Source organism: Gopherus evgoodei, chromosome 3 (genome assembly GCF_007399415.2).
Source record: "Gopherus evgoodei ecotype Sinaloan lineage chromosome 3, rGopEvg1_v1.p, whole genome shotgun sequence".
NCBI lineage: Eukaryota > Metazoa > Chordata > Testudines > Testudinidae > Gopherus > Gopherus evgoodei.
Window position 1 is genome coordinate 138,877,578 of NC_044324.1, and position 66,657 is coordinate 138,944,234.

The 66,657-nt window shown below is 43.2% G+C and overlaps 1 protein-coding gene and 1 long non-coding RNA gene across 2 annotated transcripts; both read right to left on the bottom strand.

Annotated features, from left to right (window-relative positions):
• Positions 1–19,122: 19,122 nt before the first annotated feature.
• DACT2 (dishevelled binding antagonist of beta catenin 2) lies at positions 19,123–35,715 on the bottom strand. The gene is made up of 4 exons (XM_030554270.1): positions 35,482–35,715; positions 29,488–29,620; positions 26,978–27,265; positions 19,123–22,140 (listed from the first exon to the last, which is right to left on the bottom strand). The coding sequence occupies exons 1-4, from the start codon at positions 35,713–35,715 to the stop codon at positions 20,342–20,344; spliced, it is 2,454 nt and encodes an 817-aa protein (XP_030410130.1). The 3' UTR covers positions 19,123–20,341.
• Positions 35,716–45,606: 9,891 nt separating this feature from the next.
• On the bottom strand, positions 45,607–58,976 carry LOC115648092. The gene is made up of 3 exons (XR_003999459.1): positions 58,966–58,976; positions 48,652–48,657; positions 45,607–45,700 (listed from the first exon to the last, which is right to left on the bottom strand). It is a non-coding gene; the product is annotated as an uncharacterized LOC115648092 (long non-coding RNA).
• Positions 58,977–66,657: the final 7,681 nt, after the last annotated feature.

Sequence of the window (66,657 nt, forward strand, 5' to 3'; positions counted from 1 at the left end):
ATTCAGACATGTAGTTAAACCCCTGGAGACTGCAAAATAGACTTGAGATCTAGGCCCTGATTTTCCATTGCCCTATACCTTGTGTAGTAATTTACATCAGTATAAAGTGGGTGCAAAAAGCTAGTAAATCAGAATGACAGCATTTTATCCCCACCTTACTTTGGTGTAAACAATGTAGTGCAATGGAGAATCTAAATACTTGTGAAAATAGGCTTTCTTGTGGCATTTCCATTACTGATAGCTTCCAGATATGCCACAAAATGCTTTGTGGTTATGGTGTATGAGTCTATGAATTGCATAGCTATATGGATGATAAGGCCGGAAGACACCTTTGTATTCATACAGTCGGACCTCCTGTATAACATAGGCCATAGGACTCCACTGAATTAATTCCTGTTGGATCTAGACCAGGGGTAGGCAACCTATGGCACGCATGCCAAAGGCGGCACACGAGCTGAATTTCAGTGGCACTCACACTGCCCAGGTCCTGGCCACTGGTCCAGGGGGCTCTGCATTTTAATTTAATTTTAAATGAAGCTTCTTAAACATTTTAAAAACCTTATTTACTTTACATACAACAATAGTTTAGTTATATATTATAGAATGAGACCTTCTAAAAATGTTCAGATGTATTACTGGCATGCAAAACCTTAAATCAGAGTAAATAAATGAAGACTTGGCACCCCACTTCTGAAAGGTTGCTGACCCCTGACCTAGAGCATATCTTTTGGGAAAAAATCCAACCTTAATTAAAAAAATTCCAGTGATTATATCACTATGACTGTGACTGCGCACTGCACCTTTAAATCTACAAGGATATTGCAATCTATGGAAACTAACAGCCACTGTGTATTTAGTGAAGGCATTTATAGGATTCACACCCTGTCTGCTTGCTCTCTCTCTCTCTCTGAGAATTTACTTCAGTTCTCTCATTTTTGTTCTTTCAATCTAAGATCAAGACCATTTACACTTAATAGTATCAGTTATCTCCTTTTCTATGGAAACAACAGGTATTATGACATTTCTGCTTCTGGAACTTGAAAGTGCAGAGTGACACTAAAATAAAAATAATGTTTTTTAAAGAAAATTAGCCAAATATTTCAAAATCATTAAAAAAGGATAATGTTTTACACTCACTTTGCAGTGGTGTAAGTGACTACAGAAGGTGCTGGCCAACAGTGAAGTGACTAATTCTTTAAAAAGGCGCAGGAACAGGACCGCTAGACAAGGACAACACAGAAATACATGGAAATCTAGAAATGAAAGGTGATTGCTTTTCAAGTGTTATTGCTTCTACTGCATTTTCACAAGTTTGTTCCTATTTTTCTGTCCTCTGGAATGCAAATAATAAGTCACCTCTTCACTAGAGGAAAGAAAAGCAAGATTATGGGGATTTCAGGTTTAATTCTTTTCCCTTTGGTAGATTCTTGGGGTTTTGTTGTTATCATTTTAATCTAGAGTTTCATTATACTTTGCAACAATGTTTCAGACCAATGCTGCATAAACACCAACATCTGCCCTAGTTTGCACCTATGGATATGTATTTTTATTTTACATAGGCTGGAACATTATACCAATGTTACTAATACAAACATATTTTTCTTTAAAGACCCCAAATCTGTTAATCTCATTCAATTTCTTCCAATAATTCCTGAGCTACATATGACTAAAGCTACCTGCAGTCAAAGGTTGTTAAGCACACTAAGTCCATAAATACTTGGATTTAAATCATGACAAGCTACTTCTAATTTGTTTTTCCAGGCTCACCAGAGAAAGCTGAAGTCAGTCCAAGGCCTACAGACCATTTCCCACCAAAGATAAATTACAGTGCACAAAATAGATTAAAAGATTCCAAGTTAAGGCCAGAAGGGACTATTAGATCATCTAGTCTGACCTCCTGTATAACACAGGCCATAAACCATAAATAAGGGTGTGTGAAGGGGAAAGGTGAAATTTTGCAGGATGAAAAAAAGAAAAATAGATTTTCACAGCAAAAGATAATTTTACTGGAATCATGGCAACATTTCCATCCTGGGCAAATTCATGGCAGGATGTAATTTGGTGTGGCTATCATTTTGTATATTTCACCTGAAAAGGGTATTGCTGTGGCTCAAATTCACAAATGCCTGTAAAAATACTAAAGGTGGGCTCCAGCTGCAACCTTGGACTCAGACCAGAGCTTGTTTAAAATTCAGAGGTGTTTAAAGATGAGGTCTTGCTGTCAGGTCACCTGTATGTGGTTTCATAAATGATTATTCTAAGTGAATGGTGGTCATTTTGCATAGCCCTCTTTGAAAGCATAAGTGGGGGAATGTGTAGCTCAGAAGACTGACAATGGACAACAGAGTATGTAACTTCTAGGTAGGTGGACTGAATCTAGTCTGTTAGGCTCTCAAGATCAACAACCCTGGACTTTTGCACCTATGCAGAGCCCTGCTGATTTGAGGGGGACTCAGAATGAACTAGAGAAACTTGCTGATGAATAAGAGTCCGGAGACAGGTAATTCAGGGACTGAAAATTGTTACAGTTCAACCTGTGGAAAGGAGGTTTTTTAACAGAAAATATATTTAAAGGCCTGTAACTTTAAGAGGACTTTTGAATTTAGCAGTAATTTGTTCTTTCTGGGAACAAGTGAATAAATTAGACTAATATGACACTGAGCAACTCAGACAAGGCTGACAAATACTGGAGTGGGTTATTTATCATGAAAGCTGCCTTATCTTATCTGTTGTTTTCATATTGTGGGTCTGTCTGTTCAGTAACATGGGTAATGAGCTAGGAAGCTACTACTTACCTTGGCTATGTTCCTTCTTTTCTGGAACTTCTTTTCTAGCCAGTAGTTGGAACTTCTTATATCGGAGTTGTTAATGTGAACCCTGACCTGAAGCCCTTGGCCTTGTGGGTAATGTAGTTTAGTGGACATTTTGTTGCAGGCATTGTTTTTGCAACTGGTTGTATTAAAGAATGTGATTTAACTATGGAGATTTTTGTATCAACGAATTTTTTTGATTATACATGAAAATGGAAGCTCTGTCACAGGTTGGCAGGCACAGTGCAGTTGAAATGCAGAGACCTACTGCAGCTGGTGAAAAATTGGAAGACCAATAAGTAAATTATGCTCTGATAATGGAAATTGTACCCCATGTCCCCTTCCTCTATTTCCCGATATATGTTATATGAGCATATAACAAGGATGTAAAATACAGCTTCCTCAAGCTACTCTAAAATATACCTCTTTGTATACCTACTGTGGCCACATTGGATTAGTGATGCAAGTCATGGTCAGGGGAGGAACAACATTAGAACCTAACATTAGTATCTCTAACCAGTGCTTAAACACTGAGAGACACGGTGTGATGCAGCAAAAGTATGCCTATTTCCTTGGTTTAAACTATTGCTGAGTACTAATTAGTGTCAGTCTGATGGTGGGTTTTTTTGGAGCTAGCCTGAGACCAATTAAATCCCCCATGGTCTTCCTATTTTGTCTCTTCTTATTTGTCTTGATTTTGCTCTATACCCAATAGATAATGAAAACAGAGTGATACAGGATAAGGGATTTCTATGAGTTTTTCAGCAGAAGTGCTTAAATAACCCCAGTTACTCATCAATAGATAGCCAATTTCCTTCTGAAATAGCTCAGCAGTGCACAATACTGGCATTGAGAAGCAAGAGCCACTTCCAACAGGACAAAACAAAATAACCTGCCATAGGCTATTCTGTCAGTGAGAAAGAATGGTTTCTATAGATTTGTGAATTTCTTGGCCTTTGTGTATTCAAGAAAATAAATTGTAGGATAATTCAATCTATTTTGCTTATGTGTTTGGTCCAGCATTGAAGTTGGATGGGACAGGGTTGAAAGAGATGAAAAATCAGTATTTGGTGATCCCTGTCTTTTCAGTACTTCAGGTTAGGGCCTTAGGGAGATTTTCAGTAGAAAAAAGAACACAAGCATCACTTGACTGCTTTGAAACTCTCTCCTAAATAGATTATTTGTTCTGAATGCTATCTCCCTAACTTTTACCTGTAAGTAAGAGGGGCTGAACTGATTCTCAGTGTAGCTCCATTGCAACTGAAGATCTAGTCCTCTATCCAGACCTGCCCACTAAACTAAAATGCAGCTGGTCAAAATATTTCCCTCAAAATTATTTTTTGACCAGAACTTGTGTTTTTGATTATATGATTTTTTTGAATGAAAAGTGTCTGCTTTCTCTGGAAAATGTTGTCATTTTGAAACTGAACTGAAAATCTTTGACTTTTTGGCCAAAAGCTGGAATAAAAAAAAAGATTTTTGCAATTGCTGCCCCGGTTCCTCATTGGACTGATAATTCAGGTGCCTCATATCTCCATTCTTTAACATGGGCTGAGTTCATCAGTCAGACTACATCTCCCATGGTTCACTGTGGTTACGAACTCTCCTGATGCACCATGGTAGCTCTGCACCAGAGGAGACTGTGGTGCATGATGGGATATGTAACCCAACCGGAAAGCTAGGTTTATATAGGAGAAGAGGGGCACAGTGCACCTGAACTAAAAGCTCTATGAGGCACAGCAGGGGTATTTTTTGTAGTAGAAATTTTCAATTTTTAAGCCAAAAAGTTTTAGCTTTCGATTTTTTTGCTGAAAAATCAAAATCTTTTTTATGTGGCGAATCTCCGCACCCCAGAGGTTTTCAAATGGGTTTCACCACATTATTTTTTTCTTTCCATCAGATTTTTATATTTTCCTCTTTTCTTTTTTATTTTCTTGACTCTTTTTTTAAAGAAAACCTAAGCTCAACCTCATTAAGTAATCTATAAGAAGACATGATAGACAATACAATGTTGGGTCTTTCCAGTTTGTCATGAGTGTGATTGAAAAAAACAAGTGACTTTTTAATCGTTAAAGAGCCTGATCCAACTTGCACTAAAGCCTATGGAGAGACTCTCTTTGACTTCAGTAGGAGCTGGAGTAAGCCATGAGGCACAATAAAAAGATGCGTGTCTCACATTGGGCAACCAAAAATCAAAGCACCCCAAATTATTGGCCACGGATGAAAATGTTAAATTGTCTGCCTACTCTAGACTGGAACCAGGGGCCCAGAGATTAAAAAATCCATATCTCATCACCAGTCCTTGAACCATCAGTCTCCAAAGTCTATAGTCTTTCTACACTAGGAATTTTACCCATAGCTGACAACAGATGCCAGGACCAGGCAGAGCTGCACCAGTGCTGAAAATAATCCTAGTGTAGACAAAACCCAACAGATTTGAGAAATCTTGGTTGAGCCTTGTTTTGACCAGAATGCTACTGTCCATCTTCTTACAGTTACAGTGATTGTTCATTTGCCTCACCCCTCCTCAGAGATATTTAGTCTTTTCCCTTTAGTTTCAGGATCCAGTTCAAACTTGCTACTTTGGGGCCTGGTTCTCCTTTCAGCTACTCCAATGTAATGCAACAGCAACTGTATTGAATTTAATGCTGTTACGCTGCTGTAGATCTAGTACAAGAGAGGAATAAGGACCCTTGTTTTAAATTCTTCAGTAGATTTGCTCCATTCTAATGAGAGGACGATGGCTTTGTCTGCTCTCCTTCTGTGTCTCCTGCTTAACTAGTATTCCTCTCTGGAGTCTCACATGGGCCTCATTTGCAGCTCTTGCCATTCAAAAAAACCTCCATCTCTTCACCTCATCGGTTCTCCATCACATTTCAATCCCATATGAAAGAAGCCTTTGGCCTATTACTCTTAATTTCTCTTGCCTTCTGCTATTTTTGAATTCCATAATTATATTATTTGATTGGCAGAGACATTCTGGGATAGAATTTGTATGAAATAATCCATAAAAAGTAAAGTGATTTTATTGTTATCTAACACTTGCATATAGCATTATGGCTGCCAAGGGTGTTTCAATATAGAATAAAGAGACAGGGCCTGATGTTCCACTCACACTGGTGTAAATCAGGTGTAATTCTACTGGTGTCAGTGAAGGGATCTTGGTTCAAAATTGGTGGGAGAGGAGAATCAGACACATGCAGGGGAGACTGATTCACCATTGCCTTGTCAGGTCATTCACATCAGTGAGAAGGGGTTGCATAAGGCCACTCAGTCAGAGTGGTAGCATTGTACATGCATTTTGCACAGGTGTAAATGACACCACAAGAAGAAAGGCAGTGGAAAAATCAGTCCAGTTGTCCTGGCCCTTCCCCAAGGAAGCCTACATTCTAACTTCTAAGAGTCTTCTGTCCTTTTCTGCAGTTTGTTTAGCCTCATGCCTGCCTCTGGGGTAATTACACCCAAACTCCCTTAACTTGTATTTTGACGTGCATACCCCCGTGACACAGAAATGAACCCTAGACCAGAAAATGCATTGCTAAAGATAAGCAGTGCAGTCTGAGTGCCGATGGATGTCCAAACATTCCATTATTAACATTTCGTACACACACTGAAGTTAATCTTCACAGTTTGATGAGTCTCTTGGAGGAAAGAGAAATTCTTTCAGAGATGATCTCTTGCCAATCTAGGAGATATTCCCAGCTGCTGAGTTAAGTTAGAGATGTGATTGAATGTGGGTGGAAGGGTAGTGAGGGGGCGTGGCAGGGAGGGAAGATATGTAATCCCTTGAGCAGCTGTCACCATAGGTGTAGCCTGGAAAGAATCCTTTGGCTGTTGAGGATGTAAACACATCTGTCATTTGATCACTCCAAATACTTGGCCTCCAATCTCTTTGAATTTATGTGACACAGATGGTTCCTTGACCACAACACTGATGTTACTTAATATGTGAGATTGTTTGGTGTTTGCATACTAACTACAAGGTTTCAGAATTATTAACCCTGAAATAAAAACAAAACTTAAAATATCCTTTGTTATCTATCTCCCTGCCTATTTGCCAGCCCTACTTGTCATTATCTCAGTCCTTTCTTGTTATCTAGCCCTAGCTTTGGAGTGTATTTTTATGCTAACTCATCTCCATATTGTGAAAAAGGTTTTCTTGTCTCAGGTACTGTGGAACTTATTTTTCTTTTGGGCTCTTAGTCTCCTTATCCCAATTCTTGTTCAGCATCTATGCATCTATACTGAATATTAGAAACTAACACTGCTAAAGCATATAGCATATTTGAGGCACTACTGAAATGGAAATAATAAACAATAAATTATGATTTTGTAACAACAACAAAAGTGGCTCACGAAAAAACAGTTAATACACCAAGAACAAACATGACCTACAAACAGCACCAAAGACAAGAAAACGCCTCAACAATTTTATACACATTTTAATAGAAGTCTTTTACATTTGTATAGCATCTTTGCCCTGTTTGAGTTGTGTTTTCTAATGTGCCAACTAGTAATGGGTGAAATTGAAATGATTTAGACTTCAAGTTCAATTTGGATAAGCAAGTAAGAGTGTGATTTCTCATCAGAAGCTTATTTGAACCACTTGGGCTGCAAAACTGGGCTAGAAATCTGGCAAGAATTATCTCCTAGAAATTCAGCTCATTCTCAAAGAGAAGCTCTCAATCCTTGGTCAAACTGGCTCAAGTCTGTAAAATAAAAAATTGTTTGGTTTCGGTGTGTTGTAAAAATTTTGAACAGTTCTACTTTTGGTCAGTTGTACTTCCTTTCCCCTTATTTTCCCTGCTTTTAACACTAGGGGTTCATTTCATTTGATAATATCACCAGAATCATAATGTGATGATACAGAAGCATAAGCATCCCTTTGTAGCCCAGAGCCCTTTCTGCTTTACTTCCAAAGCAATGGCTTTGAAGAGGACTACACACACATGCGCGCCCACACAGGAAAATCCCCTTCCTCCACTGAACACAAAATCCATTCATTTAGCCCAATGCAATAAAATGCTTATGGAGCAATTGAGCCTGGGAATCTGTCTAGTTCCAATGCTTTCAGCATGTCCCCAGCAATTACCTTCTTTCACCTACTTACTATAGAGAAAGGTTAAAAAAAATAGTTTCCAAGTCACATATTAAGATGCTACCAATTGTCACATTGGTTGCAACTGTCTCTGCTACTGCCTTTGTGTGGCCAAGTGAAGTGACTCAGGATCAGATCAGACCTTCCTAATAAGGAATAGAGAACTAACTTTTCTAATTCTTAATTTTAATAGCAAAGACAGGAAATCAGTTAATTGCCTTGGGCAAAAGCTAAGAACCCCATGGCTGGAAACTCAAAATTGAACTGACTTAGCCTCAGTTACGCTTTAGAAACAATCTAGCACTGTAAACTGCAATGTGTCTGTTGCTAAGCCAGCCTGGAATGTACTAGGGAGGCAGTATGCTCAGTATGGAGATAGAACAATTATATTCTTTTTCTTGAAGCTCAACCTCTTTCTGCTTAAAACACAGTGATAAGGGCACATTTCCAAAGTACTGTACAGAGAGCGCATAAATAGGTAGGGCTTGGAAAATACATTGTGATGAAATAACTTCCCAAGCAAACCCTTCACCCTGATATCAAACTGAACCAAACTTTCTGAGGTGATGAAACGTTAACTCATCTTTTCCCCTCATTTCCCTGTGACTCTACTTTTCCAGCTCCCAGCCTGTAACAAGCAGAAATGCTGCACAAAAAGCTATTCTAGCAATATTGATCCATGAAGCTCAGCTAAGCATCCAGACACAAGGGTTTTTCTCAGAACTGAACCTCTGGATTTGTTGGAATTTGCCCACTGCTAGTTTTAGTTTGGCTCATTGGCTTAGAATTGCGCTGCTGACCATTCGCGAGGTGCCTGGATCATATAGATATTGACTAATAAGAAGCTGTTCCCCTGAAGGTGTAAGTGCTTCAAAGGGTCCTCTGTGTTGTTTTTTTTTAATTGGAAAGGATCTGAGCATTCTAAACCTCTGGCACCATGGAGTAGGAGTTAATTTAAAGGCATTTGGAGAGTGTGTGGACTGATGTAGCATCAGGAAGCATGCGAAAATATCTTGGATCTTTTTGAAGGACTGTTAGGCTGATATTTTCTAACTTGGGTGTGTAAAGTTTTGTACCCAAAATAAGTGACCTGATTGTCAGAAGTGTTGCTCTCATGAAGTCAAGGTGCCTGATTTTAGATACCTGAGTTTGCAATTTTTGGCCTTAGGTTTCCTGTGGGATTTTGGGTAGCCTCGTCTGCAAAGTTAATAGGTCTGCAGTGTCTTCATAGGTTTGTGGCCTTGTAGGGATGGGGAGGCTTACAGTTTACTGAGACTCGTTTCTGTACTTGATTTTGCATTTTCCGAAACAGAAATGAATATGAAAAATGTCTCTAGTGCAGCCCTATTAGCTCCCTTACTCTATCACAAATATATATGATCCAGTGGAGGCCTTTCCCACAGAGAAGCCACAAATAAAGGATGATATTTCTCTAGACTGTGGCCCATTAAAGAATGTTCTGAAATCCTTCTTCTCATTTTCCATCTGTTATTCCAATCATCCCCACTCACTGGCATCTTAAGACTTGCACGCAATAGGCCAAATTCATCCCTGGACTGACTTCAATGAAGTTACACCAAGGATGGATTTGAACTACTACGTCTTTATTTACAAATGCTGGTCTACCTAGCAGCTGATAGAGAAGGGCAAAATGCTGGATCCTTTTTAAAAAAAATCAATCTTAGTCAACAACAGTCTGTTATAACAACATACGGACTTAACAGAATTAATGGAGGCTAGACTTCTGCTCTTGTATCAGCTCTTACTCCAGAAATCATCAGCACTGCAGTGCAATTGGAAAAATAACAATGATTTTAAGTTTGAAAAATATCAATACCAAAAATTGAACTGAGTGTAACCCACACACCTCCTGGGTGTGGTGTTCTGTCCCATCCAGTGGCACCGAGACCACTGAGAAAGAGAGTTAAATGAGTCTGCGCTACAGCCTTAGCTAAGAGCCCATTGGCTTTTAGCTCATGCACGAAGCTCTCAAGGTCCCAGATTCAATCCTGCCCACTGACGACTGGGGTCCTTTGGTATTACATGAGCACTTACTCAGACCTCTATACACTTATACCTGAAGTGCCACAACAGATCCCTGTACCCAGAATAGGAAATAACCGTGGTACCCCAGACCTCACTATGTAGTGTCTGAGGGGAAAATGCTGAGTTGTAAAGGATGATGACTGGATGTACAAAGCTAGGCAGTTGTATACTGCTCCATGGCAAATTTCAGAAAAGCTGAATTTTTAGGGTTTTCAAGATGGCTTTATAGTCCAACGTACATACACAAGCTGCACATCTCAAAGCATTTTCATTGGTAGGGTATGATATGCAGAGGACTGGATTCATCCTGGGTGGAACCCAGGGTTCAAATTTCACCCTCTGTGCTAGAGGGTTCACTGTGCCTTGGGAGTAATCTTCCTGAGGTATTGCCTATGGTTTTTGCACTGCCGTTCCCTACTAAATACACTAGGGACCATGCCTTTAACTGCAGGTGGGTCTTTATAGGAGCCCTGACAATGAAGGTTGCCCGGATGATGTATTGAATCAGTGCAGTCCCTAGCCACCTCAACGTCCTTGATTGGTACTGTCTTCTTATGGGAAGTGGCTGGCTGGATCCAGGTACCCTGACAGAGGCAGAGATTGTGGGCACCTTGTTTCTCTGCAAGCCTCCCCTAGGCAGACTTGGCACCACTGGGGATTCTGCACCCGGGGTTATGCCAGTGGAAGCCAGCAGAAGAATCCACGTATTAAAAAGAAGACAGAAGTTGGCCCGCACACAAGTTAACCCCTACTGTTTTCAAAGAGTACCAAGGGATCTATTACCTTCCACTTGAATAGGCACCTTAGCGGACCAGAAGCAACCTCAGACTAAGGTTTTATCTGAAGCATGGCATTTATAATAGGATAGATATTTCCTGGTTCTGCCCCACAGCATCGACATTGGGAATGAGCTCTAGTCCTGGTGTGAACTTGAAAATTTTCAGCATTCTGTTTGAAGCATACATAAACACACTTAATCTAAAGGAAAAATAATTTGTGTCAAGGCCAAGAGCATCTGTAATTATCTAATTCCAACATTATTAAAGCAATAAATGAATTAAGTCATTACATTCATCATTTTGTTCTGTACTGAAAATTCCTCCTAAAGCTCCTTTAATTCTCCTTCCTTTTTGATGGCTATGGGCAATTTGCTCCCATCCTTAAGTGTAAATTTCTGTCTTTGACAAAGGCTGCTCTTGAACTGCTCCATACATTTCACTGATGGATGATCCTGATTCAGTGGAGGTGTCTGGTAACAACAATAGACGTTAGCTGTTGCACTGGGAGAGCTACACAAACTTATTTCTACCACAGCCATTTGAACTACACATTTGCTAATTAAAATGACTGTAGAAGTGACACATTTCTCACCCCTAAAATGCAGCAGGCTCAGTGCTAGACATTTAAGTGAATTGCTAATTATTCTTGACATTTTTTGCATTCTTTCAGAGCATTATGTTACTGAAGAAACATATGGGAAGAGGATTTGTTGGATTGCCTCTGTGAAGAAAACAAAAGTAGAAATGTTTTTATTGTGTATTGGCTTGATCCTAATGAGCATCCTCAATTCACATTGACTTCATCTGGAGCTGAGAGGGCTCACCATCTTGCAGCATGGAGCCTTAAATAGTCAGGGCGACTAGGCTCTTAGAATCTGTGATTCTGTTTCAGAGGAAGTGTTGAGCTATTTCAATCTACTGTGGCTTGCCCAGGTTTTCAAAGAGAGAATATACTAGCAGGTATTACTTGTAGTGAATTGAGTAAGGTGAGATTCAGGAGAAACCTTACCACCTTCTGTTTCAAATGCATTTGTTTGACCTTGCCTTCTCTAACATAGTCACATAGCAACATGTTTCAGAGTGGTAGCCACGTTAATCTGTATCAGCAAAAAGCAAAGTACCTGTGGCACCTTAGAGACTAATAAGTTTATTTGAGCATAAGCTTTCCCCGTGCTATTTTTTCCCCTACTGTTACTCACACCTTCTTGTCAATTGTTGCAAATGGGCCATCCTGATTATCACTACAAAAGTTTTTTTTTCTCCTGCTGAGAATAGCCTACCTTAACTGTAAAAGCAGCAAAGAATCCTGTGGCACCTTATAGACTAACAGATGTTTTGGAGCATGAGCTTTCGTGGGTGAATACCCACTTCCTCAGATGCATGTAATGGAAATATCCAGGGGCAGGTATATATATGTGTGCTAGCAAGCAAGCTAGAGCTAACGAGGTCAGTTCAATCAGGGAGGATGAGGCGATGAGGCCCTGTTCTAGCAATTGAGGTGTGAAAACCAAGAGAGGAGAAACTGGTTCTGTAATTGGCAAGCCATTCACAGTCTTTGTTCAATCCTGAGCTGATGGTGTCAAATTTGCAGATGAACTGAAGCTCAGCAGTTTCTCTTTGAAGTCTGGTCCTGAAGTTTTTTTGCTGCAGGATGGCCACCTTAAGGTCCGCTATAGTGTGGCCAGGGAGGTTGAAGTGCTCTCCTACAGGTTTTTGTATACTGCCATTCCTAATGTCTGATTTGTGTCCATTTATCCTTTTCCGTAGAGACTGTCCAGTTTGGCCGATGTACATAGCAGAGGGGCATTGCTGGCATATGATGGCGTATATTACATTGGTGGATGTGCAGGTGAATGATCCAGTGATGGTGTGGCTGATCTGGTTAGGTCCTGTGATGGTGTCGCTGGTGTAGATATGTGGGCAGAGTTGGCATCGAGGTTTGTTGCATGGATTGTTTCCTGAGCAAGAGTTATTATAGTGTGGTGTGCAGTTACTGGTGAGAATATGTTTCAGGTTGGCAGGTTGTCTGTGGGCAAGGATTGGCCTGCCACCCAAGGCCTGTGAAAGTGTGGGATCATTGTCCAGGATGGGTTGTAGATCCTTGATGATGCATTGGAGGGGTTTTAGCTGGGGACTGTATGTGATGGCCAGTGGAGTCCTGTTGGTTTCTCTCTTGGGTTTGTCTTGCAGTAGGAGGCTTCTGGGTACACGTCTGGCTCTGTTAATCTGTTTCCTTATTTCCTCGTGCGGGAATTGTAGTTTTGAGAATGCTTGGTGGAGATTTTGTAGGTGTTGGTCTCTGTCTGAGGGGTTAGAGCGGATGCGGTTGTACCTCAGTGGTTGGCTGTAGACAATGGATCGTGTGATGTTCCCGGGATGGAAGCTGGAGGCATGAAGGTAGGCATAGCGGTCGGTGGGTTTTCGATATAGGGTGGTGTTAATGTGACCATCACTTATTTGCACCGTGGTTTCAAGAAAGTGGACCTCCCGTGTAGATTGGTCCAGGCTGAGGTTGATGGTGGGGTGGAAGCTGTTGAAATCATGGTGGAATTTTTCCAGAGTCTCCTTCCCATGGGTCCAGATGATGAAGATGTCATCAATGTAGCGTAGATAGAGAAGGGGTGTGAGTGGACGAGAGCTGAGGAAGCGTTGTTCCAGGTCGGCCATGAAGATATTGGCATATTGTGGGGCCATGCGGGTGCCCATAGCAGTGCCACTGATCTGGAGATATATATTGTCATCAAATTTGAAATAGTTGTGTGTAAGTATAAAGGCACAGAGCTCAGCAGCCAGTTGTGCTGTGGCATCATCAGGGATAGTGTTCCTGACAGCTTGTATTCCATCTGTGTGTGGGATGTTTGTGTAGAGAGCCTCTACATCCATGGTGGCTAGGATGGTGTTTTCTGGGAGGTCACCAATGCATTGTAGTTTCCTCAGGAAATCAGTGGTGTCGCGGAGATAGCTGGGAGTGCTGGTGGCATAGGGTCTGAGTAGAGAGTCCATATATCCAGATAGTCCTTCAGTGAGAGTGCCAATGCCAGAGATGATGGGGCGTCCAGGATTTCCGGGTTTGTGGATCTTAGGTAGTAGATAGAATAACCCTGATCGGGGCTCTAGGGGTATGTTGATTTCTTCTGGTGTTAGTGTAGGGAGTGTCCTGAGTAGATGCTGTAGTTTCTTAGTGTATTCCTCAGTGGGATCTGAGGGAAGTGGCCTGTAGAATTTGGTATTGGAGAGTTGTCTGGCTGCCTCCTTTTGATAGTCAGACCTGTTCATGATGACAACGGCACCTCCTTTATCAGCCTCTTTGATGATAATGTCAGGGTGGTTTCTGAGGCTGTGGATGGCATTACATTCTGCACGACTTAGGTTGTGAGGCAAGCGATGTTGTTGTTCTTGACACCACGGTGCAAATAAGTGATGGTCACATTAACACCACCCTATATCGAAAACCCACCGACCGCTATGCCTACCTTCATGCCTCCAGCTTCCATCCCGGGCACATCACACGATCCATTGTCTACAGCCAACCACTGAGGTACAACCGCATCTGCTCTAACCCCTCAGACAGAGACCAACATCTACAAAATCTCCACCAAGCATTCTCAAAACTACAATACCCGCACGAGGAAATAAGGAAACAGATCAACAGAGCCAGACGTGTACCCAGAAGCCTCCTACTGCAAGACAAACCCAAGAGAGAAACCAACAGGACTCCACTGGCCATCACATACAGTCCCCAGCTAAAACCCCTCCAATGCATCATCAAGGATCTACAACCCATCCTGGACAATGATCCCACACTTTCACAGGCCTTGGGTGGCAGGCCAATCCTTGCCCACAGACAACCTGCCAACCTGAAACATATTCTCACCAGTAACTGCACACCACACCATAATAACTCTTGCTCAGGAAACAATCCATGCAACAAACCTCGATGCCAACTCTGCCCACATATCTACACCAGCGACACCATCACAGGACCTAACCAGATCAGCCACACCATCACTGGATCATTCACCTGCACATCCACCAATGTAATATACGCCATCATATGCCAGCAATGCCCCTCTGCTATGTACATCGGCCAAACTGGACAGTCTCTACGGAAAGGGATAAATGGACACAAATCAGACATTAGGAATGGCAATATACAAAAACCTGTAGGAGAGCACTTCAACCTCCCTGGCCACACTGTAGCGGACCTTAAGGTGGCCATCCTGCAGCAAAAAAAACTTCAGGACCAGACTTCAAAGAGAAACTGCTGAGCTTCAGTTCATCTGCAAATTTGACACCATCAGCTCAGGATTGAACAAAGATTGTGAATGGCTTGCCAATTACAGAACCAGTTTCTCCTCTCTTGGTTTTCACACCTCAACTGCTAGAACAGGGCCTCATCCTCCCTGATTGAACTGACCTCGTTATCTCTAGCTTGCTTGCTAGCACACATATATATACCTGCCCCTGGATATTTCCATTACATGCATCTGAGGAAGTGGGTATTCACCCACGAAAGCTCATGCTCCAAAACGTCTGTTAGTCTATAGGTGCCACAGGATTCTTTGCTGCTTTTACAGATCCAGACTAACACGGCTACCCTCTGATACTTGCTACCTTAACTGATGACTCTCTTTATAGTTGGTATGGCAACACCCATTGGTTCATGTTCTCTGTGTATATATATCTTCCTACTGTATTTTCCACTGCATGCATCTGATGAAGCGGGCTGTAGCCCACGAAAGCTTATGCTCAAATAAATTTGTTAGTCTCTAAGGTGCCACAAGTACTCCTGTTCTTTTTACATAGCAACACGTATCTTACCCCCCACCCCCAAAACATAAAACCCTACCAAAACAAGACAGTCCATTGTACATTTTTCTCCCACAAGAGAGGATGAGAGAATAAACATGTGACTGACATATAGCCATGCTGCTTACTGCACTTCTGGAAGGTGCTCAGGCACTACAGTGATGAGTAAGGGCTTGTCTACCCTTGAAACACTGCAGTACTGCAGCAGCACTGTGGTAGAGCTTCATTGTAAATGCTACCTATGCCAATGGGAGTGGTTCTTCTGTCTGCATAGGTAATCCACATCCTCCAGAGGCAGTAGCTAGCACTGCCGATTCAGGGACTTAGGTTGGCTTAACTACATCGCTCAGAGGTGTGGATTCTTTATACCCCCGAGTGACATAGCTGGGTCAATCTACTTTTCCAGTGTAGCCCAGCCCTGAAGTATAAGAACCTGAATACAACAGAAATAGAATAGGGATCAGGGTATAGAGGAGTGGGGAGCAACGATTGCCTATTCACCTCTTTCCTTTCTCTCAGCCAAAAACTCCACCTCTTCCCTTTCAGAATAAAATTGGCGGGAAGCTATATTAAAGAGAATGAGGAGAGAAATGGGATTCCCCTCCTTGGTGTCCTCTTGGCTGGTTTCTCTCATTCCCAAACCCCTTCATTGTACTTTTTAACCCTGTACCTGCAGATCCATCTCTTTAAAAAAAACAAAACCAACTCCTCTGCTGAGAGTCCTACCTTTTCTTGCTCGTCTCCTTTTGCTTCAGAGCTCTCTCCTCTTCCATGGGTTTTCTGTCCTTGCAGAAAACCTGGTGAAATCTACAGCCTGTGATAGGCAGGTCAGATGAGATAACAATGGTCCCATCTTGCCTCAAAGCCTATGAATTTTTTATGTTTTTGTCTTATTTTTTTAACTTTCTCCTTTGCTCAGATCTCCTTTTGCTTTCTAGTCTTCAGTCAACTCTCCCTTTTATCTCCCACCTCACATTCTGTGTCACAATCTCTGCTACATGCATGCTCGCTCACTGGACCAAGTTCAAAGGTGATGCTTAACTTAGACCTGTTCTACCTCTTCTTACTAACTAGACTTTTTAGGCTTGATTCTCCACTGCCTTACCCTGTGTAGTTCTTTGCACAACCGCAAAGTGGATGCAAAATGTTACCACTTGTGCAATTCTGATTTGACAGTTTGCACCAGTGCAAATGACTACACAAGGTGTAAGGCAGTGGAGAACCAGACAGAGTCCCTTAAAGGTACTTATGCACACTCTGGTAATATGTAAAGGATATTGCATTAGTATAATATATATGCTAAGGAGTCAGTAGAAAGTATGAAAAGTCATAAATTACAGTTGCTTGGGGGTCTTACTACACCATTTTTCTGGCTCCTTGTCATCTTAAGTTATTCCAGTGCTGACTTTCTTACATTTAAAAAAAAAAACCCACCCCTAGCATTGACAATTCCAGGATTAGACAAAAATAGGATGGACGGTCCAACTTTTGACCATCGTAGATTTGAAAGTTGAACTTGAATCCTAGTGTTACTGGTGTTCAAATTCCACTAAGGAGATACTGTCTCTAGAGCACCCATTTGAGCCAGCCTTAACTTGACGAGGTACTTTTTTCTTCCCAACACACAGGCTAGGATTCTTTCTTCCTTGCCTTGTGTTGTTTTTTACTTTAACCTCTTTTTTAGGGGGGGATGGGTTTAGATTACAGAAAAATAAATACATCAGTTTAGACTAGTTTTCTGAACCTTCAAACTTAAAAAAAAACAAACAAACAGTCAAGAGGTCCATGAACTGATCTCTAGTCAAAAATAATGTCATGGCACAGATAGCAAAAGAATTGTTACTAACCTAGAAAAACAAACTCCCCTGTGCCATTGCAGCAAGAGAGGTGCTTAAAAACAAAGCAGTAAGATTTTTATGAAGGGAAGAGTGTGTATATTTAAAGTCCTGATCATGTTATGGACTGAACTCAGGTATTAATGCGAAGCCCACACAGAGATTCAATGAAGTCATTGAATGGGTGAAGGTATGTGCTTACATGTACTTAGCTGTGGTAGTGTGGCCATATTTTCCACATACACACAGTACTCAAACCACTTACAAACTTTCCATAAAATTCACCTTTGGGAACAGGCCAAGCACAAAGGATATGAACCTGAAAGAGAAGGGTTTCAGAAAATTCTGAGTGAGTGAAAATGGGAGTTAGAATGGAAACTGTCACGCAACCCTGCTATTTTTCATCCAAAATAGGGCACTTCATGCACCAAAATGCACCCAACTCTGTGGTGGCAGCCTCTTGGTTACAGTTTTGTTTTTTTTTATAAAATGCATTGCGCTTGCAGAATATATTTGATAACGTTTTTAGTCTTTATGGTATATGCTGTACAGTTTTCATGCTACTTAAATATACACATAAAGCACTTCAAAATATTTGCCAATCTAATGTTTTTCAGAGCTTTTAACTCAAAAATCAAAGCACCATGAGTGTTATTAATGGAGCTATCTTGTAGACTCAGATGTATAGAGTACTTTGCTACATATCTCAAAGTATCTACTTCTGTGTATGAATGTGAGGGGGCAGCAATGTACTTTTCAACGTATGTGATAATGAGATTGTGACAGGATGCTCTTGTAGGTTGAAACTAAACTGACTTAAATCAAAGGATTGAACTATGATCTTCTTCTAAGTAGCAGCAACAGAATCCCACACATGAAGAAAATCCATGTATTTAAAGTTCCTTATGTAACTTTTCCCATGTTCTCCAGAATCAAAGCTTTTATGAAAAATGTACCTCTGGTGCTGAAGAAAGCCATCATGCCATAAATCATCTTGTTTGTTCTGTAGCCAGACACAGTGACACAATAGAACACCAAGTGTGAAGCGTGAAATTCCCCCATTTGTCTTACTGGAGTGTAAACATCAAAGCCTAGCTCTGACTACCAAAAATTGCTTACATTTTTACACCACTTTGTCAAAATAGAAACACACAGTTCTAGTCACAGAAACATTTAATGTCAGCCTACAGTTTAAATATGTTCATTTTAAATGCGAAGTACAATTGGCTTCATCTTTAACTGGTAAATTCACAGGTCAATATGTACGTTTCTTTTACTATCCCTAGTTAAAAAGTGAAATCACTCTGGTGCCACTGTGTAGGTATTGCAGACCTCAGTGTAGCTGCTTGGAAAGACTTGTCTCCCGCAGCCCATAGAATGGGAGTGCACTCAAAACCAGGAAGGTTTTCTGTTTTTGTCTCGATTTTATTTAAAACTTATTTTAATATTTTATCAACATTAACCCTTGAGTGCAAGTACTTTTTTTTTTAAGCAGTTAGCTAATTCCATCAGCATATACAGGGGCGGCTCTATGTTTTTTGCTGCCCCAAGCATGGCAGTCAGGCAGCTTTCGGTGGCACGCATGCGGGAGGTCTGCTGGTCATGTGGATTTGGCAGCTTGCCTGCGGGAGGTTTACTGGTGCCGCGACATCGGCGTCCCCACTGCCGAATTGGTGCCAATGCCATGGGACCGGCAGACCTCCTGCAGGTGTGCCGCTGAAAGCCATCTGCCTGCCTCCCTCACAGCAACCGGCAGGCTGCCCCTCGTGGCTTGCCCCAGGCACCTGCTTGCTGTGCTGGTGCCTGGAGCCGCCCCTGAGCATATAGTGGACTACAGGCCCAAGGCTTCTTAAACTACAGATCCAAAAGGGTTAGTGATAAAGGTCAACCAAACTCTAGCAACCCTTGACTGAGAAACACCCTGTCTGGAAAAAACAGACACACAAAACCATAGTGAAACCATGGACCTTTCTTTGTTTTCCTTTGGTACCGCTGGCAAGCACTGGCCCTTTAGAATCTTTGCATTTCAGATCAGCTGCTAATAAAACAATCACTTTCTTTCAGGAAGCCAGACAATAACGGTTTTCTGGAGTACATTAAATAGCATTTATTGAGTGTGCAACTGGACGAGCAGAGTTATTGTGCTCTCAACCCCAGCTATTTGCACACTTTGATATGGAGCATTCATAACATTCTTTCACCCATTCAAAAAAAACACATGAATAAATGAAATAACATAAAAGAAGGATTTAAACCTTATTTATACCCTCAATTTTGTAAACAGAAACAGAATCAAAATCTTGTTCTTATTCACAAATACATCCTCTCCTCTCAAACTTTAATTATTTCTATTGAAGAAGGGGCCCAGCCTCCTAGTGACTGGGGCTGGTGTGGGAATGGTCCATCCTCATGTGGAGGAAACTGAGGAGAGCTCCCAGATGGGCACAGGAAAAGATGAGTGGCTAATAGGAGGAGTGCATAGGTGTCTCAGTGGGAGAAGACTGACATCTCAGGTTGTGGAGACATCCTTAGTGTAGGGAAGCTTCAGTATCTTCAGTTGGGGAAGAGCTGCCCTTCTTGGGAGGCCTTTGTATCTCAAACAGGAGAAGCTCTGTGGTGCACGTGGGCAACAGACACTAAAAGCCTTCCCCAGAAAATCTTATGGACGAGGCTGTTTGGGCTTGCCACCTCGTTTTTAGTTGCAGTGACCTCTGAAGTACTGGAAGAAAAGGCATCACGCTATATACACAAATATATATTTACAGACTACATGGCAAAAGAGGAAATTAGATACAGGGTCAAATATGTGGCCATTAGCAAATGAAAAGGTCCCTTATGTGGATCTGGAGGTTGTTCAGAGTTCCTTTAAAACTGTCCTTTTCTTTGGGCATAAGTCCTTTTGTTTTATAAATGAGCCAGAGCCAGCATGATATCTCATTGGGATAAACAGATGCTTGCTCTCACTTAAACCATGGTCATAACCTTTAGACCAGCAGGTTGGAATCTCCTAATCTTCTTCTTCAGTGCCTTTGAAGCTTTGATGCGACAGATTTTGGGCATGGGGGGAAGAGGCTTGGAAGAGGCCTGGGCAGCTGCTGGGTGCCTGACAGAAGCTTCGGGCCAGACCAACTCGCTTTCATCGGCATCATCATAGTCAAGAGTGAGGCTGCTGCTATTGCTGCTGCCCTCTGAATCACTTTCACTGGACTCGCTGTCCCCAAAGCGGTTGGTTGTGTAATCACTGACCTCGCCTTCGCTGGTCTCTGCAATGGTGGAGTGGAAAAGGGAAGCACATTCAGCGGAGTATTCAGAATGGTCTGACTCGCTTTTGGCATATGTTCCATGGTGGTGATGCTTCGAACGTGCCTTCATGCTTACAGTACGCAGGACCCCTGCTCTCCTTACTGGCTGTCTTGGTGGCCCTAGGCCAAAGCCACTAGAGAGGTTGGCAAGGTGAGCCTTTGCTGAGATCTCCACAGTGGACTGCCATTTACGCTGTTTTTTCTTGGTGGCTGTGTCTATGTAAGCCGTTTCAAGAGAATATAGTGCATTAGCAGATGCCCGGTAAAGTTCAGGCCTGGATGGCGCTGGGGGGATTCGGAGTTGCACCGGGAACAGGCTGGACTCTGAACAAGACCTGCCAGTAACCTCTCCAGTGTATGTAGGTCTCCTGACAAGGCTCTTTCCTCCATGCTGTTTTTGAGGCAGATTCCACTCAACAGGCAGCCTGGCAGCTCCATGGGCTCCCCTTGACTTTTCTGCACAAAAGGTCTGCTTCCCAGGCTTTAGCACCTTCTCACTGTTCCTTCTCTTAACCTTCACAGACTTCATTTTGGAGCTGGCAAACCTCACTCTGACTTGATGGGATTCTGCAGGGACAAACTGGGCATGAACAAATTCACTCTGAGTAACTGGCTCATTACCCCCTGCATTAACCAGCTTGAGGGTGCTGCACTTTCTGTTAGGCTTTCTGGGCAGGATAGCTTTAGTGTTCAAGATACCTGGACTAGAGACCTCATAGCATATCTGTGAGCAGGAGGAACTGTGCTCCAGGCCTCTCCTCACTGCTTCTGCCAGAGGAGAGCCCCTGGCTGTTGACTTGGCAGGGTAACAACTATTTACAGCTGATGATTCTGGGTCAGGCAGAGTGGATGGCTGCTCTACATTCACACAGTGCACAGTCTCCTGCTGCTTGGCACATTCCCCTTCAGGCACCTCCCTCTGCAGTTTCCCTTCAGCTTTGTTACCTTCCAGAGAGCTCCCTTGTTTTTCCAGCTGGCTGCTGCTGCTGCTGTTAATTTTCACTCCACCAGCGCTGGGGGTTATAATGAGTCTCTGGGGCATTGTGGATGGCTGGCTCTTTGTTGAAACCCTCTCACTGGCATCTGCGTGATTGTTCCCTCGGCATCGTGTCAGCTGCAGCAGTTTGTTGATATAACCCCCTGGCCTGGCCTCAATGACTGGCCTAGTCCTAATCAAGCTGGGGCCTGTAACACTAGGCATGGGTTTACTGGAGGAAGGGTTGTTGTCTGTTTCCAATGGTACCCCCACCAGAGAAAAAAGTGGGCTTTGTAAAGCCACAGCATGAAGAGGGCTTGGGTAAGGATACACATCATTGCCGCTCTTGGAGACCAAGTCATTTTGGTATTTTGGGTCCACACTCTGGAACTGGAATTCCACTCCATGACAAAGGGGGGGCACGGATTTGGGGTCTGTCACTTTCTGAAATCCAGTGTCTTCTGGCAGACATCTTTCCAGGTCACCTGGATATCGAATGGAAATAAATCAAAGAGTTATATCACAGGTAATTTCTTCTAGTGCCACAGCTTATATTTCAAGGAGATATTTCAGAGACTATGTAATATCCTTTGTCATTAATGAGTATTTTAGTGTAATCATGACAAAAATAAGTTAATACGCCAAGCACTCTGCATTTCTTTGTATTATCTTCTTGTTGAGACCAGAAAAATATGAGGAAAACATGCTTTAGAAACACACCTATGTAAAATCAATGAATGGTAAATGCAAAAGGACAGATTCTCATTTCAGTTACACCAGTGTAACTCCTGAGTAACACGGCTGCTTTCAGTGGGTTTACACTGGTATATAATGATTGGAATCTGGACCAATGATTTTAAAAGCAAAGGACTGAACTCATGTCTTACTTGAGGTTTAAACTGGTCACGTAAGAGAAATTAATGCTTGTGCCATTAAAATGTTTTAAAACTACACAGCTCAAAAAGGCACAAAAAAAAGATGATCTCCCAAGAGAGAGATAAAAGGAATCTAAGTACCAGGAAGTCTAAAGTCAAATGTCATATAAAAAAAATCCAGTAAAGTCTAGCAGAATTTGTTAATTCTTTTCTCTCAGGGCCAGCAAGAGACTCTCTCAGGGTTAGGCTTCCCATAGCAACTGAGGAAATAAATTCTTGAAATTCCCAGGAGGTAAGCAGTTAATAGTATTGGTTCTAATGGTTAACTTTGAATTCAAACTCCCCTCCCCATACTGGTTCATGTGTCTTTTGAAATCTACAGTCCTGAACCAACTGCTTTGACCGGAGCTAAATGGAGCTAAAGTCAAAGTGTCTCTTAATCCCTTCAGAGCTGGCAATTACTGCTGTGTTCTTTTACATTCTGCCTCAGTAAGACACTGCAGTGAGCACTAACACTTTAACTACACTGGAAAGGCATTTAGATGTATTTGCATTTTATAGGCTCACTCCTCCTCCCCCAGAATCCAATGAAATCTCTTAATTAGATCTTTTTCCTTCATTTGATACCAAAGTTGCAGAGAGTTGCCTTTCTGAAGTGAGTCACCTGCTCTGCACTCTCTGTTCCTGGAGTCTTTGATTCTAGCAGGCAACACACACTTAAGAGACTTTATTAAATGGGAGGAAAATTGAAAAATTCTTTTGCAGGTAGGTGTGTGTGTTTTAAAAAGACATTTGGAGGAACAGACTAAGAATTATCTTCACCCTAAAAGAAAACTAGATATTGGCTTAGATCCTCCACTGTGTCTGAGGCCTTGTCTAAATGCAGAGTTAATACATGACCAGCTGGGGAGTGAATATACAGCATACTAACTGGCAGTATGGATCCTGCTGCTCCACTAGTGCACTTCGACATACCTGCTGTTTCAGCAGTAGGTCAAAGCACACTACACAACTTTTAGTGTGTGGTAGCAGGTTACATATGGCAACTTATTGCATGGCATGCTAGAGCGCGGTAGATTTACACCTCACCTTGCCTTACACTAATTCTCTGTATAGACAAGTTCTTAGACATGTTCCCTTGAAATTGGAGTTTTTAGGAAGAAGTTCGTTCAGTCCCCATCATAACTTGAAGTAACTTCAGGGCTGATGTAAGTTACATCTGGCTGCCGACAGCCACATAGCCCCCTTTTCCCCTGAGAACATCCTGAGCTAGAGGCTGGGAAAATAGGTCTGGTAGAGTAACTAACAGCTCTACACCACTCAGGAATTCCCCTTGCACAGGGATTCCACAGGGAGCCAGGTAAATTCCCTGTTTCACTGCTTTGCTCTCATTGGAGTCTGTTTTTGAAGTTTTCGTTGTAGTAATATTATGACTTTTAGGTCTGTAATCGAGTGGCCAGGGAGGTTGAAGTGTTCTTCGGCTGGTTTTAGAATGTTATAATTCTTGACGTCTGATTTGTGATATTGAAAGTAGCAGTATTACAACAAAAAAACTTCAAAAACAGACTCCAACGAGAGACTGCTGAATTGGAATTAATTTGCAAATTGGACACCATTAAATCAGGCTTGAATAAAGACTGGGAGTGGATGGGCCATTACACAAAGTAAAACTATTTCCCCATACTTATCTCCCCCCTCCCCCCCCCCCCGCAGTTCCTTATATCTCCTTGTCAAGTGCTGGAAATGGGCTATTTTCATTACCACTACAAGCAGTTATTTTTCTCTCTTGTTGACAACAGCTCACCTTAACTGATCACTCTCCTTTATGATGTGTATGGTAACACCTATTGTTTCATGCTCCCTGTGTGTATATATCTATCTTTCTTCTGTATTTTCCACTGCATGCATTCGATGAAGTGAGCTGTAGCCCACGAAAGCTTATGCTACAATAAATTTGTTAGTCTCTAAGGTGCTATAAGTACTCCTGTTCTTTCTAAGTAAATTATGTTAACCTTTTCTGTATTACTAGAAGACAACATGGGGAGACTTACAAATTTCGAACTGTCTGCTGTTCATGCACTGGGATATTTGCACCCTTGTTATTTCAAATTTTAAATACATACACACACACTCACACCCATGAAATTCCTTTTAGATTGAAGAACTCATTCACAGGGTGTAACATTGGTATCTTTTTCTCTGGCTTTTAGTTGTGTGTGGCTGGATACAAAAGAAAGAGGGTTGTTCTGGCATCTACCTGTCTTCTGCATCCAGCACGGAACAAATTATTCTGTTCCCCACATCCTATTCAAAAAAAGGCAAAGGGACTGGAGTTTAAAATTCTAACCCGCATTCTAGCTTAGATAACGTTAGGAATATTTCTTTATGTGAGGACTCATGTACAGTTTTATTCTATTTGTCTAAAACGAGTCAAGAGAAGGGACTAAATCAGCCCTGTGAAACTATTACAAACATGGTATCAGCCCCACAACAAATTTGCTGACCCACTCTTTACCAGGATGAAAATAAAAAACTGTACAAAAATTCAAATAGGAGTAATGAAGCACATTTTCCAAGAGGTCACCATCACTACCCCCTCGAGAGGCCAACCACAAGCTCTAGAGCAGTGGTGCTCAACCTTTTTTTGGCTCAGGACCCATTTGTAAACTTTGATGGTCTGTTGGGTCCCAAGGGCCTCCCAAAATGCCTCCAGACTAATGCTGCCTCCCCCGGGGGGCATGACAGAGGGACAGCTGGGCCAAACCTGAACAGTAATATGATCCCATGCACCAGGTTGTAAAGCCCAGAGTGGGGAGCCAAGCCCAGCTAGCCTTGCAAGACTTGGACACGTACTAGCAAGCCAATTTTGAGTTGCAACCCATGGGCTGAGAAACCCTGGGGCAGTGATTCTCAGCCTGTGGGGTGGAACCGAGTAGGGAGTTGCAAGAGGCTGATCATTGACTCACAGCAAATTCACCCCTGCTAGAGCGAGTGACAAGGTGGTGAGGTCATATCTTTTATTGGACCAACTTCTGTTGTCTCTCTAATGTCCTGGGACCAACACGTCTACAACACTGCAAGCAGAATAAAAAGTTCAGCCTGTCTAAAACTGGCAGGCAATACGGCCCAAAAGAGGACAAGCACTTGAGAGGGAAGGAGAAGTTTGCTCTCTTCTCCTGTTGAAGCTATTCTGACTCACAGTAGCTCTTCCCTCACTTCCTTTGCACCCCAATATTGCAGGAATTGCCTCTTCAAGATGCTGTGGAGTTGGCTGCCTGGACTCCACAGCCAGACTGTTCATGCAGCTCACAGCATCTGGAAGCTGCCCTTATCCAAAACAGAGCAAATAGCAGGCAGTGGTTGGGAGAGAAGGGATGAGCTCTAGCATCCTAGAACACACCATCCCTACCTTTTCCACCCTTCCCACCCAACATCACTCATTCCCTCACCCAGCAGCACCCCCCAACCCATAGTGGTTATCTGTTGAAAACTCTTGGGTCATGAAGAGAAACTGTTAGGGTGGAGAACCACAGATATAGAGGAACAAGGACAGGGCTGGAACCATTAACTAAAGTTCTATTTCTGCCTCTAAGGGTCCTTAATATTTTGCTCTTACATAGCAATTTATAAATATTCTTTAGTTAGGTCTTACAAGACCCCTTTGTAGGAGGTAAATTATTATTCACTTTTTATATCTGGGTAAACAGAAGACTTGCAAGAATCAAGGTTACAAAGTAAGTCAACATCAGACTCAAGATTTCAACTCAAGGCTGGCTCTCAGGCCCCTGCCTATTTCTGTAGACCACACTGAGCCCAGGAAAGATCAATTAACCTCTCTGTGTCTGTTATCCTGATCTGTAAACAGTAAAATCTGAATGTAAACAAGGTTTAAGCTGTCCATAGGCTTGTGACTGTAGGTAGGTAGGTAAATGCGATCATTCTCACTGTACAACAGAATGGGAAAACAGACATCAAAAACTGAAAGGAGGCAGCTCGTTCTGCTCAGATTTTTGCAATCTTCCTCAATAAGTTAACAATTTTTTGCTATTTTTCCCTGGTTGAATTTTCACACACCTCTCTCAGCTCATGCAAGATATTTCACAAAATAGCTGCTATTTTGCTGATTTTGCAAACTCAAATGCAGGGAAATGTAATCAAAACTAATCAAACAAGTATTACAATAACTTCTCAGGCCTTATATACTGATCTACTTGCAAATATCCTCCTTGTCTGTTATTAGTTAAAGGTGCCTGACTATGCTATAGCTGAGAATTAGGCAGTAAGTAGTTTGATTTTATTTTTTTGTTTTTGCTTTTGTGTGTTTTCAAATGCACACTATTGTATTAACTGCACTATTCATATATGTCACACTATGATGCTAAACGTAATAAGTGGGACTATCAACATTCATCTTCCCTTCACATCGTTCAGTTCTGCAACCAATTACCTGTGGAAACTGGCCTTGGTCTGGACCTGGCAGGAGTTCCAGAAATGTCCATGGTAGCCTTGATTCGACATCCATCACTGACATAGACTCCCTGGTGCTGGAACTTAGTGGTGTGCACAGTGGTTTCGTCTGCAGACTTGGGCCGATAATCAAAGACACTGAGCCGTGTTTTGGGCTGCTGACAGCTTGGCAACAGACTGGTGTGGGAGGAGGATATGGACTCACTGTACACAGATGTGCAAGAGTTGGACAGTGAGCAGGAACCACCATCGCTCAGGTCGTAAAAGCCTGTAGAGTTCAAATAAATACAAACATCTTTCTGGCGTACAGTGAATAAATAAGGCCCTACCAAATTCATGGCCAAGAAAAATGCATCACGGACAGTGAAATCTGGTCCCTTGTGTGCTTTTACCCTATACAGTACAGATTTCATGGGAGAAAACCAGCATTTCTCAAAATGGGGGGCTTGACCCAAAAGAGAGTTGTGGGGAGTGAGGGGGTGTCACGGTATTGCCACCCATACTTCTGTGCTGCCTTCAGAGCTGGGCAGCTGGAGAGCGATGGCTGTTGGCTGGATGCCCAGCTCTGAAGGCAGTGCCCTGCCAGCAGCAGCCCAGAAGTAAGAGTGGCAATACCATACCACACCACCCTTACTTCTGCATTGCTGCCTTCAGAGCTGGGTGGCCAGAGAGTGGTGGCTGCTGACTGAGGGCCCAGCTCTGCAGGCAGCAGCGTAGAAGTAAAGGTGGCAATAACATACCAGGCCATCCTTATTCTGCGCTGTTGCTGGTGGCGGCTCTGCCTTCAGAGCTAGGCTCTCCAGCTGCCCAGCTCTGAAGGCAACATCATCGCCAGCAGCAGTGCAGAAGTAATGGTAGCAGTACCACAACCCATTCCCCCTACAGGAACCTTGCGACATCCCCGTCCCACTGCTCCTTTTTGGGTCAGGGTCCTTACAATTATAACACTGTGAAATTTCAGATTTAAATAGCTGAAATCATGAAATTTACAATTTTTAAAATCCTATGACCATGACATTGACCAAAATGGACCATGAAATTGGTAGGGCCCTATGAATAAACAATAAATCCTCTCTGCCATTTGCTACAGTGGTAAATTCATGATCACTGGGTTTTTTGATTGAGATTGCATGTCCTTCTACAAGAGAAACTGTGGTTGAACTGGAGTGTATTGGGCTTGATCTATTCACTTTGGGCCCTCAACCAACATAACAAGTGAGCATACACTTAACTTTAAGCACATGATCATGTTTAACAAGCCTGAAGTTCAAATGAGAGCTGAGCCTTTCGATAATCTATTCCTATGTCCTTTTGTTTTCTGAAAACAACAGCATAAACTTTCAAATGCAACTAGTGACTGTGAGTGTCTCAGTTTTTGGCTATCCAACCTGAGGCAGCTTAAAAGGGTCTGATTTTCAGAGCGTGGTGCTCAGCACTTTCTGAAAATAAGACACCTTTGATGTGTCTCAAGTTGGCAGCCAAAAACAGAGGCCCCAAAATCCTAACTGTACCTGAAGACAAGGAATGATGGAAAGGTGCCTAATTTCTGCTCAGCTCTCAGACAGCACCACAGAAAAATATTAATTGCAGGAATTTTTAATGCGTGCAATTGAAAATATCCCAATATTTTCCATTTCACACAAGAGATATTATTTATGTTTAATTAATGCACTGAGCTGCATTTAGCAGTTCCATACCTGCAGAAGGGACGGAAGGGGGGCTATATCCTGAGAAGCAGTGACTCTGGAAAGAATGTATGGGTCATAGTGAACAAGCAACTGAACATGAGCTCCCAGTGCAATGCTGTGGCAAAAAGGGCCAATGTGATCCTTGGCTGTATAAAGAAGTGGATAGGAGTAGAGAGGTTGATTTTGCCTCTGTCTGGCATTGGTGCGACTGGTGCTGGAACACTGCATCCAGACCTGGTGGCCACATTTTTAAAAAGGATGTTGAAAAAATTGGAGAGGGCTCAGTAAAGAGTCACAAATACAGTTTGAGAGCTGGAGAAAATTCCTTAAGAGTGAAAAGAGCTCATCAAAAAGATTGAGAGCTGGCTTGATTAGAGTATGAGTACCTTGAGAGGAAGAAAAATGCTAGACTATAACAGGTCTTTAATTTAGCAGAGAAAAGCATAACAAGAACCAGTGGCAGGAAGCTGAAGCCAGACAAATTCAAATTAGAAATCAGATACAAATCATTAGCAGTGAGGGTGACTGACTGCTGGAACAAACCACCAAGGGAAATGGTAGATTCTCCATCTCTGAATGTCTTCCAGTTGAGACTGGATGCCTTTCTGAAAGATATTCTTTAGCCAAAAACAAGTTATTAGGCTCAATACAGGGGTAATCAGGTGAAATTGAATGGCCTGTGCTGTATGGGAAGTCAGACTAGATGACCTAATGGTTCCTTCTGGTTTTAAACTCTATGAGTCTATGAATTCATACAAATTCCACTAGAACCATGATAAATAAATTCTCAAGAGTGCATTACCTGAGCTGGGTCTGCTGTCACTGTCGAGGTATTCGCTAGAGGACTTCCTGACATCCAGCTTCAGTTCACTTATTTGCTGGTCCAGCTGATCCAGGTGACTTTTCAAGCCAACATCCTGTCTCCTTAAACGTGACTATTCACAGGTCATGGAAAGAAGGGGGAAATAAAGAATAGTCACAATTAGAATCTCAGGGTCATATAGTAAATTTGCCAGGCGTATTAGCCAATTATGTACTCCTGAAGCAAAAGTCCCACTGAAAGTTTTGCTCAGCTAAGGACTACAGTAATTGGCTAATGTAATGACTCTGAAATCTGACATAAATATAAAACACTCTGCTTCTCAGAATATCCTGTATTCTGCCTACCTACCCTAAACATTTTCTGTGTACCTGCACACTGAAACAGTTATTCTTCTCTTCCTTTTCTGTAACACACCAGGACTGAGCCAACTTCCTCTGATGTCAATGGGAAACTTTACACTGACTCCAGTGGGGTTGCATCGGGTCCCCTGTGTAATTGTGTTGATATAGAATGGTGACAACATCTCCTACATTCCACCTCAGAAGGGTCTGCTGCATCTTAAGCCATGTCTACACTAATGAGCTTATACCAACACAGATGTATCAATGAAGCTGCGCCACTGTAAGATCGCTCATGTAGCCACTTTTCCCACTGACATCACAAAACCACCTCCCCGCCGGTGGGAGCTCTCACACTGACATAGTGCTGTCCACACCAGCGCTTCAGTCAGTGTAACTTATGTCACTCAGGGGGGTGTTTTGTTCACACCCCGGAGCGACAAAAGTTATACCAGCAAAAGTGATAGTGTAGACTTGGTCTTAGTGGAGGATAAGCAATACATACACAGTATGTACAGTCTGTAAGAACACTTTATCCTTCACAATGAATGGACACTATAGAATGTAAATTTATTTTCTTATCACACAGGGTACAGCAAGCATATTTGTCAAGTATCAGAGGGTAGCCGTGTTAGTCTGGATCTGTAAAAGCAGCAAAGAATCCTGTGGCACCTTATAGACTAACAGACGTTTTGGAGCATGAGCTTTCGTGGGTGAATACATGCATCTGAGGAAGTGGGTATTCACCCACGAAAGCTCATGCTCCAAAACGTCTGTTAGTCTACAAGGTGCCACAGGATTCTTTGCTGCAAGCATATTTGGTTTGCTTACAAGACCCGAACTTTGAAGACATTTCTCTATAGTTATATATAAAACAAAACCAGTGAGTTCAGGATCCCAAAACCATGAAGTTGGCTTAAAAATCATGAGATTTAAATATATATACTTGGGGTTATTTTTATTTGGCTTCTAGTTTTTAGAACCTTTAGGGTTCGTGTTTTCAGGCTTTTCTCCACAACCATGAGAACTAAAAACTTAAACAAAACGAACAATCAAACACCAAAAACTGATGCTGACATTCTGATGTAATTCCAAGGTGCCAGGAGCTGGAGCTTTAATGAGACTCACAATAAAATGGTAAGAGCTGGCAACATTGCTCAACGGACTGAAAAGATCTCTCCAGCCTACTCTGGAAACCTAAAGAACTGGATGAAACTTGCAAGGCACAAGAAGTGTGAGGTCCTTTATTAGTGCCATATGTACAAGAAAGCTTAGGCACGAGCCAACAACTGCTTCCTAACAAAACAGCGGGGAGGGGTTTTGTTCTTCTTGTCACAAAGAAATGTTAAGGTAAGATCTAAATAGTAAAGAACAACTTCTTCTCCATCTCATGATGAATATGTTACCTTTTCAACTCTCCTTTAGTTTCTTTTAATTGTTTTGAGAAAACTAAACATGTTGTGCCTCCCTGGGTCCCACCTATTCAGGAAATCACAAAGTTTTGTTTGGATGGCTGGAATTAATTGCTTAATGATTAATGTTTTGCCAGCCAATCATTCAGTCTGTAATTTCTGTTTCTGATTAATGGCAGAGAGGCCACAAAGTGTTCAACAAGGCTCTCAGATATTCAGAGATTATTTATTACACCCTTGAGCTTTCGCTTTAACCAATATGCATGAGTTACATCATCCTTGTTAACCCTTCCCCATTGTCCCCCACTACGGGGTTTTCATGTTCTTGGGAGACTTTACACTGTTCGTTAACTCCTTCTAGGCTTCAAGAGAACAAGTGCTCCTTAAATTATTCAGATAACTCAGACTATTTTTTAAAAAAAGCAGCAAGCAGCACCCTGAACAATAAATCCTAAACTCAAGATTTCTCAGTTCACAAAATGAATTTTTCATGAGGCAGAATGAAACTATTTGCTTTGAGGCGTACAGATGTGAAGAAGTCTGCAGTACACTGCTTGTGTGGGCAACTGGGACACAATTTTCACAAGCAACTAGTGTTCTTGATGGCCTCAGTTTTTGGGTGCCCAATTTGAGACCCTTAAAGGAACCTGATTCTCAGAAGGCAGGTGGGCACACCAAACTGAGGCACTGAAAATCACCAGTCACCTTTGAAAATCTTGGCCAAACATTTAGGGCCAAGCTTTGCGGCTTTGAAGTGATGGAGGCTTTACTGTTGACTTCTGTGGGTATAAGTTTAGGCTCTGACAGTATGCATTACTTCATCTGATTTCTGGTACACAATTTTTTTTTTAAACGTTTCCCTCTCTCTCCCATATAAAACCAGAGAGATAATGACAATCTGAAATGTATAGAATCTGTCAAGACCTAAGAGACTGGAACGTCTTTTCTCTTGACATTTCAGCATAAACCTACATGTCCCTTCAACACATTTTCATAATCTCATAATTCATTTGGAACTAGACAATGCAAAATAATTGCACTTAATTGCCTTCATTTTATAAATAATATTATTTGGGAAAACATTTGAGAAATAGTGGGTGATATTGCCTTGAATTTCTGCCCAGTTACATACCTAAAGAACCTCAGAATTACTTATTTTTTACTAAGTTTGAGTACTTTCTTTCCTCTTCCTTCTACTCAATGCTACCAAAATGTCATCTCAGGAAACTAGATTAGCTTTCTTAAGAGTCAGTGCAACTAGGTAGTGCCACTCAATGTTGCTCCCCTTCACCATCTCTGCAATGAGAGTTTCATCCTATCTCCACTGTTACAATTACTGGGGATGGAGAGGAGGGATCCAATTGTGAACCTGATATGGTTTGCTCTTGCTATGAAGAAGACACCCAACTGTGTCCCTGAACTAGGCTACAACCCTGCTAAAGTCCAAAGGCTGTAGTGCAGTTCAGGAATATGCTTAAAACTTGGTTTCACCTACACTGCAAGACCAACCCATGTTTAACCATTCCTATGTTGTATCTGCGTCTTCTGACTTAAGAGCTGCTAGAGGAGGGGAAGAACTTTACCTATGTTGTGTTTGCCAGTCTGGGACCTGGAAATCTAGACTCTACCATAGATTAATTAGAAGTGGTGTGTTGCTTACTCAACACATGGCACAATCCAATTTCTGTGAAAAACCTAGGCTATATAGCCTTTCTTGTGCCTTTTGGCATCATCCCCCAGGAAAAAGTATCTCTACTTATTTCCCATGACTGCAGTGACACCTCCTGGTGAAAGCAGTCCTTTTCCAAGAGTGAACTAGGACAATACATTTGTCAAGATTCCTGCAGCTATATCTGCTTTTTATTTCAAAAGTATAATTTTATGGTCTAGTTTGCCTCACCCTATTGAAAGCATAATTAATAGCCAGACAAGTCCTGATAAAACTAATCTCCCACTTTCATGTCTTAGTTGGAAAATATATAAACAAATGTGTAATTACAGCACAACACCTTGTGTCAAACACCAATGGATCACTTTGGTCAGAGGTCACTAAGTGTTTATATGAACCCAGTGGTCTTGAGCAGGCAATAAATGTTTCAAATCATCTTTTCTTTTTTGTTAAAAACATAAAGTGCAGCCATTAGTTAAAATTATCAATGACAGGTAATCAAGTGGTTGGCAGTACACTTGTGCTGCAATTTTGACTTTAAATCAAGATATGCTTGCTGCTGTGTTTTCACAAGTGGTGCTTGGGTTCCCTGAAGGTTAAAGCCAATTTTCACTCTGAGATTCTGTCTGATAAAACTGCCTACATTTAATGAATATCCTTTCTGTTTTCACACCTGATTGATAACTGATGACCAAGTCTAACACCAATATGGGGAGGGAGAGAGCTCTGAATTAACTTTGAGTTTACTGATGTGTGTAATTGCCAGTACTAGAGAGATTAAAGCCTCTAGCCTTTGATTGTATTCTTTTTTTATGAAACTAGTTTCAGTCCTAATTTAGATTTTTTTTTCCTTCCACAAAAATTTACAAATGTTAAATGCAAGGCTAATATCAAACAAATTCAATTATTTCCCTCTTTTGATCAGGCAATCCATTCCAGAACAAAGTATTTAAGGGATACAAGCCAGCAGTTTTCCTGATCCTTCCCCCTCCCTTATTCCCCCACATATATACATTAGAAAAAGTTTGATCTTCAGCTCTAAATGGTTACTTTTAATAAGATGAGTGCTGACAAGTCTGATATGTATACTACTTAAATCAAGTTAATTGTCAGCTTTATTCCTTGTCCTATTTAAAAACAGTTCAGGTTAGAGCATTCAGCATTGTCTGGCACATGACCTTCACATTATATTTATGTTATGTACTTTAGTCTGATGAAAATGCACTCAGTAAAAACTGTGACCAAATCTTATTAAATAAAAACCCCCCTTATAACAGTGGCTGTAGTCACGAATTCTGAAACTGAATGTACCAGTGCCCATGTATTATGACTGGCATGCAAGAAGGCTGTCAGTGCTGATTAATACTGCCAGCCGTGTCTTTGCAAAATTATTTCCGTCAAAAGACATAGCTACATTTTCTACCTAATTATTTTCTAAATAATTAAGAACAGATTTCCTTCAAATGCATATTCAGACATGTACAAGAGCCTACATTTATCAAGTGGTCAATCACTGCTCTAAACAAAGCTTCCACTGTCCAAAAACAAGACTTTTAAGCTGATTTCCAGTTTTGTTAAATCTACATCAGATGTCAACTTGTAATGAGGAGAATTGTGTACTTAGGTACTACTTTATTTAAATAATAAACATATAAAACAAACAAAATTACATACCACACCGAATAAGATGGGAATTGGCATGTTGTGTAACGACAAAGTGTCTTTGACATACTTAGCCAAAACATACATTTTTTGCGCAAAAGAATTAGATTCAATGCCAAACTACAGAAATAGGCTGTAAACCATTTGGCAGGAATGGATAGCTGCAGCCACTATTCTTATTCCAAGCAGGCTAAATGACAGTAAATCAAAAATATTTATAATATATTTATAATTAATAAAGGTAAAACAGACGTTAATTACAGGCACAAATACCAGTGTCCTGGAAATCACTCATCCTTCGTTCCTACCGTTTTGCCCCAGACAATCATTTTCACACTGGACAATCCACTCACACTTTTTATAATAAACTTGAAATATCCAAATGTGCGGAGTAACCAAATCCAAAACTTGCTCAAATAATCTGATACAGACAGGAAATGTTACTTAAAAAAACCCAGGAGCGTCATGATGTGAAGGGAGGAAAAAATCATTTTTCTATCGCACTGCACAGTGGCAACGCTTTTTCTCTCACACCACACGATGGCATAGAGTTATGAATGGAACAAGTTAAAGACAACAGCGAGCGCATCCACAAACGGGCGCTTGTGCATGAGCTCGTGTTTCTACCGCTGCGTGGACTCAATACTGTACAGACCCAGCCTGTTTACTGGGCCAGTCCGTGTTTCAGTGTGTTATCACCGGAGGTCTAACCTACCCTCTATAGGTGGGTATGATCGATGGAGAGAAACAGTTACACAAACGCGCTTAATCGGCACTCTGCCCCCAGACACAGAACACACTCTCGGCGTCTCAGATGACGAACACCGTATTCTAGAGAGAACATCTGGCCAAACAGCTGGGCGGTTCGCTGCCGTGGCGCCTCAGCCCTTACCAGTTGTTCCTTCAAGGCAGTCAGCGTGGCCTCCAGCCTGTGCTCCTTGCTACGCGCCTGGTCCCCGCGGGCTGCCGGCTGCGGCTGCATGGCCAGGGCCCCGCTCACCAGCGCCCGCTGCTTCTCCCGCAGCACCTGGAGCTCCTGGAGGCCGGCCAGGGCCGCGTGCAGCCTCTCCCCGACCCTGCAGCGATCCCAGCCGCCCGGCCGGTGCTGCTGGCTCTCCCCCAGCATCTTTAGAGGCTGCCACCCGCCCGGGCCATGGCAATGGGCAAGCAGCGAGGGGGGGCGGGCTGCGCTGGGTCTGGGCCGGAGCTGCTAGCCCTCTCCCGGAGCAGAGGGAGTGCTGCGGAGCCACTGCGGCTCCTGCGGTTTTGGAGAAGGGGCGGGAGGCAGAGGGGAGAGCTGTGCCTCTGGCTCTGCGCCCTGGGGCCACCTATCTGCGTGGATAGAGGTGGAAACTAGCCGCGGATCGTCCTCCTTTCCCTCCTCCCCCGCCCCTTCCGCAGCTCCCCTCCCCTTGGCAGGAGGCGGCTGGTGCGGGTGACTGGCTGCTGAGCCTTCTTTCGGCAAGGGCAAATCCAGCCCCCCAGGTTACGTCTTGCTCTGCCCTCCCCGGCCCGGGGGAGCGGGCCCCAGCAAGAGAGGGACACGGCTCACAATGAAGAGAACTTCTCTGCGCCGTCTTGTGGCCCACGCGTGGAGGCTGCATCAATCCGGCAGCAAAGTGATGAGAGGAGGCTTCGTGCAGCCTTAATCCCAAGGAGTTTTAGTTCAAAATACAGTAAAAGCCTGGAATGTGGGGCGGGGGGAGGTGCAGTAAGGGCTGAGGCTCAGCTGTTTTACATTACACAGCAAGCAGCTTTCTGGATATACACATTTTCTTACCTCCTTACTAGGGGCCAAATTCTGCACTGATTGCCGGGGCAAGCCCTCTGAAGTCAGAGGGCCAAAATTCCGATCTCACTTACACCACTGTAAATCTGCCAGTAACGCCACTGAAACCAATGGTATTATCCTAGATTTACACCAGCGTGAGCTCTGAATTTGGTCCATTGAGGTTGCACACAGTGTAAAGTTAGTTCTGGCCATATGTACAATTTCATATACAAAATACACATTTTGTAACGTCATCTCTCACTCACGATCTGCTGCCCTCTCCCATCCCCCAGATGGAGATTAGGCAACACTAAAACTGCACTCAAAGTTGCAGTAACAGTGCTTCCTCCATGGTTACCCAGATAGGGTGCCAGAGACTTATGTGTAAGGAGCTGATGTGGCTGGCTTGCATGTCTCACCCCAGAAAAGATCATATGGAGGGTTGAGGGTACATGGTAAATGGTGCCTGAAAGCGCAGCTGACAGTGGAAACCCACAAAGCTGCTGCTACCCAGAAATGCCTTCACTTAACAATTTCAAACACAGGCAGTGGCATGCAGGAATCCTAGAAGACATTTGGTCAGCAGACAGCAAGACTCTAATACACAGGCCAGAGCAGTATAGAGGAAGAAAAGAAGCACTGACACTACAGGGGTCCAATGAACACAATGGACGCAGATGAAGCACACCGCAGGAAACACATTTCCTATCGCTGCCACTAGGATATGAATCGTTGCTACCGTAGCCATCAGTTGCCCAGATCTCAGGTGCGGAGATCACTGTGTGCTGCATTCAAAATACTTGAGATCAGTTCTGCAAGGGTATATGCTTCCTCAAAGCAGCAAATAAGACATCTAATTCTGGGCTAACAGAGACACTCACCAGCTGCCCATGCTTCCCCTCTTCTGGTTCTCTGGCATACTCTCTAATGCAGGGGTCAGCAACCTTTCAGAAGTGGTGTGCCGAGTCTTCCTTTATTCACTCAAATTTAAGGTTTTGCATGCCAGTAATACATTTTTAGAAGGTTTCTTTCTATAAGTCTATAATATATATAACTCAACCAGGGCCAGCTTTAGGAAGTGTGGGGCCCAATTCGAACACTTTCGGTGGGGCCCTGGCAAGGATGACTTAAAAAGAAAAAAGTGTAAAAAAAAGCCTTCCATTTCTTCCATGTATTATTTACTTTCCACAACTATATAAATAATACAATTGTATATTATGTACATTGCATCATATATGCTGTTGATTGGTTATTAATGACCGCCGTTTCACATGTGTGGGTCCCCACCACTCCCTGGGGGTGTGCACATGTGAGGGTTCTCGCTGCTTCCTGCCCACCCCCTCACTGAAGCAGGTGTGCAGGTTACTGGCCTGGGAACTGCAGGGCAGCAGTGGACATGGGGCTGGTTCGAGGCAGGGCAGGGGCTGACTGGAGGTAGGGTCTGGCTGCAGGCAGGGCAAGGGGTGCGGGGCTGGCTGGAGACAGGGAAGTGGGGGGCAGGCTGGCTTCAGGCAGGGCCATGGGGGGGTGTAGCAGGGGGTGGCAGGGCTGGAGACAGGAGTATGGGACTGGCTGGCTTCAGGCAGGGGGGTGCAGCAGGGGTTGGCTGGAGACAGGGCAGGGTGGGCAGTGCAGGGCTGGTGCGGGCAGGGGTTGGCTGCAGACAGGGCAAAGGGTTTGGTAGGGGCTGGCTGTGGGTGCAGAGCTGGCTGCAGGCGGGGGGGGCAGGGCTGGTGTGGGCAGGGCAGGGGGTGCAGCAGAGGCAGCTGGAGCCCCAGCCTTTTATAAAGCCCCCATGCCCCCCACTACCCCAGGGCTCTGGGGGTTATTTAAAGGGCCCGGGACTCCCCTGCTTCTACCCCACCCTGGACCTTTTAAATAGCCGCGGGAGTCCTGGGGAATGCATGGGGGCGGCTGGGCTCCAGCGGCTATTTAAAGGACCGAGGTGGCAGGGGCAGCTGAAGCCCTGGCCCTTTAAATAGCCCCCAGAGCCTCCTGCTACCCCAGGGCTCTGGGGGCTATTTAAAGGGCCCGGAGCTCCAGATGGGGCCGCGGGGCTTGTCGCGCTCCGGCGAGAGCTCCAGCCGAGGCCGCGGGGCAGCCACGCTCCCGCCGGCGCTTTGTCAGGGGAGCGGGGGCCGGGGCCATGGAAGACCCCGGAGCAGACCACAGCCAGGGTAAGTAAAAAAATTTAAAAGTCGCCTAAAGCGCAGGGCCCTCTTAGGCACAGGGCCCAATTCCCAGGAATCGGGCGAATCGGCCTAAAGCTGGCCCTGAACTCAACTACTGTCGTATATAAAGTAAATAAGGTTTTAAAAATATTTAAGAAGCTTCACTTAAAATTAAATTAAAATGCAGAGCCGCCAGGACCCGGGCAGCCTGAGTGCCACTTTAAATAAGCTTGCATGCCACCTTCGGCATGTGTGCCATAGGTTGCCTACCTCTGCTCTAAAGCAATTTTGCTTTACCTTGAGTATCAAGTTGCCCTTGTCCTGAGTACATTGCTGTGGGATGGTGGGACCATGCTGCACTGGCAACCATTCCTCACACACGTTCCTTTCACTATCTTTTTTGGTTGGTCATGTCCCCCTCATTGGTTGCATCTATTCTATACTAACAGTTTTTTGGGGGAAAATCCATCTAGTTTCAGCAATGGCAGGAGCACTAATGTAGGCAGGACATAGGGCCTGCTCAAATCGGGTGTAGAACTAATGGTGGTAAAAATGCTGGTCTACACTTGTGCCTCTGCCACTACTACTCTCTGGGCTGGTCCACACTACAGGGGGGAAATCGATAACGTAGCTGAAGTCGAATATCTAAGATCTAGATTAGACGCGATATATCGATCCCCGAGCAATTGATTTTAACCCGCCGATACGGCGGGTAGTCTGGACGTGGCCTCTGTAGAACCACTTTGCTGTTAATAAGACAGAGGAAGATTTCCTGAAAAATGCTAAGGTAGGCAAGGCTATTGGCTTAATCTGTGTTACACGCAGAACCATACTAGGATACCTGGTTATAATATGGCTGTTCCCTGACTCAGTTGCAGCAAATTACTATTTTGTAGTTCAAATGGGATTGATCCTTATTTTCACTATGCCTCAAGGCTTTCCCATGAATATGGTTATGCTACTACACTACAAAATAGAGCTGTGCTGTAACTAGTTCGGGGATGGAAATACTAACCAGATCTCCCAACATGGCTCTACTTATAGTACAGATGCCACCCTTCCACGTGGGTACCATTGCCATTCACAGCATTATTGCACATTCCTGAAGGACTAACTGGATATGCAATAGGGTTGTCAAAAAGGGTACCTTGTGCAAGCTTTATCCACTCTTTCATGAACATCAGTTTTCTTTTCTCACTGAACCCCTGGTGTGCAGAGCTCAGCAAGCAGGATGATTAGGCCCTGACTGTCAGACACAGCTGGTAGAAAGTGAAACCAACATGGGAACAGAACTACTCTTGATGTGTGCAAACTAACAACATGAAAGGCTGCCACCTCTGGGGTGGAAGGTGGCAACAAACCAGTGCACAACATGCTGTTAGATTCCTGCAAAATGCCATGACACACAAGATAACTAAGTGTTTTTGAGTATCAGAGGGTAGCCGTGTTAGTCTGGATCTGTAAAAGCAGCAAAGAATCCTGTGGCACCTTATAGACTAACAGACGTTTTGGCGCACACGAAAGCTCATGCTCCAAAACATCTGTTAGTCTATAAGGTGCCACAGGATTCTTTGCTGCTTTTAAGTGTTTTTGAAATTCACTTGGCTTAGCACATATTAAAAACAGACATGCAGTACAGATTATTTTATTCAAACCCCACACAAGTCAGTCATACACCACTATTTATGCTAGATATGAATATAGCCTTAGATTATGTAAAGTCACATTTTTCTTTCTTTCACAGAGCGATTATTCTTTGCTTTGTTCTTCCTTTTCTTTCATCTTTATCTTCCCCTACATTCAGTCCCAAATGAGGCATATCTCAGTGCTATCTTTATCTAAACCAGCTTCCTGATTATCTCCTTAGTTGTATTGATTACTTTCTTCCCCAGAACCTTTGAAGATGCCACTTAATCTTTTTCAGCTAACTCAACAAATAGCTTGTTGTAATCTATTATCTATTACTAGATGAGAGACAGAGGTGTGACCACCTGCAAAAATTCAAACCATAAAATTGGAGGTGGAAAAGAAATGATGGCGGGAAAAGGTTCATACTGATGAACTATGCAACTTTCACCTTACTGTACTTAGCACAGGATTAAAACAAAAGGGACATTAAAGCAAAATACTTGGTTTTGCTGACCAGCATTAGTACACAGAATCCTGCAGCAGTGAATGCTACTTTTGCTTTTGATTTCCGGTAGATTTAGCACCTGATTCTCCTTCTACTGATGTCAGTGTAACTCCATGGATGTCAAGAGGCATAACTCCTGATTTACACCTGCGTGAGTGAAAGAGAATCAGCCCCAAACTTTCCAATATACAGTTTTGGCGTTCACTTAAGTAGCTATGAAGTAGTTCGTTTTAGCCTCATCCGTCAGTGGTCCCATGCCTCATTTACCTCACTCTGAAGACAGATTTATTAATTTCCTTGTGAACTTCTTTATAGTTGTTAGCACTGTAGCATCTGAGTGCTTCATAAGCATGAATTAATATGTTTTCAGAATACCCCTGTGAGGTGAGGGTATTATTATCCTCCTCTTAGAGATAGGGAACTGAGGTGAAGAGAAAGGTCAAAAGTATTCCCTAATTTTGAGTGCCCAATTTGAGATACCTACTGCCTGATTTTTTTTAGCATACATATCATTAGATAACTCTTCATGTATCCAAAGTCCTGCTCCTATTGACTTCAGTTGCAGTCGTGAGTCCTCAGCATTTCTATAAATTGGATCCCAGGTGAGAGCAACACAACGTAGATGGACTCCTGGGTTCAATTCTAAGCCCTGGATGGCAATGCTCTCTCATGTTATAGACCCTTCTGATCTAGTGCCCCTAGCCTGTCTCTAGCTCACTCTACTCCAGGGGTAGGCAGCCTTTCAGAAGTGGTGTGCCGAGTCGTCATCTATTCACTCTAATTTAAGGTTTCGTGTGCCAGTCATACATTTTAATGTTTTTAGGTTTCTTTCTATAAGTCTAAGTCTATAATACAAAACTAAACTGTTGTTGTATGTAAAGTAAATAAGGTTTTTAAAATGTTTAAGAAGCTTCATTTAAAATTAAATTAAAATGCAGAGCCCCCCGGACCGGTGGCCAGGACCCGGGCAGTATGAGTGCCACTGAAAATCAGCTTGCCTGCCGCCTTCAGCACGCATGCCACAGGTTGCCTACTCTTGCTCTACTCCACCGCAACTCCTGTCCCCTTTCTCCTCCTATACACTTACCTTACTGGCTGTTGTCCCCCCACTCTGGCTCCTGCAAACCCCTCCCTGCCAATTCTCACTCCTCGTCATTCCAGATGGTGGGGCAGCTTCCTCCTTGTGTCCTGGACATCAGCAGGGGGAGTACTGAGAGCACAATTGTGACAGTCTCCTAGCTCTCAGTTCTGGTGCCCTGTGGCAGGACAGACTTAGGCCTTGGCTACACTTGAGAGTTACAGCACTGGTGGCGGCTTTACAGCACTGTAACTCACTCCCCGTCCACACTGGCAAGGCACATACAGCGCTGTATCTCCCTGGCTACAGCGCTGCATGTACTCCACCTCAACGAGAGCAATAAGAGAATAGCGCTGGTGCTGCAGTGCTGGGGTGCCAGTGTAAACAAGGAATAATCTTACTATGCTGTAACTGACCCCCAGAAGCTTCCCATAATACTTGTAAGTAAAGATTACTGTCTGTTTTGTTGTGATGCCTCTATTTGTTTTGTTGTGAACTCCGGGCTCCTGGAGCTGCTTATCTAAAAAACAAAAACACACAAACAAAAATAAAAACCACACAGCTCCTGTTTGCTGTGAATGAACTCCCTCTGGAATGCCCACAGCTAATGTTTGCTTGAAGAGAGGAGGCGTGCAGGAGGGAGGGAAGGGATCCGTTTCGGGGAGGCTGCTTATCTGGTTTGCGAGGAAAAAAACAAAGAAGGCTACTTGCTTTCAGTGAGCGAGAGAGGGGTGGGAGAGGGGGTCGGAACTTGCAGCTGCTGACAGTGTCCAAAAATCCACTCTCTCTCTCCCCCGTGCTCCCTGTCACACCCCACCCCACCCTTTTGAAAAGCACGTTGGAGCCACTTGAATGCTGTGATAGCTGCCCATAATGCACCGCTCTCAATGCCACTGCAGATGCTGCAAATGTGGCCACAACAGCACGCTGGTAGCTGTCAGTGTGGCCACACTGCAGCACTTTCCCTACACAGCTGTATGAAGACAAGTTTAACTTCCAGAGCTGTACAGCTGCAAGTATAGCCATACCCTTAGTGCAGCCCTGAGGAGCAATTGCAGATATAGTCCTGTTCAGCTCATAGAGCCCTGGAATAGAACATCCTGGAGAGATGGAGCATGGCATGGGCTATACAAGGGTATCAGCACACACGAGCTAGAAGGGGCTGAAGTATGCTCAGTTGGAAGTGTTATAGCATCTCAATCAGAAGGTTGCAACAACATATTGTTGTTTTAACAACATATTTTCCTCTAACCTAGTTCTTGGAACCATTGTAGGTGACACTTTCTAAAGGAACTCAGCCTGAGGCAGACACCTGGCATAGAAAATTTCAATCCAAACAGATAAAGTTATAAGCAACTGAAAACAGGATCCCTATAATGGGAAGAGTTGGACAACCTTAAGTATAAGCAGTGCTACCAGTGCCACCTCTAATTATGAAGGCAGAAGCTAGAACTGAACCATGTTTTAATGCCAGAACCAAGTTTCAAATATTTTTTGTGGAGTTCCATTATTTTAAAGTGGTGCTGTCACTGTAGCAGACCTGTATGCTAGTACTGTATTCCTCTGTCAAGGGAATTATTGTATAGCAAGGACTCAATTATCTGTGAAGTCTTTTCCATATCTAACTTATAACCTTGGAATTTCTACGAATGCCACTTAAGTGAATGCAGATCACAGGGACATAAAATTTACAAGACTTTCTTAACTGAATTACTGTATGGCTTGTCCAATCACTGAAGTCAGGTAGAAATTTTTTTTTTTCCTGGACACTAAAAGTTCCCCCCAATTACTCAGCTGCCTCTTACTTCAGCAGTTCCACTCCCCACTACTACCCCATTCTTCCCTATACCTCCTGCTGCTTCCTTCTGCACAGAAGAAGTCCATAACAGATGACAAAAATATGTTAGATTGTAAGCTTTTGGGGGGCAAGGACTGTCTTTTTGTTCTATGTGCACATAGTACAATGATGTCCTGGTCCATGAATGGGGCTTCTAGGCACTATGACAATACAACTCCCCTCAAAAAAACAAATAACATTAATGAGGAAAAATTAAAGAAGTTCGGATTATATTCTTTGAAAGAGAGGAGACTATAAAAATAATGGGCCAAATTAATTTATGATGGAAACCTATTTGAAGTCAATGGAATTATATGGAGGGATGAATCTAACCTAATGAAACTGTACTTATGTAACACCTTTCATGTAAGCAGCTCAGAGCACTTTCCAGACATTTAATTAGGGTTCAAAGTACCCCAGTGAGTAAGTTAACTACTATCACCTCATTTTACAGATGGGCAAACTGAGGATCACGGAGAAGGGGCGATTTTCTCAGTGTCAGGAGCAGAATGAGACAAAATCCAATGGCCCTGACTCCCTGGTCTGTGCTCTAACTACTAGGCACATTATCAGTAAGAGAAAAAAATTATGAAAGCTTAGTAGGTTAGTTTTTTTTTTTAATGGTAAGAAGTTTTAAAAAGTGGAGAAATTAGGTGATAGAGACTAAACGGAGCTCAGACAGAACTACTTCATGTAAAATGTAATAATCAGAGCTGGTCAAAAATGTTTTCCATTAAAAGCAATTTTCTGTTGAAAAATACAGTTCTCTCAAAGTGTTTTGCAGGAACATGTTAATTTCCATTAAATTTCTCATGGAAAAAAAGTAGACAAACAATTTTGACTCTTTGTTTGGACACAGTTATGTGTTTTGTTATGATAAGGCAAAAACATCTTTAATTCATTTTGTTTTAAAACTTTTATACCAAATTAATTTTAATATTAAGTTTAAACAAAAATAAATCAAAATGATAAAGATGAAACAAAATGTTTTTACCTTATCAAAACAAAACAATTCAGCATTAGTAAAATGAAATGTTTCAATGGTCCCAAACTGATTTTTCAGAATTTTCATTTTTCAGGAATTTTCCAAGTTGTGGCTCTTGATTCCAATTCTGAACAACCTTTTTTTTTAAAAAAAGGTCAGAAATTCCAGTTTCTCATCTTTTCTACTAACAGATATATGAAGCAAGTTATCAGATGAGGATATTGAGCCAAGAGAACATGGCCCCATCTACACAGTGAAACCTACTGTTTCCTGAAACAGTTTGCAAAGAAATCAACTAATTTTGAAAAATGATGAGGTTGAGTTGAACCTATTGGGATTTCAACGTAGCACAACCTTGATGCCTCAACCACAAAGCTCAGGGCTACTTCAAGCAGATCTGGGGCTCCCTGCATAACTATTCAGGTGAGCCCCTTTGCTGCAAGAGCCAAGCTTCGGTGTGCAATATTTTCCTCACTACCTGCCTCAAATTTCTATGGCATGCAGACTTTGAGTGGCGAGACTCAGTTCCACTGCAGGCAGGATAGGTGATGCGACTAGAACCAGTTTGTGGATGGGCTGCTCTGTCACGACAGAGATATTTGCAGACAATAACTTGAGTCCCCTGGCACACCAGATAGAGTGGATATAGATTTTTGCTCAGACAGGGAGGAGAGAACCCTTGAGATGCCCCAGCCTGAGCCAAAATTGGCAGGGGGGAGTTGTATTCCTGATTCCCCAAGGGATTCAAATTACTGTCATCACTTAGGTCACTGTCCAAACCACACAGCACAGAAGCAGTAAACATTACACTAGCATTTCTGGTCCCAGAGGTTCCTGTAGGATTTAAATTGACACTGCCTTAGCCAACCTTCCCAAGATTTGGTTCTTTACCCAGGGCTGGCTCCAGGGTTTTCGCTGCCCCAAGCAGCAAAAAGAAAGAAAGAAAAAAAGCTGCGATCGTGATCTGCAGGAGCTCTACCGCCACCACTTCAGTCTTTGGTGGCAATTCCGTGGCAGGTCCTTCGCTCTGAGAGGGAGTGAGGGACCCACCGCCGAATCACTGCCAAAGACCTGGACATGCCGCCCGTCACCGTTGGCCTCCCCAAGCAACTGCTTGCTGGGATGGTGCCTGGAGCTGATTCTGGTTAGGGCATATCTTAACAGCTGCAGGGGTCAGGCTGTGGGGGAAACATTTGCTGGTTTTCAGGAAGTGTACACTTAGCCACCCTGCATGTTCTGGAGGTGCAGAAGGCAGTGTTAGGCAACCCTTTACTCCGAGTTAACAAAACTTTTTTTCCATCAATGTGCCCTATCATGCATCCCTGTGTGAAGTGACTGTAAGTAAAATAATCTTTGAGCATTATATCAGGGTGGCAGAAGAGCTGCCTTTGGAAACATTCCCCTCGAAGCAGCTGATGTCGCAAGAATTACTTCCTCTAGTTAGAAAGAAAGCAATAATTGGTGAGACAACCTCTTGTCAGAGTTCAGTGAATTTGATTTGAACTGAAACAGTGACTTTTTGACCGAAGCTTATAAGGTAATGGATAGGGAGTGAGGAAATTGGAGCATAGCTGGCAGCTACAGCATCTGCTAGAAAAAACAAATTTTGGTTGATAGCGGTGTTTAGAAAAGGGAATCTTTTAAAAACATGAGTAAAATCCTGCCCTAGGCTAGTGGGGATTAGAAGATGTCCATCTGTTTTTGAGATTATTTCAGTTTGTTTTTCACAGGGTTATGTTTGATTCCCTTGCAACATTCCTACCCAAACATGGGGATGAGTTTTCTCACACAATTGTGAGTATCCAGCATTAAATACATCATTGTTCACTTGTCTCCTTCCCATTCACACTTTTGAACTTTATTTTCTACATGTAAATGCCTCTATTTCAGATAATGCAAAGATGCACATGTGTGTCCACACACACCAATATATACAGTTATAGACACATGGAGCAGAGCACCCCCCCCATACACACACAGTATACACACACACGTGGGGAGCAGGACACAGACAGGGAACAGGACATCAATATATACACAACACACACACACACACACACACGGGGAGCAGTGAGAGAATATGAGACCTAGTGGTTGATGGGGGAACTGGAGAAACATAGAATGCTCAGGAGATTGTGGAAGTGTGGGGACACATCAGAAGCCCAGAGTAGTTTTAAGAATTTTTATGTCACATCAATCAGGGGAAAGAAGGGCTCAGAATGGCACTGAAGAGAAGATTCATGGAGGAGACTAGAGAGGTTGAGGGGACCAGAAAGGGCTGGAGATCAGATTGGAAAGTGAGCAATGGAAACCAGGAAAAAAGTATAATGCTTCTTTGCACAGATGCAGCAGATTCCAGCCCGGGATCTCAGTAAGTTTTATCGCCATTTTGCAGATGAGGCAACTGAGGCATAGAGAAATTAAGTGTCTTTTCTAAGGTCCCACGTTCTGTGAGAGACCTAGAAACAGAATATTGGTCCATGCCTTTCTGAAATCATGTGCACAGAACTGAATAAATGTGGCCTGGGCTATCATATCAGAGCCTTGGAGAGTAATGATTACCTCCTGGCTGCATGATGTGATGCCTTCTAATTGTATTAAGCCCCAAATTGCACTGGCCTTTTTGCTGCCATACAACATTGCAAACTCATGTCCGATTTACTATCACCCACAAGTCTTTCAATCTTATTGCTTTTCAGGTTCCCCCCCACCCCAATCGCTACACATAGGGCTTAAATTCAGCCAGAATTGTCTGGAGGAGAGCTCCAGTAAATATTTTCAAACCCATGGGATAGAAGCCCTGACCCCTTGCGTGCCCTGTGGGGCTGAAGTCCTGAGCCCTCTCACCCCACAGCTGAAGCCCAGAGCCCCAAAAGGAGGACTCTAGGAAATTCTGTATGAGAACTTAACCCCTGACTACACAGGTGCATTTCAGGTTATATTTTGCATTTTTTTCAAGCTGAATCTAATTTTCTGCCTATATTGCTATTCTCATTAGGCCTCTCTCCAGTATCTCTTTGTCCTCCATGCATCCGACGAAGTTGGTATTCACTCACGAAAGTTCATGCTCCAATATGTCTGCTAGTCTATAAGGTGCCACAGGACTCTTTGCTGCTTTTACAGATCCAGACTAACACGGCTACCACTCTGATCTTTGTCCTCAGTGTTCATAACACATCACAATTTCATAATCACCTGAAGATGTCATTGAAGTGTCATTTAGAACCTCTTCCTGATCATTATTGTTAAACAGACTAAATACAGAGCTCTGCAGTATCTTATTAGGCACCTATGCTAATTCAGTATTTGCTCTTAATTATTGCCATTTGCTTACTTCATTACCCTTCAACAAGTTTTCAGTCTAAATGACAGTGTTACTATTCAAGCCACTATCTTTCTGGTATGGCTCTAATATTCCAAAATTCAAGTAGCCCATAATCACCAATTCCAAGTTCTGATGCTATTCTCATACACTGTATTAGTTATTACCAATTGATTTAAACAAATCCAAGAAGGTTTATCTTTATATTGGATTGTCTACTTTGTGTGTAATAAAGCTGTCCACTATATTATTTTGGAATCATATTGACTGTGCATGTTTGATAGTACTTGTAAAAAGTTCTCTGCTCTCCTGTACACTGGTTTCAAATACTGTGTCAGTTGGTCTAAGAATTTTTCATTCTCACTCTCCTCCAGTTCTGGGGCCTTATTCTTCTCTCATTCCAACCAGAGGCGGCTCCAGGCACCAGCGCACCAAGTGCGTGCCTGGGACGGCAAGCCATGGGCGGCAGCCTGCTGGTCGCCATGAGGGCGGCAGTCAGGCAGCCTTTGGCGGCATGCCTGCGGGAGGTCCTCCAGTCCTGCAGTTTCAGCGGTGGGACCGATGAACCTCCCATAGGCATGCTGCCAAATCCGCATGGCCAGCGGACCACCCACAGGCAAGCCACCGAAAGCCACCTGACTGCCGTTCTTGGGGCAGCAAAATACATAGAGCCGCCCCGACTCCAACTAGTGTAAATCAGGAGTAACTGCATCAAGGTCTATAGAATTATACTGATATGAAACTGGTATAAAAGTGATGAGAACTGGGCCCTTGGACTCTCTCGATTTTCATTCATTCATTCTACCTCTAGCCAAAGAATTTTACACCACACTTTTAGTTCACATTTGCAGTAGGATAATTTCCCCCCTCCACTTCCTTCGTCCTATGGGATTGGCCATGTCTAAAGTATCACTTATGTTGGCAATACTTATGTCTCTCAGTGGTGTTAAAAAATATACTCCCAAGTGACATACGTTTCGCTGGTATAAGTAGTAGTGTGCACAGTGCTATGTCGGTGGGAGAACTCTCTCCATTGTCATAGAGTGACTACAAGAGCAATTTTGCTGTGGTGCAGCTGCATTGGTACAGCTGTGCTACTGTAAGCTTGCTAGGGTAGACATGGTCTTAGTTTTTATACTTTGAAATTCGCTTTGGTGGCTTGACCATTCACTTGCTGAACTGGGGTTGCAAGCAGAGGCATATGGGCAACTGGGCTGCATGCATGTGGTGGCATTCACAGTAGAGATTTGGAAAATTTGCATTTTCTATGTAAAAACTGGAAAAAAGCTTAAGCCAAACAACTTTTTATGTCAATAGGAAGACAATGATCAAGAGCCAGGGCCTGATACTTCTTGCATGCCACCAGTTTTACACTAGAGTAACTCCACTGACTTCAAAAGCATTGCTCCTGACTTACAAAGGTTCTTTATTAATGTGAAATAGTCACACCCCATCCTGCTGCACTTCCCCTAAGAATAGATAAGACTTGTCATATGCAATGTTTCATCCTGTCTTTTTTCATTACAAATACATTTCTAAACGGAAACAAAAATATCAGTATACAATCCTCGATCTTACAAATTCCTTCTGCCCTGAAAAGGGAATCCCCTTGACTAACACCGAGTTAGTGAGAAGAAAAGACATTCTCATCCTACAAGACAGGTGACATTAAAGGCTCAGCTCTTGCAAAAACAATTGATGCTGATTTTGCAAGGAGTATGAATCTGAAAGTCAGAAAAATGTCAGACCATCTGTGCATTTCCAAGTTTAAACATGGCAGAAGTTCTTAGGACTTAGTGAGATAGAGAATTCTGAGGTCCCAAATCATCAAAGTACACTTATCTTAAGTACATGAGTAGTCCCACTGAAGTCAATGGGACTGCTCATATGTTTAACATTTGGTACGTGCTATAGTGTCCTGTTGAACTGGAGTCCACAGGCCCACTGAAGTCAGTGGGTGTCCTTACATTTATTTCAATGTGTTTTGGATTGGAGACCTAAGTGACATCAAACTAAGTGAAGGAATGAAATTCCATTTGTTACAAATAGGACAACTGGTTTAACAAATTCTAGGGAGAGGACAGACAGGAAGAGGAATTCCTCTTGTTAAGTGTTTACTATTTGCAGATAATTGGGGCAGGGGCTGGGGGGGGGCGTATTTCATTGTTTCTTTGAGATGATCTATATGGATAATGGAGATGTGATTGTGTTTCTGGAGTTACTAAGGTAATACACATTTTATTGAATAGCAGCCTCATAAATTTAGCACATTAAGATCTTACAGGCTCATCTTGGTGGAAGCTCAGATGCCTGCTTCTTTATGGACATTTCCCCTTAAAATAAGAAAAAAAAAAAAAAGAGAATACACAGATCTGTATGAGGTTCAAAACTCACCAAGCATCCCTTAGATCAGTGGCTCTCAACCTTTCTAGACTACTGTACCCTTTTCAGGAGTCTGATTTGTCTTGCGTAGCCCCAAGTTTCACCTCACTTAAAAACTACTTGCTTACAAAAATCAGACAAAAATACACAAGTCTCACAGCACAGTATTACTGAACAATGCTTTCTCTCTCATTTTTACCATTTAATTATGAAATAAATCGACTGGAATATAAATATTGTACTTAACATTTCAGTGTATAGTATATAGAATTGTCTAAACAAGTCACTGTATGAAATTTTAGTTTGTACTGACTTCGCTAGTATTTATGTCACCTGTCAAACTAGACAAATATCTAGATGAGTTGATGTACCCCCTGAAAGACCTCTAAGTACCCCCAGCAGTACATGTATCCCTGGTTGAGAATCACTACCTTAGATCAGTAACTGAAATGTTCTTTCACAGAGTTTGGGCCAAGTCCAATTCACTTACTTACTTGAATAGACCCATCAAAGTCAATGGGAATATTTGGGTGAGTCAAGCAAGAAACAGCTGACTTGCTACAAACTGTGTAACAGTGCACAAAAGTCATGCTGTATACTAGAGCTAGGCAATGTTTTTTGACAGAATAGCATTCCATCAGAAAATACAGTTTCATTGAAATCGAAAGATTGAATGGGAATGTGTAGATTGACAATTTGTTTCAATAATATTTCTATAGACTTTGATAAAATCTTATTATAAATAAAATATATAAAGTCTAAACAAAATTAATCTTAATTATATTATGTTTTGACATGACCAAAATGAAACAATTGAATGTTTCCAATTTGAAATTTTTCTAAAATGTCCTTTCTGCAAGAAATTTCTTACTCTGGACTTCTCTAAACTGGAACAAAAAACAAAAATGTCAAAATGCTGGATTCTGTCACAGAATAGAAATTCCTTTGGTTTGACAAGTTCCACGATGCACTAAGCCTGGATCTACTTTGAAAAAAAAAAAAAAAAAAAAAATTGCCTGTCAAGTGACTCTGACATTTATTAATCTTGATGTCTGCATCAGAATATCCATTTTAGGTTATATTGATGATGATCTATCCCTTTGAAGAATAAGAATATTAGCCACTATACATATATTAATCTCCATAACAACTCTGTCAGGTAGGTAAGTGTTATTATCCCTATTTTGCAGAAGGAAAATATAGATAGTGAGATCAAAGTGACTTGCCAAAGACCACATAGGAAGTCAGCGGGTACATCTATATAGCAAAAAACCACCCACCCAAAACAAAAACACCCCTACCCCCACAGCAGTGAGTCTCAGAGCCTGGAACAACTGACTTGGGTTTGTGGGGCTTACCCTGTGGAGCTTGAAATTGCAGTCTAGATATTCAGGCTTGGGCTGCAGCCTGGGCTTCCAGACCCTCCCCCACCTTACAGGGTTTCAAAGCCCAGGCTTCAGCCTGAGCCCCAATGTCTACACTGCTATGTGAGCCTCACTAGCCTGAGTCAATTGATCTGGGCTCTGAGACTCGCTGCTGAGAATGAGTTTGTTTTTTTGCTGTGTAGATGTATCCTGTGACAGAGTGCAGAGGTTGAACAGGTGAGCCTACACTCTGATCACTCAGATATTAATGAGTTCCCCTTAAGAAAGCTGATGGGGTAATCAGGCTTGATGGGATAAGGAGCCAATTAGCCCATCAGCCCAAGGGAGGAAGGAAATGCCAAGAGGAGAGAGGGGACCAGGGCTAGTTGAGCTCAGTTAGATGGAAGCCTCGGGGATGAGAGACCTCTTTCCCCTGGGTCCTGGGGAGAGGGCCAAAAGGCACAGTAATGCTGTAAACAGACTATTGCATGAGGATTGTTGTGGAAATTGTGAAGGGAACTTAAAATAAAAGTGTTTGGTGAAGGCCCAGCCACTGGAACCTGTGAAATTTCTGTGGGGAAGAAGGTGGGAGAATAACCACACTCTGCTACATACTCCTTATGAGACCTTGTATTCAAACCAAGGTGCTCCTGACTCAGAGTTCCATGCTCTTTACTTTACTCCTGTCTTTAAAAAATATATATATATTGAGAAATCTCCAGCATAAATATGCCCTGGTTAAAAAAAAAAAAATAAGTTTCCCCACTGCTTGTAAGCTGGAAGGGTTTAACATGAAGTTTTAATTGTTTTTTTACTTTTTCCTAGGCTACATTTGGTCTCTCTCTCTGTACTGGTTTTTTGTAGCTATAACAGTGCCAAATGTGCAGCTGCAGTTTGGCAGAAGTTACCAGGTCAAGTCACACCAGTGCAGAGCATCTACATTTGGGGTTTACACTGGTCTAATTACTAATCTAAACAGGTCTAACTACTAATCTAAACAAGCCCTTGGCTTTCTTTATACCTTACAGCACCATTGGGGGAGCCTCGGAAAGGGAGAGAAAGATTATAGCTATTTGCTTATTCACTGCCCCAGCCCCCTTGCCTGCAGGATCAGATAAACCTTTCAGATATTTTACAGCTAATAGCTCCTCATGATTAGAAGAATATAGCAACTTCCCTCATTTAAAAATGAGTGATGCTGGTGGGGAAACACCACCCACGATGAGAAGCTATGTTTGCAATCTGACATACAATATCAGGAGATTATAATAAATCCCTCTACATGTTAATTTTGACAAGCTTTGAGCCATTTGCTTCTTGTCTGATCCTGTGGAGGGTCAGCCTAATGCGTTGCATCTAGCACCAGCTGTGGTGGTGACAAGCTGTAGGGTCATAAGTAATTTAATACATTACAGAAAAACAAGTGGGGATGTTGTTAAAGGAATAGAATGAGAGACGGACCCGAGTCAGAACACCGAGTCTGAACCTCTTTCAACTTGGCAGCCCAAACCCATCTCTACGAGATGTACCCAAAGCATCCTCTGAAAGATACTGGATTGACTCCAATTAATCCATCTTCCTGCCTTCAGATACAAATGATTTACTTATTAAAAGGCATCAGATCAAATTCTCTCCTGGTATAAATGGATGCAGCATCACAGAAGTTAATGGAGTTGAGCCTGTTTACCGTGGTGAACTTGGCTCATTGTGTTTAACATAATCTATTGTGCCTGAAAATAGGTTTATGGACAAATGCCCTTCTTCCACTGGGATTAGCAGCAGCACTTGTGCTGGAATTGTTGCAGCTCTGGTTCCAGTGCTTGAATATGAACTCTGTGGTATCCATTGACATATACAGCCTCTTGAATGAGGGTTGGACTGAATAGCTAAAAAGTGACAAATAGTTCCCTCCCTAGAATGTAAAAAACAAGCCACTGCCAATGGAATTATAGGGAAGTACTTATCCTTATTTTTGGAGACTATAGGAATTGTAGGTGAGTATTTATCCCTGAATTTTGGGATGATGGTATACTGGCACTTGTGGCTTACCCAGGCCAAAAGTTTGACCAACTGCCAGTCCCTAAGTATTCATTAGTCTGACGCCCGAGGAAGGAAGGGGGTGAGGGCGCAGTCTCCATCTTGAAGTGTTCCCACAGATAGAAGGGGACAAAGAACTACAGAGAGGCACATCAGTGACTTAGAATGAAATGGCGGGGGGAAGAGGAAGGAAAACCAGGAAGCGCAAAGTTGACATTTACTTAAATGGTTAATCAGACTTTTCTGAACCAAAAAAAAATCCAGGTTGATTTTGGATTTAAGGACTGGGGTGGTCTTTGTTCTATTTGGACTGGTTCACACCTTTCCTAGCTCAAATCTGACAACTGTCACACATGGCAGAAACTCCTGCATTTTCTATTGTCCTGCCCTAATCCTTTTGAGCTCTGGCATGAGCAGGCAAAGAGCATCTTTCAAGTCTTCCTCAGGGTATGTCTACATCTACAATTTTGCAGCGCTGGTTGTTACAGCTGTATTAGTACAGCTATATAGGGCCAGCGCTGCAGAGTGGCCACACTTACAGCAACCAGCGCTGCAAGTGGTGTTAGATGTGGCCACACTGCAGCGCTGTTGGGCGGCTTCAAGGGGGGTTCGGGGAACGCGAGAGCAAACCGGGGAAGGAGACCAGCTTCGCCGCGGTTTGCTCTCGCGTTCCCCGAACCCCCCTGCAAACCGCAGGGAAGGAGACCTGCTTGCACGGGGGTTCGGGGAACGCGAGAGCAAACCGGGGAAGGAGACCAGCTTCGCCGCGGTTTGCTCTCGCGTTCCTCGAACCCCCCTGCAAACCGCAGGGAAGGAGACCTGCTTGCACGGGGGTTCGGGGAACGCGAGAGCAAACCGCAGGGAAGGAGACCTGCTTGCTCGGGGGTTCGGGGAACGCGAGAGCAAACCGGGGAAGGAGACCTGCTTGATTACCAGAGGCTTCCTCAGGTATGCTGGGATACCTGCTTATTCCCCGGAGGTCAAGAAAAGCGCTGGTAAGTGTCTACACTTGATTACCAGCGCTGCAGCGCTGGATCACCAGCGCTGGATCCTCTACACCCGAGACAAAACAGGAGTACGGCCAGCGCTGCAAACAGGGAGTTGCAGCGCTGGTGATGCCCTGCAGATGTGTACACCTCCTAAGTTGCAGCGCTGTAACCCCCTCACCAGCGCTGCAACTTTGTGATGTAGACAAGCAGAGTCATTGGAGCCCTCTTGCCTTTGTGCTGTCTGCAGCCACTTTAGTGAGAGGAGGGATGACATAACACAGGCCATTCCTTCCCCCAGGCAATTGCCATTCCCAACCATTCCCCTTCAAACATTTCCACTCTCTTCTGTGCAAATGAATATTTCTTCATAGACTGTGTTTCCCCAGCCAGGAAGAAGCAATCTCCCACTGCAGAGATCAGAATTCTTGCCACTTCACAGATTCTACTTAAGCAAAAGATGAAAGGTTAACACCAACTCCTTTGTGAGCCGTATGTCTACCTAAGAGACATTATAGGGCACTAAAGTTGCAAATTCCCCCACATAGGACACTACTATATATTTTGATCTCACTAGGCACACAAGACCCTTTAATGCTTGTCCTGTATCTAAGCACTGACATGAGGGTAGAGTTTTGTCCATCTCTACCACCAGGGCAGGCCTTAGGATTTATGGTGCCCTAGGTGAGATTATTAAACTGGTGCCCCTGTGCCTGATCTGCTCTTAGCAACACAAACATAAGCTTACAGTATTGGAAAACTTGCCACATTCACGTTATTAAAACCAGTTTAACTTAATTAAGCACACTGTAATGCTGATGGACTAGCACTAAAGAAGCAGCACTATAGAAAAAATTCTGATATGACAGAATGATGCAAATAATATATATTTTTTAATTTATCAAAAATTTATTGGAAATTTATATGAAGAGGTATTGAAACAAAGATTTGTTTTTAATTAAAAGCAATCTTTCTGGCTTTTTTGGCTGCAAAATCAGTAATAATGTCATCGTATGACAAAGACAAAGTCGTGTCTTGTTCGACTGCAAGAATAGCAAGACCAGTTAAGTGTTCCTGACTCATGGTAGAGCGGAGATAGTTTTTAATGAGCTTTAATTTTGAGGAACTCCATTCTCCTGATGCTACTGTTACAGGAATTGTCAGTAGAATATGAGTGGCAATGTACACATTAGGATATATGTCAACAAGTTTGCGGGTATGAATAAACTGTACAATGTCCATCACCGATTTTGCATGTGGCAGCATTGATGACAGTGTACTCAATTCTTCGTACATTTCAAGTCCATTTAAATCAAAACTATCACCGTGCTTAAGGGGGCTCTCTACGTTCTTGCACTTTGTCATTAGTTGCTCTTGTTTTCCTATTTCGTTGAATTTAGTTATGTCATACAAAAATCCAAACTGTTCATGGTGTACTTGCAAGGTATTAAACCTTTCATCAACAGCATATACTGCTTTATCCATCACAACATTAAAAAATTCAATCTCAAATTTCTTTTCTGGATCGTCTATGGGCATGACCTGCTGTACAGATTCTTCACAAAGAAGTGTCCCTGGCCTTTTTAACTCATATTAACTATGTATTTGCTTTATGAAAGTTGGAGAAAACATTGTGAAAACGTAAAACATTGGCAGCCCAACTTCTGGGCTGGCAAAAGTTATACTGACTCACAGGGAAAAAAAAAAAGCAGGAGAATCTTAGTACAACATATGGTCACTCTATACCAGGGGTCGGCAACCTTTCAGAAGTGGTGTGCCAAGTTCACTGTAATTTAAGGTTTCTCGTGCCAGTAATACATTTTAATGTTTGTAGAAGGTTTCTCTCTCTGTCTATATTATATAAATAAACTATTGTTATTATCTGAGGTCTTGGCCAGCGGTCCTGCTCAGGCCACTGCCAGCTGAGTAAATGAAATCCCAAACCGGCAGCGGGCTGGTGGCTGGAACCCTAGACAAGGATCCCAGGCCCTGCTCAGCCCGCTGCTGGTCTGGGGTTCTGACCACCAACTCCTGCCAGCCAGGATCCCGGCCGCCAACCTCCCCTCAGCCCGCTACCAGCCTGGGATTCTGTTCACCCAGGCTGGCAGGAGGCAGAGTGGGGCTGGCGGCTGAGCTCCTGATTGGCAAGGGGCCGGCAGCCGGAACCCCGGAGTAGCAGTAGGCTGAGTGCTGCTGGCACCCCAGACTGGCAGCAGACTGAGCCACTCAACCCCCCACCGGCCCTGCTCAGCCCGCCACCAGCCCACTCAGCCCGCTGCCAGCTGAGTGAATGGAACCCCAGGCTGATAGCAGGTTGAGTGGTTCAGCTGGCCTGCTCAGTCCACTGCCAGCCTGGGGTTCCTTGGGGGTCCCCAGGCCAGCAGCAGGTGCTGAGTGGGGCCGATGGCCGGTATCCCAGCTAGCAATAGGGCAGCAGCTGGAACCCCAGAGCAGTGATGGGCTGAGCCGCTCAGCCTGCTGCTGCATACCATCAAAAATCAGCTCACCTGCCACCTTTGACACGTGTGCCGTAGGTTGCCTACCCCTGCTTTACACACTAGTAAGGAGATGAGCATATTACAGTTGTTGGAGGGTTCTTATCAGGAGTAACAGGCTATAGGAAAGTCAGTCAACATTTTTTGTTTCTCTGATGAAAACTGTCCCACTCCCTGCCTCAAACCAAACCTGTCACTAATAATTGTCAGCAACTTAATTTTCTGTTTTTGCCTAAGATATTGATTTAAAAAAAATATTGAAATTGGATTCAGGATTGTTAGCAAGAATTTTTGGCAAACAAAGTTGTTAAATGACAATCTAAATGGCAACACAGTACTGCTTTCATGCTTGGCTCACCCCCCACCCTTCCAGTCCAACAGCTGCAATAGACCCCAAAATCCATCTCTTGGGGTGCAGAGTGGCAACAACAGCAGCAAACCCTCAGGTGCAATCACACGCCAATGGGCACCACTACCAGCCTTACGGACCATGGTGAAGTTAGCACAGCATCTGATCTCAGACAGGTCACCAATGGAGCCACAGCAGCTCATCTTGCCCTGTGCAGCTCCCCCTCGGATGAGACGAATCGCTGGCAGCTGCCAGCCCGGGGAGAGGCGATCCCCAGCTAGGGTGGCCAGATCCAGATGTCCTGACTTTATAGGGCCAGTCCTGATATTTGGGGGCTTTGTCTTATATAGGCACCAACTACCCCCACTTAGAGTGACCAGACAGCAAGTGTGAAAAATCAGGACAAGCAGTGGGGGGTGGGGGTGGGGGTAAAAGGAGCCTATATAAGAAAAAGACCCCAAATATCAGGAATGGCCCTATAAAATAGGGATATCTACCTCAACCCCTCGTCCTGATTTTTCACACATCTGGCTAACCCCAACCCAGCCCTGTGTGACATTCCAATCCTGGCTCGCTGTCCAGGAAGTGAGTTACTTTCACTTTCATTCCTCAGCAGGTAGCCAGCCTCCCCTCCCCCGCAGCACCTCACTGTCACGGAGTCACCGGGTGATGCTCTGGAACTGCTCCCCACCAAGCCAGTCAGGACTTTGGGGAGCCTCCTCTCCCTTGGAGCAGACTTGATCAGGGCAAGAAGCTCACATGTCTTCACCTCCTGGGTCTCTCCTTGGAGCATTCAGCATCCTCTGCCCCTCCGTGCGCTTCCCACAGCGAGCCCACCCAGGCGGGGTCCTGGGGAAGCCACAGGGTCCTGCACCCCCACTTTGCAGTCAGATGTGACTCTTAGCTAGCCAGTAAAACAGAGGTTTATTCAATGACAGGAACAGGGTCTAAAACAGAGCTTGTAGGTACAGCGAACTGGACCCCTCGGCCGGGTCCATTCTGAGGGGCAGTGAGCCAGACCCCCACGTCTCCCCTCAGCCAGCTCCAGCCTAACAACCCCTCCCTGCCCCTTCTCTCTGCTCAGCTCCTTTCCCGGGCCAGGAGGTCACCTGACCTCTTTGTCTCCAACACCTTCAGCTGGCACCTTTGCAGAGGAGGGGCCCAGGCCATCAGTTGCTAGGAGACAGTGTCAGGCATTTAGGTGCACTGGCCCTTGCTCTGCCAGATACTTAAGAACTGCCATGGGGACACTGAGGCACCAACACAGTATTCAGAGAAAACATTAGGAACATTCCCAGTTTGTCACACTCACCCAACCCAGCCCTGACTGAGGGGAGGGAGGAGAGAGAGAGGGGTGCTCCTGGGGAGGAGGGAGAAAGGAGGGGGTGCTCCATGGGGCAGGGGGGGGAAGAATGGATGTTATGGGAGACAACAAAGGATACTGGTTCCAGAGCCACAGCCTCACCTGACCTCAGCCGGGGGGAAAGAGTCACGCTCACAGGTGAGCTCCTTTCCCAACCCCCACTCCCACCCCTTCCCAGAGACCCCAGCAGCCAATCCCATTCCTCAGACTGTGCTGCATTCGGCTCTCTCTAGGACCCAGCAGCCCTGCTTCTACACTGTCTGGGCTGCCTGCAGAGTGGTGCCCCCAGGCAGAGTGAGGCCCTACGCGGCTGCCTATTCTGCCTATGCCTAAGGACGGCCCTGTCTACCACAAAACAGATGCAGTTGCGGTCTTCATTGTTACCAAGAAGAACGACATCTCCCACTGCAGAGCCCAGAATTATCACACTAGATCTAGAGTTTGAAACATTAGCTAGCAACTAGCCTGCTGGATGTTTTTAATGCTGGTATAACTTCAGTGATGTTCCAGCTGCTGTGTACAAGGGCAAACACAGGCACACTTGCAAAAAGCTATGTGTCTGTTTGCCTGAAGAAATAGTTAATCTAGTCACACAATGGGGTGTTTTAAATGAGAGAGACACACACATGGCTCTGCTGATTTGCAAGTACAATTCTTGTGTAAATCCTGTAGAGTTCTTCCTAGAGCAAACTTGAACAGGCTGGGCCTGTTCTGTACCATCCGTATGTGTGATACTACACTTATTCTGTTCAGGACTTTTCCTGGCTAGAAGTCAGTATAAACCACCCTTCCCAGAACACAAAATAGTGGCAATAGAAACTCTTTCTAGTTTTTTATATTCCCTATACATTATTGATGCAACTGTAACTGCCTTATTTCTTACCATACAAGATAGACACAAAGCAGCATCTGCTATTTGGCTTCCCTGCAGCAAAGATTTTGTATCAGACTTTGTCCCCCTGAACATGCATCGGGGGTTGTCCAGAGAGAAATATTTAATTGGCCAGGATGTAATTAGAGTGCATAGGCCCTGCTCCCTACTCGTATCCCCGTAGACCGGGAGAGGAAAGATGAGGTTGGGACCCTGCTCTGTCCAGCACTTTCCACATTGCCTAGACACAGAGTGAGGAGTGCTCTTCACTGTCTCCCAGGCTGGCTGACTACTTCAGCCAAGTGTGTGCACCGTGGGAGCCCCAGGAGGGTTTCTCGCTAAGTCAGGCATAGATCCTTCTGGGGACCATGGTACAACTACAGTAGACCCTTGTGTGCCCCCTTCCAACAGCCCTCAGGAAACAGCAGAAGCTTGCCCTTGTGGGAAGGTTGATGGTGACTGTGAGAGGTTTAAGGCCACTGGAGGCCCCATGAGAAATAGGCCACCTCCATTTGAAATGCCAAAGTTGTACTTCCTCTATCTGAAGAGCATTCTCTAACCTGGGGAAGATGGTCTGTGGATAGGTTACTGGCCTGGGACTGGGAAAATTGGAGTTCTTTTCCTACCTTTGCCACAGACTAAGTGATTTCCCAAGGGGTCACATATCTTTTAGGAGAGACGTTGGCTATGTCTACGCTAAAGACATTACAGCAACACAGCTGTACTGCAGCTGTGCCACTGTAAGGTCTCCTGTGCAGCCGCTCTTTGCCAATGCAAGAGAGCTCTCCCACCAGCATAATGAAACCACCCCAAGGAGCACTTATAGTACCCCTGACTGACAAAAGTGCTAGTGTAGTCATAGCCTGTGAGCACTTGACACAAGGCAATATTCATGTGGCAAATCATCCAGCAAAGCTGGTACTCTGGAAGCCCATCTCTGGTGGATGGGTGAAGAGAGAGGGTTAGGGTCTTTGCTTCCCTATGCAGCCCACCCTTTTGGAATTGTCTCTCTGGAGAAGGGCTGCCAGTTCCAGTGTGGAATCTCCCAGGATGGCATTGTGATGCAGATATCAACACACTGAGATGCAGGTTGGATATTATACATGTGGCCACCAAGCTTTGTTGTTACCTGTTTAATTTCTTTTGGCTAGCCCATCTCTACCGTAAATACAAATAACAATAGCTTTGCTATTATAGAGTGGAGCCAATAATAACTGTTATATTTATAATCCTCTTTTTAGTTTCATTTTGAGCAGAAAGAGGAGCGAATCCATTTCTGTCTTGCTGAGGCACATCAGGCAGTCTACCTAAAAATAAATCCTCTTGATTAGATTACAAGTTATTCATTTAAATGTGCCCCACCTCCAGCACTTTGTGAAACAAGGTTTGAATTAATGGCAGTCACATAACAGTGGTCAAAAAGATAAAAAGCCTATTTCTGATGATGGATTTAACTAAAAATCCATGGGGAATCAAAATCTGTAGCTGATGTCAGTCACGAGTCCAAGTCAGCAGGAGATCTTGGGTCTGTTTTGAGAAGGCAATTCCGTTCCTCCTTGCAGAGCTATCATTTTAGTTCAGAAACAGGCAACATATCATAGTGAGGGGGAAATGACAATCAGGTTTGCAAAGAACCTGTTCCTGCTCCCACAAAAGTCAATGGGCCACAGGATTAACCCCCAAAACTCTAAGAGCTGAGGCCCGAGTAGTTTTTCCCTCCCTCCAACAAGTTCAGAGTAATAACCTCTTCTCCTGAGGTAACCACAAAAAGCTGTGGAACTGTTTTACTTGGAACAAACGTGTAAAGACTGGCAGAAAGAAAGAGAAAGATTAAAAGAAACAGTTTAAAAGAAAGGAAAGCAGCAAAAAAGCAGTTAATTAGTTGGTCTGCCCAAGTCCATTCTGCAGAAAACATCTTTATCTAGTGCTTAATGTAGTCTGAAAAAATGAGGGGGTGGGAGAGCCTGAGATTTGGCAAGATCCTGCTTAATTTTTTGGTGGGAGCAGAGGTGAGATCTGAGTGTGTGACCCATGCCATAGCCCTCCCCACCCACCCTTTAAGTTCTGCCTTTACCGTATTTCCCTTGAATGTGGGACCCAAGCTCAGAACTGCACCGCAGCACCAGTGATGCTCCCCATACTCTCAGTTTGAGCACTGATTCCAGTGGCTCATGCTTTCCAGAACTGCAAAGTTCTGGAACGCTTGAATCACTGACTTTAGAAATGTTCCTTCCTGAACAAAAGAAACAGGGGGCAAGACATCAAAGGCTGGTTGTTGATGCAGGTTAAACACATTTGCTTGATCTCCTGCTAGGAGTACAAAACCTGTATTTCTGCACACAAAAGGAGCATTAGCACCATGAAAATGGAGACTGGGGCACAAACACTGGCTATTCACATGCAAAGGGTGCATATGCACCTTTTTTTGGAGCATAACAAACATTGGTCTTTGAAAATTTTGCCCTATGTTTTGATTACACTGCTCTACAGCCAAAATAATTCTGAAATAAATGTAGTCCAACTTTACTAATTCTGGGTCACTGAGAATGAAAAATGATGCTTAAAATTGTTGATTGGCTCTAGTTTTCAAGATATGCTATTGGGTCAGTATATATGACCCTTGACTTGGGAATGGCAGAGGATAAGTGAGTTATAAAGGGAAGGGATCTCAATTTAAACCAGAAATGACTAAATTATATCTTTGACTGGATCTATGAATAAATCTATGACAGGGTTTGGAAAGTACTTGATTTTTAGTCAAAACAATGAATGATGCAATCTGAAGCTGGTATTGCATCATACATGATAAGAATTGCATCAGGTTATTCCTAGAAGTCATGGATGATGCAATCATAACAAAGCTTACATCACTCTGCTGAACAAATTTCCCTATATCAGCTCTAGAAATCATACAGTGTGGTGCTCTCTTATTTGTCAGTGTTTGATTTTGCAAAGGGACACATTTCTGTTTAGCCAAAGTGAGCAGAGATGCCTCATACTTGTGTGAACAGTGCAGATAACTTCTGCTATGTTTGTGGTGAAGTGACTTTTGCATCACAAAAGCACAGTATAACCACTATGGTTAAGAAAGCCTATCACCTGCAAAAAATTGGAGATCAGGACAAGATGTGGGCCCCACACATATGCTGCAAAACTTGTGCAACAAGTCTTCGCCAGTGGTTGAACAGGAAAAGGAAATCTAGGCCTTTTGCAATGCCAATGATTTGGAGAGAGCCGACAGCTCATACCAGCAATTGTTACTTCCACGTGGTGCCTCCAGTTGGGAAAGGTGTGTCAGAGAAGAAAAAGTGGACTGTGCATTCTCCAAACATTCCATCAGTATGCCCAGTACCCCACAGAGAAGGGCTGCCGGTTCCTGATGCACCAGAATCATTCCCACTTGAGTCGGAAGAGGAAGAGGATGAAACTTCTGGTCCTGAACCATCAATGTCACAAGACCCACATTTTCTCCCATCCTCCTCCTCTGAACCACACCTCATAACACAAGGTGAACTGAATGACCTTGTCAGGGATTTGGAACTACCCAAGAGTAAAGCAGAGCTGTTGGGCTCCAGACTACAGCAGTGGAATCTCCTGGTAGGCTATCAATGCTTGCAGACTATTGCTGGACAGTGACAAGAGATGCTCCATTTAATGAATACAAGAGAAAAGCCAAGAAGCGCTGAGTAGATACTGAATAGGACTAAACTATGTACATAGCTTTTTGCCTTTTGTTTCATAATAAATTGTTTATATAACCCTTTTGCTGATTTTTAAAGTATTACATAAACAGGACAGGTGAAATATCATGTAAAGCAACCATAAACACATGAAAAGACCTAGGTTTACAATTTATGATTAGAACTCTACTATCTACACAATATACATAGACATAAAAGGTAAAAACTTAAATATCTTAGAAACAGTAGCCAGTTTTAATTGTCATATTTGAATTCAGCACATCAAAATACGTAATAAATAGCACATTTTATCTCTGAAGCAGACGACTTCTCAAAAATTGTAGACCAGTGTTATTTACTGAGTCTATATTTAAAAAAAAAAAAGATGTTAATCTTTTGTGGTCCAGAGTGACACCCAGTGGTACAATATCATGCTGCAGCTTGACTGGGAATAGCTAAGCAGTCATGTCTACACAGCAAAGGAAAAAAAAAAACCTCATGGTACGGACGCTCAGGGCATGTCTATACTCCAGTAAGATACCTCCGTCAGGCCTGTGTCAGCTAACTTGGGCTCATAGGGCTATAAAACTGCAGTGAAGATGTTTGGGGTTGCGCTGGAGCCTGCCTGGGTTCTCAGACCCCATGACAGGGGAGGGCTGGAGAGCCCAGGATCTGGGAACCAAGCCTGAATGGAACATATTTTATTGCTCCACAGCCCAAGCCCCAGTCAGCTGATACAGACGAGCCCTGGGTGTTTTATTGCAGTGTAGACATACCCTCAGAACCTCAATTGACTCAGGTTTAGGCTGCAGGACTAAAAATGTCCAGAGATGTTCCTGGTTGGGCTGAAGCCCAGGCTCCAAGACCCTCTGCTCTCACTGGGTTTAAAACTGAGCGGGAATGTCTGCACTGCTATTTTTAGCCCTGCAACCCATGCCCCGTGAGCCTGAGTCAATTTACCTGGACTCTGGAACTTGGCAATGGGCATTTTTCTTTGCTGTGTAGACACACTCCGAGACTACAGTTACCAGCATTCACCAAGTGACATGAGCCAGATTAATATAATAGCAGATTAAAGCAAAATGGTACACTGGGCTAGATCTTCAACTGGTGTAAATTGGCATCGTTTCATTGAAGTTAAAGCTGTGTAGGGGGCGAGTAACAACAGGAGCCAAAGTACGGCACACCTAGCAAGCAGCAAACCAATAAAAGGCAAAGAGCATAATAAAAGGGCCCAGTTCTGCTCTTAGTTACACTTATGCTAAATTGTTACACTTATGCTAAATTGTTAAGTAAAGGGACCATATTAGACAACAATGTGCTCTATATGGGGCTACATCTTAAACCCATATTGCACACATAAAACCCATGAACATTGGAAAGTCAAGCACCGAAAGATTAGGAAATGCTAGAATTAAGGTTAAACAGGTAACCTATGATACAGTCTTTAGTACATGATCATATACTATTTTTTCCACAGGACCTTGCCTGAGAGGTGATGCATATTTATAAGAGAGCTGCCCACAGGAAATTCTAACATTTTAAATTTTTTTGTCCTGAATAGAAAGGAAAAAAAAAAAAAAAGTCAAAATCTTGAAATATTTTGGAGAACAAAATGTTCCAAAACACATTGATATGTTTTGTATCAATGCTGAAGCATTGTAATGTAAATATTACTATTGTGTCTATATATTATAAAGCATAATATAAAAGTCAAAATGAAAGTCAAAACTAAGCAAATGATCAGAAGGAAACACTACATTTTGAATCATTTCAAAACTTTTCAGATTAAAACTGCATCAAAATTGATACATTTCCACAAAACAGATTGACAAAACAACAATTTCCAACAAAATCCATTCTACCAATATTTTGACCAGCTTCCACTTTATAGTAACAATCTATAATCTGTATCCTAAAATTAACAGGGTGGCTAGATCTCTTAAAACATCCGTATGTGCCCTGACGTCTCTGAAACTAATGAAGGAAATTCTGCATTGTTAAAAAATACATTGGAACAAAGATACAGTTACAGAACAGCAGAGGAAGGAAAGAAATAGGAGGCATAGGATGGGGGAAAAAAAAATAATACAGGTTTTCAGGTAAGATTTGACATGTTCAGACCTGGAGATATATGCAATATGGGCTCAAATCTATGAACACTTAAGGCATGTGAGTACCTGTATTCACAATGGGCCATATCCTCAGGTGTGCTGCAACAGGCCTATGTTGCACTTGGGAGAAGGGGTGGCCTTGTGTCTCCTTTCTTGCACATTCCACTACATACATATGATAGTGGGAGCCAGTTTGGTGCCCAGTGCAGGACAAGTCGTCCGTAGGGCTTCTCTAACGTGCACTGGCAGTAACCACAGCCATTCTGCTGGTCCACAATTGCTGGAGCACAGTGCATTTTAGCCATGTTCTCTTCTGTACATGAGAAATTCTGGTCTTGTCTACCATTGTTCTTAGAAGACTATGGATGATTGAAAAATTAGCATGCTTATGACATCAGGGAAAGCACATAAGTGAAACCTGAGTAACAGCTGGGAAGTAATTTTCTTACTCTTAAATGCTTCTTGTTAACACCTATTCAAGTTAAATAGTTAGGAGAAAAACTCTCTTTGTTTAAAGATTCAGCACTCTCAACCCTTCATAGGGATTAAGAAAATGCCCACTCAACTTTTTGGAATCATCTAAAAGTCCTCTAGCAGAAACAGAGGTGAAACATGACATTCCCATATGACTAAGACTAAAAAGCATCCTAAATCAGCAAAATTGGCCTCCAGTTTTTAATTGTGCTCTGCAGGTCACCTTTAACACTTCTTTCTCTAAGGGGTGTCTAGAATGAATTTTACAAGTGTCTTAAAAACTGGAGCTGTATTTTTTTTAAATAAAGTTAATTGCCACTCAGGCCACCTATTTCAGACAGATATTCACGTCTTGGAAGATGACTGGATTGGTAAATCTAGAACGTAATCAACATCTGGTAGCCTCAAGCTGCAGTCTTTGCTGTTTTTTTCCCTTCTTTGTGTATTGATTGTCCTCAGAAGGGGCTTTATGGCAAACATCTCTAGCCTGAAGGCACAAGCCTTTGTGTTTGTTAAGTTTTTGGCAGCCAGCAGCTGGATGCCCATATTTAAACACATTTGTCCTTTCTTCAGGTCTACAGAATGCATTTTAAATTATATATAGTTCACATCAGCCCCAGGACATTGCCTGCTAATGTAGTGGCAACTCTGTAGC

Excerpts from the sequence above, each read along its gene's own strand:
- DACT2 (XM_030554270.1), bottom strand. The coding sequence starts at position 35,715 with ATGCTGGGGGAGAGCCAGCAGCACCGGCCGGGCGGCTGGGATCGCTGC. Across the intron at positions 29,621-35,481 it reads CTGCCTTGAAGGAACAACTG|TCACGTTTAAGGAGACAGGA; the intron begins GTAAGGGCTGAG and ends ACCTGTGAATAG. Across the intron at positions 22,141-26,977 it reads ACCAAGGCCAGTTTCCACAG|GTGACCTGGAAAGATGTCTG; the intron begins GTAATTGGTTGC and ends TTCGATATCCAG.